Genomic DNA, 72,089 nt, shown 5'->3' with positions numbered 1-72,089 from the left:
TAAATAAATAAAGTTTAAATAAATAAATACATAAAATACTTCTTTTATATTAGATTTTACCAAGTGAGCTAAAGAAACCTCCTGAAGCCTTCAAAGGCAGCATATTGTTAGGTGTAAAGTATACAGAAATTTTAAAATATTTTCCGACGGACCTTCCCCAATTGTGAAACCAATATTCTTTCTGTGCATTTTGTCTGCTATTGTGACCCTGGCAAAGGGTCCAGATGAATGTTGCTTCCAGAAGGAAACACAGTATAGGGAAGCTCGTTTCTGACCAACATAAAGTGGTGAGGGAAAAGGGAGCAAAGTTGCAGGTACCGATGTCCCCGTTTCCTGCCCTCTCCACACACACACAGTCTTTCAGGGGGAAATCTGGGTGATGAGGGAAAGCAAGGACTCCGGGACCTAGGATCAGAGGAGGTAGGCTGCCCCTGGGTGATTCCTCCTGTGTAATAGGAGAGTATAAGACTTTGCAACCAGAGGCAATGGTGGGAGCAGTTCAGCTATAGGCATCTCCAAAAATCAGGTGAAACATGTCAGCAGACACAGATTGGTGCAGGGCCAGCCACTCCACAGCAGAGACCAACAAGGTAATCTAGGGGACATCTTACCCATCCTGGCCTACTTCCCCGTACCTGGGCACTATCTGTGTGGGCTGATGTGGAGGAAGAGATAAGAAATATTAAAAACCTGCTTAAACCAGAGTATATTGCAATGCCATTTAGTGACAGGTTTGAGTTTTCAACCACCCTGCCACCATAAGCATGGTCCTAAGGAAGATGGGATGGGCCATAGCAAATAGAACTATGTTGTCTTTGCCCACCAGGTATGGAGGCATGTAGGGAACAAGGCTTCTTCTCACCCTCCACCCACTCCACTTATTTCAGATCTAAGACAAAGTTTACTCACCTCAGAAGGCTTTTCCTAATTCCACCCAACACACTTGTACCAAACACCGGCTACATACACAGTGCCCTGTGGTCAAACACAGGCTGCCCTCCAGAAGCTTGCAATACTGTTAAGGAAACAGACACCATCACAGTTATGGCACCAAGTGAAGGAGGTCATTGATGTCAGAAACCACAAAAGCACAAACTCTCCTGGATGAGATGGAGTCAGTGATAAGAGCTGATGTTAGAGCCCGGCATCCAAGAACGGTTCAGATTTCACAATTAGGGATGGAAAGAAAGGACATTCTGGGCAAGGGGAATAATCACCAGGGCCCAGAGGCTGGGCCAGTAAACTTTTGGCTGTCCACAGTTTATTCTCATCTGGGTTTCCCATGTTAAGTACAGTATCTGTATTATTTTCCCATTGCTACTGTAACAAATTGCCACAAATTAAGGGGCTTCAAATAACACAGGTTTGTTGTTTTAACTTTCCAGAGGTCAGAAGTCCAAAATGAGTCTTACGAGACTAAAATTAAGGTGTCAGTGGGGCTGGTTCTATCTAGATGCTCAAGGGGAGATTCTGATTTTTGTCTTTTCCAGCTTCTAGAAGCTGTCAGCATCCCTCCACAGTACTCTAAACTCTGCTTCTGTGGTCCCATCTCCTTCTGCTTTTGACCTTCATGCCTCCCTCTTATAAGAACCCTTGTAATTACATTGGACCCACAGGATAATCTCTTCACCTCAAGATCTTTAATACGATCACATATGTAACGTTTATTTTACCATGTAAGGTAATGTATTCACAAGTTCTGGGGACAAGGAGGCAGGCATCTTTGGAAGGCCATCATTCTGCCTGCTATAATATCATGTATGTTTCCTCCCTTCTTCTAATGGAGTATGATAACTGACATAGGACTTTTTTAGTAAAATGCAAAAAAGGAATTTGAATATATTTTTTAAAATGTAAACATGCTAATACCAGTTAGATATCCATTAAGGTGATACAGACTTTATTTAAAACTAATGATCGTCCTCAAAGAATAAATATAATCAGAATTCTCAATATTTGATATGAAATTATACTTCTCAAACTGGGGCTACCAGGATCCCAGGAGGTACACCTGATGACCAGAGGTGATAAGTTGCAAAATAAACATTCTGAGAGTGCTGATTTACTAATTATAAGCCAGTTAAAATATTTTATAATTAAAGACGAAATGTGGGTATAATACAGAGGAGAATGTAGAATTTGAAAACATTTAATAACAAATGAGACTTTAAAGAAGCAATAGCATGTTTCAAAGTGTGCCTGAGTGCTGCAGATATACTTCTCTGCTTTAAGGACTATTTTGATGGAACATTTGAAAAGCATTTGTATAAATTAGGATAACTTGTGGCACATTACAAATATGACAAAAACTTTCTCAAAAAAATCGAGAGAACAGTATCTCCTGGTTAAATTTAATTTTAGCCAAGAGTGAAATAAATGTTTTCATTGCAGTATTTGGAGAGATCATCTGTTATGTACCAAGCACATAATAATTCACCTATATATAGAATTCAGTTGTTGATAAGTTTCTGATTCAGTATATAACTGAAAACCAATATGTAAAAATATGCACAAATTAAACTCTTCATTTTATATGTAGAAGAGGTCCACTCAGCAATTGACCTGGGGTAGGTTTACTTTTAATTTACAAACACAAGTCTAGTTAAGATTGGCTCTAAGGGTTCTATACCCAAATCAATAAACGGTGAGTTAGAGGAGAAGCCTCATTCCAGAAAACTAAGAAAAATTGATGCCACAGTTAACAGAGTAACACACACAAAATGTAAAAAGTATTTTTGAGCACCTCCTATACACCAGACATTACCTCATATAATAATCACAATCCTGAGTATTATCCTCTTTTGATAGCCAGGATCAGAGAGATGAGAAGTGCGGGGCCTTGAAATAAATCAGACTCCAAATCTTGTGATCTTTCTGCTACATAAAACTCAGCGTGTTTCTTTAGTAAAGCAGGTGAGGGGTGTAAATGAGTTTAGAGACTTTTCTAACTCAAGTAACCTAGGAGTTTTATTCCATGCAGTGTAGAACTTGAGGTTCATGTTAAATTTGGCTTTCCAGAATAACTCATCAGCCAAAAATCCATTGCATAGTCCAGGCACACAAGCTAAATCCAGAACTGCCATAGGAGTGGAAGATTTTGATTTCATATATTTACTTTTCTTCTTATCTGTAAGGGTATAATTTACCTTTCTAAGATTGAAATTACTCTTTTACTTGTGGGTACCACTTGAATTCCATTTTTTAAAAGATAAAATGGACTTTTGTTTTATTCCCAAGGAGTATATATTGATTCAGCATGTACACCTTTCTCCGCCTTGCTGCTTTTAGTGTAAACAGTTCTTTCCCTTGCAGGATTCATTCTCATATGAGAATGAGATTCATTCATTCTTCATCACTCATGAAGATTACATGAGTGTTCAGAAAGCACTTAAAACAGCACTTGGCAAATAGTAAAAGACCTTCCAGGTTTTTCCTTTTATGAAAACTCCTACAGTTATGAGTAGCCAATTATGATAGCTTATTATTAATGAATTAATATGTTATAAAAGTGTACATTTGCTCTGCACACCTGGGTGGCTCAGTTAAGTGTCCAGCTCTTGGTTTCAGCTTAGGTCATGATCTCACGGTCTGTGGGTTCGAGCCCTACATTGGGCTCTGGGTTGACAGCACAGATTCTTTCGCCCCTCCCCTTGCTCATGCGCTCTCTCTCTCTCTCTCTCTCAAAACAAATAAATAAACCTTTAAAAAAGTACACATTTGCTTTTCCATTATTACATATTGCCCAGTAGGAAATAAAATAGCCCCAAATTAAAGTCCAAATTTTATTAGAGAATATATCTAAAATACAATATTTATTAAGTTATGATATATTATTTGAATGGAAATATACTCTGTATCACAACTATAATTATACCAATTTTACAGACAATACTTCATTTATATCTCTGTAATTCAAAAGTCACTAAATTACAACATAATTCATATTTAACATTGCTACAAATATATAAGAATTTAAAATTTTCTCTTTAATATAACATCTTGGAATCATGAACATTTATTTTACCTGATTCACATTATACAGAATCATGACTATTTTACCTGATTTACATTACATAGCTCAATTTATCTCATGATAGGGATTTGCACTCATTCTATTTTCCTATGCTTTAAAACTAGCATTTTTGTGAACAATTGTCAATGCTCATCACCCTCTGTTCTATGAACAAAGTCAAGGTATTTTTTCCCCTATTCCTTGAACTATATTCTCCAGTACAGAAAGGCTACTACCATAAGCAAAGCACCCGTCACAGCAATTCTGTCAAGGATGACACCTGGTCAGGTTCTTCACATTTTACTAATAAGCACATAAGGTGAGAAATGAAAGGTCTAGAAAACCAGATGCAAAGCAGCCAAGGTCCAATTCAACAAGGTAGATTTGTGCTTAGCTAAAGGGAAACCCAGAGGTCCGTTCTTTGGTCCTGGGCTCCGGGATCATCTTATTTGAAGGAAGCAATTTTTCTGTTGTTCAGCGGCTGAGCTGGGCGCCAGTTGTCAACCATCAGTTCTTCTGGTTCGCCCTCCTTATTGAAATTAAGCTTACGGAATTTCAGCATCTAAAAGGCAAAATAAAATATTAAAAAACTAAAAGTCCAAGTTTCACAATAGTATTCATTTATGTGCTTGTGTTACACCCTGAAATGCATTTTCCAATATTAAACTTCACTTTGATTCTCAATAAATGTATAATCACATAAACATATGTGTATACTTTTATTTTACTTTAAATGTTTTATTTATTTTTGAGAGAGTGCAAGTGGGGGAGGGGCACAGAAAGGGGGACAGAGGATCTGAAGCGGGCTCTGTGCAGAGAGCAGCGAGCCTGATGTGGGCTTGAACTCACGAACCATGAGATCACCACCTGAGCCCAAGTTGGATGCTCAAGTGACTGACCCACTCAGGTGCCCCTATATGCGTATGCTTATAGATAACAAATCAATTTCTAGAAAATGCACAAAAGATTGTTGGTGTCATTTGTAAGGAAATTTTCAGTGAGCTTGTTTTTCCCTCTTTTAATTTTAAAATCAAGTATCAGGGGTGCCTGGGTGGCTCAGTCGGTTAAGCGGCCGACTTCAGCTCAGGTCATGATCTCACGGTCCGTGAGTTCGAGCCCCGCGTCAGGCTCTGTGCTGACAGCTCAGAGCCTGGAGCCCGTTTCAGATTCTGTGTCTCCCTCTCTCTCTGACCCTCCCCTGCTCATGCTCTGTCTCTCTCTGTCTCAAAAATAAATAAACGTTAAAAAAAAAAATTAAAAAAAAAAATCAAATATCAAAAGCCTATAAAACACTTCTGAGATGTAAAATACTAACAGAAATTTTAGATCCCAATTAGAGTTCTGTTTTCTGCTCCAGGGAAGGTGACCTAAAGTGACCCAGGATCTGCAAACCCCAGGGGATAAGTGAGGGCTTGTATCTCTGCTTAAATGTATAGAAACACATAAATGAATTTTCCCAATCTGGGAAATCCTTGACATTGACTGATCTTTATTCCCTTTTAACCTTGTTTTAGCTCCCTGGCCCAACGGTGTGAAACAGGCAGCCCTCAACCAGCCTCCTACTTCTTTGAGGCTATTTGTGCAAAGGGATACTTCCCTTTCCTTAAGCAAGTCTTGATCTAAATGAAGAAGGATTGTTTGGGCAGTAATAAAACAGCCCACAAATCAACAACCTTTAACCTGATCTCTTTGGTCCAGTAATTATCCCTCAGCTACTGTAACATCAGTTAAATTACCCAGGATCCAAGTCCTTGTGGATCCTACTGAGGAATGTCCATTTTCTACATTTCAGCTGTGTGGGAATAGAGACAGACAGACAGTGGGTACTATTGGCGACTTAGAAGCTGCATTAATAACTTGAATTGCATAAACTATATTGTATGGGAGAAGTAAGAGTCTGTGTTAAAGGTTGTTAAAGCAACCTGGAGTGAGTTTTTGATACTTTTTTTCTGCAAAGCATGGCTTTTACTTTTGTCAGATTTCAGAAAGGTATTCGGATACAAATAAAACTGCAGCAAGCTCTTACGTGAGTGAGCAGTCGGCGGGGAGTATGAAATCTCATTGTCCTGGGCCTCAGTTTCCTCACAGTTTCCATAAAAGCATTTAAGTGACAGATACCCTTCTCATTTAATCCCCAGGATTATCCAACTGCACAGAGTAAACACTGCCTAAAGTTATGGCTAATAACAGCAAAGATTTCTCAAAAGCTGTTTATCAGCTACACACTGCTATAGACACTAGTTCCACAGCTAGAAGCATCAAGAGCAGGATTAAGCCCATAAACCCTGGGTCTGTCCACATCCAAAAGCCAAGCTCCTCTGTCTGGATGAAATGCTCTCCCTCACTTTAGGAAACCGACCTGCTCACTGCTAACGCTGATGGGCTCCTTGAGCAGGATCCAGGTCACACATTCCAGGAGAGGAGGAGTGGTCAAGGAGCCCGGGTAGGTCCAGTAGTCCAAGCTTTCCGGAAGGAGGACACGAGGGTCAAAGTTAGCGAAGTCAGCACTCTTACCCTGGAATCCGGCAAACACACAGGTTATGTGTCGTGATCAGAGTGGGAGGAAAGCAGGAAACAAATACTCCCTCCTGGTTGCCAGAAAACTTTTTTTTAATGTGATTTTTGAGAGAGAGAGACAGAGACAGAGAGAGACAGAGAGAGAGAGAGAGAATGAGTAAGGGAGGGGCAGAGAGGGAGACACAGAATCTGAAGCAGGCTCCAGGCTCTGAGCTGTCAGCACACAGCCTGATGCGGGGCTCAAACTCATAAACCATGAGATCAAGACCTGAGTTCAAGTTGGACGCTTAACCAGCTGAGCCACCCAGGCGCCCCTCCCCCCCCCCTTTTAAGAGAGGTCCCATATTCACCAGAAAACAAAATAAAAAGAAATTAACAGATGACATTTGACTTGGAAATACAGACGAGCAGATATGAGCAAGGGAACCTGACGATACTATTTTCACATGTCCATTCTCATCTTGTCCTCCATAATTATCCCTTATAATTTCCTTCAAGTTATTAACTGATCACATCCAGTAGTTAAAGTGAAATTGCTGCCACTAAAATAATGCAAATTTGAGGCTGCAGTCACCAAAATAGAGTATCCTTAACGAGGAGGTAATTGCCTTGCTATCATACCTGATGGCTGGATCAGAACTGAATAACTGCTTTCTTTTCTGGACACTACACTTTTAAAGCAACAGATGCAAACACCAATGAGTTACAAACAGAGCGACAAAGTTGTTATAAAGAGAGAAAACTGTCCTAAGAGAATAAAGCGAACAAAAGATAACTAGCCTCGGGGTAGGCAAAACCCTATTAGAGAAAATAGGTTCAAAAGAAAGAAAGATCGGGGCTCCTGGGCAGCTGAGTTGAGCAACCAGCTCTTGATTTCAGCTCAGGTCATGATCCCAGGATTGTGGGATGGAGCTCAGTGTTGGGCTCTGAGCTGAGTGTGGAGCCTGCTTAAGATTCTCTCTCAAAAAAAAAAAAAAAAAAAAAAAAAAAAGAGGATCAGGTTTTTCATTTTGTGAGGTATAATTAATACATAATATTATATTAGCTTCAGGTGCACAACATAATGATTTGATATTTGCATATATTGCAAAATGATCAACACAATAAGTCTAGTTAACATCCATTACTATGCCTGGTTACTAATTTTTTTCTCTTATGATGAGAACTTTGAAGATCTACTCTTTTAGCAACTTTCAAATATGCAATGCAGTAGTAGTAACAATAGTTGCTATGCTGTACATTTTATCCCCAAAACTTATTTATTTTATAACTGGAAGTTTGTACCTTTTGACCCCCTTCAACCACTTCCCCCAACCTCTGATAACCCCCAATCTGTTTTGTGTCTATGCACCCATTGGTTTTTAGTTTGTTTATTTGTTTATTTTTCAGATTCCGCATATAAGTGAGATCATATGATATTTGTCTTTCACTATCTGACTCATTTCACTTAACTTAATGCCCTCAAGGTCCATCCATACTGTCGTAAATAGCAAGATTTCCTTCTTTTTTATGACTGGAAATATTCCACTGTGTACATATAATTTACACTTCTTTATCCATTCATCCATTGTTGGACACTGGGCTATTTCTGTATCTTGGCTATTATAAATAATGCTGTAGTTAATGTGAAGGTACATATCTTTTCCAATTAGTGTTTTTGAATCAGGTTTATTCTCCATCATTCAAAGGGGTCAGATAGGAGTAACAAGTGAGCATTTCAGAAGATAAACATGACTTCAGTGAGGATGAGCTTTCTGAAGCCAGGCCTGCCACTGGGGATTGTATTTAGCAGATGTTCAATGACCTAAACATGGCTATACTGTAGAATTTAAACTTGGGATGGATTAGTCTTCATGCTCAGCATTGTATCTCCTATGTCAACCAAGTGACTGAAATGGAGCAAGCACTTAACAAATACCTGCTGTGTGAATGAGTCAATAATTTGACCAGATGATCTTTCAGTTTCTTTTCAGTCATGAGATTCTCTGACTCTTATATATGAATGTTCAAATGATGGGGAAACAAGACTAAATAAAGGCAAGATTAAAATTATACTAGAATTAGGATCAACTTTTGGATAAAGAAAAGTTACATGAATATATAAGCAACATTTTACCTTCATTAACCGTTCATCCAAACACCACATGTCAAACTGAGACTATTCAATTTGATCAAAAGAATTTCCTAAAAGCAGTGGGATATAAAACATAGGTACTCTATCGAGGTGGCAGAAAATGCAACTGTACCTTTGTTTTAATGGAATCCAGTGCATCAAGGACTTTTTGTAGGCCCGGCTTGGCATCACCAATCTATAGGAAAACATAATGTACAAGGCACCGTAATCTGGTTGGTACTATATCAGTTTTGATTTGGGCAGCTCTACCATAAAAGGTTTCCAAACGATGAACCAAAGTCTACCACTGGTACATGCCACCCATCCATCTTACTTTGATCACATTGGCACCATGAACTTCCCTACTGTCACTGACAACTTCTTTCTGCTTCCCCACCCCCACCGCCCAGTCCCCTGAATGTACTCTCTCAAATGTCACTAGTGACCTCCAACTGACCTCTAACTGCCAAAGCAAGGAACGCTGTTCAACCTTAATCTTGCAGGATTTTATACTATTGACTTCTCTCCTGTTTGAAATTCTCTCCTCCTTTGGCTTTCCCTCTGCCCTCCAGCCTCAGCAATCTCCCTTGACTTCTGTATTCCTTTTTAGTCATTTAATACCATCTTTCCCACTGCCTTAAACGTCTTACATTCTGCAGTTTCTCAGGACTGCGTGATTAGCAGCTTTATCATCTTCCTCTTGGTGCTTTCCTTGGATGATTTCATATTCACTTGTAGCTTCTACCTTGACATATGATGTCAGGCCCCATGAATCTCCAGCCCAGACTTTTCTCAACTTGCTTTACAGCTGTCTAGAGGGCAGCTCAAACTGTATGCCCCACTGTTGCCTGAAATTCTCCAATATTGAGTCACTGCCCTTGAGCCCTCCAAAACTTGATCTAAATTTAGCTTTACCTGTCATGAAACACTACTATCTAGTTAAGGGTGAATTTTAAAATAAAAACCAGTAGTCATCTGAAGTATACCTCTTTCTCATTTTACATTTCTCATGTATACATCCTTCACATTTACATCTAAATAGCACCTAATTAATACCTCTTGGATTGTTTGTTTTGTTTTGTTTTGATTTTTGCCCTCCATCTCTAGAGCCACTAGCAGATATGAAGGGGGACAAAAGCCTGAAAATATTTTGGAGCCAAAGGCATTCCTTAGGCTCTTTGTAGAATGTCCTGTTTATTATGAATGTTCTGTCTGGTTAACCTTTCTCAAAAACAGGGAAAAAAAAAATTGGGTCATCAACTAACCTTTAAAAAAATACCCAAAACAGCCAGTCCATCAGGTTGCTGCACAGCTTTTCCAAAATCCCCATATTTGGTGTTCCAATGAACCAAGTGAAGCTAAAGCAGTCGGAGACAAAACCATAATGAATGATATACATAATGTATATCATAATGATATACATCATTAATCCTCCAAATTTTATCCAGAGACAAAACCACAATAAATGATATACATCATAAAACCTACCGATTGTACCCAGTGATCTTTTCTTTACAACTAAAGGTTACTAAAGAAAGGGAAAATGTGGGTAATTTAAAATATAAGCTTTTCTTTCATTTTCATCCTAATTATCCACTATTTGACATAACAGCAAGTGACTTCATCAACTCTCAGACAAAGAGTTACATATTTTTGAGGAAAGACACAAATGCTATTTTTAGATTTATGTTAAAACAGGATCCTCCAATTTGAATTCATTTAAGTTTTTGCAAACGATGTCCTTGAGTGTAGCAGAGAATGTTTTGCAGCATTAATTGTAATATCACAAATAAAAGTTATAAGAAGCAGATGTGAAGGTCCTTTGTAAAAAGAAAAAAAAGTGGTTCGCTTAGTTTGAGTCGAATTTACAAAACTATGTTTTTGAAATTAATGCTGAAAATCAATTTACATTTTTCCCTGGAAGGCAAAAAAGCATATCTTACCTCTGCAGCATATTTCTTTTTATCCACGGTATGCTCAGATCCTTGACCATCAGACGAACCCCAGTGAAAGTGAAACTGAATCAATCTGTATGTGCCAGTGAGGGGTCCTCCTTTCAGCACTAAAATGTAAAAAATATGTATATATATGATATATGTATATTATACATGTGCCTATGTGTATATGAGTATGAGTGTATGAATGTATATACATACACACAAGATACACAAAATCACATGTATATACACACCTATATGTACATATGCACATGAAACACACACTACTAAATATTATAATGTAATTCAATCCTGTTGCATAATTCTAAATTTATGCCTGTAGCAACATTTTCACTTTGTGAAAATTAAATCCAGACTCAAGTTTAGTCTACAGTCTAACAAAATCTTAGTCTGAAGAAAATCATTTCAACTGGCTTTTCTCCTCACTTGTGTTGGCTTGAAGGATCGGTACTTTTCCCATCTGTTTTCTGAGCACAGTGATAACTTCTCTTCTGGGTTTGTTTGGACTCACAGGTTCTGGTTCAGCGAGAGGAAGTTTTAAGTGGAATTATTAAGTCCTCTGTGAATGACTGGGGAGGTGCCCTTGTATCTGCTTGTCGATGCAGGTCTGTGGCACACTCCAGAAAACATGGGAAGCTCTCTTCTCCACAGCCCCATGACTGCCCTACCATCTGCTTTGCTAACCCCAGATGCCAGAATTTGTGAAACAATAAGCATTCCATTGATCTTAGTATAAAACTCAATTTTCCTTACCCTGGCTTCCCAAATTCTTTAGAATTTGGATTTTCACTGCTACTAACTAGCTTTATCCCATTAAAATGTTTCATCGAACCTTTCTGATCTTAATTTCCTCATCTGTAAAGTGGATCCATTCAATTGTTTATCACTTCACTAACAATTTATTGATCACCTAACAGAGCACATAGTACTCTGTTGCCTCCAAAAACTTAAAATTCTAACTTTAATAACTGTCTTATGATTCTATTATTCTGGTATTAATATAACTTTGTTAGAGTAAAGCACGAGACAGAAGAATATGACTGGAGGTCATCTCCAGTACAGTCTATCTGTAGATACGGAGTTGTGTATTAGAGAGAATTAAAATAGTAGGAAATCAGTTTCCCCCAGCCTCTCCATAAAACCTTGTTAATTTGTATATATTCATGAAACTTACCAATATATTTAAAAGCTTTTAAAATTAGATTAGTTCTCCAACTTCAAATTTTATTTCTCTAGAACTAGGATTAAAACATCTGTTGCTATAAGTGCATTTTATTAGTTTTGGATTATAATTCTATACAATAATGAGCCCAAACTTACTCTGCTTTGCAAAACAAAGCAACAAAGTTTGTAGAGTCAAGTTTGTTTAATTTCACCTAACTATGCATAGATGGTAGCAACAGCCATCCATCTATCCAAAGTAAAAAACAGAGCTGGCTGGAAGATATTTAGGCCCTTCTTAGCTCCTGATACAACCTCTGGTCCCCAGCACTGCCTTACAATAGGCCAAGGGGCGGGGGAGGGGGAAGAACCAATTATGTAAGCGATGTTACATCACAGACCTGCTAAGAAACATCAATTTGGGTACAGTCTGATAAAATCACATCTCTTGAAATTTAATGAATTATTGTTAAAGTTTTTTTTATCTGATAATTCTGTAAGGAAATAATTAGCCTTATCCGCACCCCCCCACAAGGCTTTTTCAAAATGAAAAAATTCCCATTTTTCATAATAATATATTCTTAAAACAAAATATTTGTTCATGAAATAAACTGGTGCTGAAATAATTCCTTTATAATAACTTTTTATTTTTTTTATTTTTTTTTTTTTTTTAACATTTTTTATTTATTTTTGGGACAGAGAGAGACAGAGCATGAACGGGGGAGGGGCAGAGAGAGAGGGAGACACAGAATCGGAAACAGGCTCCAGGCTCCGAGCCATCAGCCCAGAGCCTGACGCGGGGCTCGAACTCACGGACCGCGAGATCGTGACCTGGCTGAAGTCGGACGCTTAACCGACTGCGCCACCCAGGCGCCCCTATAATAACTTTTTAAAGCTACCAACTGGCTGATCATAAAAAGCAAATGCCCTCTGTAACATCACTAGTTCTACCAAGTAGCAAAATAAATTAAATAAAACCATATTAAGCATCAAGATAACTTATCTTTCTAAATGTATCTCTTTTCCCTTGTGAACAATATCAGAATCTTCAATTTTAAAAATAATAAAACTTATTGCTGTTTCATATTCCTATTCACTCCCTTGCAGATCTTAACATTCCATCTTAATTTACTTATTTCAGAGAAGATTTAGAATTAGTCAAGAATGTATATGAGCTTTTATTAAACAAGCTTTGCTAATACTACAGAAAGAAAGAAAGAAAGAAAGAAAAGAAAAAAAGAAAGAAAGAAAGAAAGAAAGAAAGAAAGAAAAAGAAAAAGAAAGAAAGAAAAAGATTCTTGGTTCAATGATTAAACATACTCGGTGCTAATCTATTATTACCAGACACCTGTTTTAGCTCCTGTTAAAATAAAACTATGTTGCCATGTAGATTAGAAGCCCTTGTACCTAGGAGAGGTTATTAAATTCTTAAAATTTAGTTGCTACAAAAAGAAACATTTCTGGTCTACTTTGGGAGTTGGTTATTTCAACAAATCCTTAGCGCGGAATTTAGTTAATGAAGTCGTCCCCAAAACATCGTTACAGCAAACTCTAATAAAGGTAGCATACATCTTATGTGCAACATAAAAAAGACATTTGGTTGAAAAATAGGGAGCTTGCACTTTTTCCAGATCTACTTATTTATTTACTTATTTTGATTGCTACATACCATTTTCTGAACTATCCAAGTTTAAAACGAAGTCTGTCTGTCTGATGCAAAAATAATTTTTAAAAGTAGCAGAAACTGCTGACTGTGTATATTTTTCCTCTTTAAAATCCAGTCATGTTAGTGAGGGTTCTGAAGAGTCCATGATTTATTGTATTCCACAAGGGACAGAAATGTATTCCACAAGGGACAGAGAGACATAAATTTTCTACCACAATATCTTTTCAAAATTCCCAAAACTTAATTTAAATCCAAATCTCAACACCAAGGGCTCTAGCCAATTTTAATTTTCATGATCAGCCATCAGTTATACATACTACATATATAAAACACAAAATAAATACTAAATACATTCTAATCTGTCTTCCTATACATATTACTTAGAGAAATTATGTAAACTATGTTATTTGTGAAAATTAAGACATCCAGTCCAATAATATACAAGACTATACAAATCAAAAACTGAAAATTTAACATTTTTAATTTTTTTCTTCCTACTCCCTTTGTTATTACTTAACATAAAATGTATCCAAACAACAAACTAAACACCTTAACGAATATCAATAATCTCTCTTAAATCCAAAATACAAATAAACCATTTCTAATAATCTTTAGTTTAAAATGCAAATTTAAGGGATCTCTTATTAATGAAGTACATGACTAAGTCTACTAAAAATGCAGCATTTCCAGGAGATAAACAATCTTCATTAAATTATGCATTACTATTTTGCTTTTGGAGCAGTAGTCAATAATCCTGGAGTTTACAACTAAAATCAAGAAAATGAATGAAGAAAAAGTCCCCACACTTTATTTCTTTTAAAATAGTGAGATGTTTAGCTGTCACTTACACTAAAGTAAACAACAACTAAAAATCAAGGGAACAGAAGTTTTTAGTTTCCGGTACATGGAAATTATATGAGAGTAAAAACAAGACCTAGGATCTGTGGTTTAACTAAAATGGATGGAGGGAGGTATTAAGGGTGGGGGGGGGGGGTGGATTTTTAGGAGCATCAAGATAAGAATGTATTGATTTCAAAGACAAAGAAAGTAGACAAGATGATAGCCCCAAAGAATAGAAAACATGAGCCAGTAAACACGGAAGAGCATTTTATTTCTCTTTAAGACCTCTTAAATGCTATCAAACAAATAGAAAATATTCAAGGCACCTTCCATATCTCTGGTCCTCAGATTTCTATGTGCATCAGGATCATCTGTTAAAATGCAGATGCCCAAGGCAGATGCTGACTCTAATGACCGATATTTTCAGAGGGAACAGTGAGATGATTCTGGTACAGATCAAAGTCTAAGAATAGATGCTCCACAGTTTTTGTCAGGCAACAGGGAAAAGGCTCTGGATTTTAAAAGGGTAAAGCACCACTTCAGTTTTCCCTTCTACTGTATGAACTATGGAAAATGGAAGTTTTATTAGAACATATAATACAGCAATGGGGGGGTTGTACCTGGGTGGCTCAGTCAGTTAAGCATCTGACTCTTGATTTCGGCTCAGGTTCAAGTCCTGAGTAGAGCTCTGCACTGACAGCGTGGAGCCTGCTTTGGTTTCTCTCTCTCTCTTTCTCTCTCTGCCCCTCCCCTGTTCATTCTCTCTCTCTCTCTCTCAAAATAAATAAACTTAAAAAATATATATAGCAATAGGGTATTTTTTGAAAATTTGATGTTAGGTATGTGTGTGTGTTCATTTAATAAATGCTTTTTGAAGACCTCACTAAATATAATCCACTAAGAAATACCTGTTGGCAATAAAAAGATGAACCAAACAATTGGAAAAAAATCAAAAGGACAGGATTTTTTAGTTTTGTGTATATGGAAATTATAGGAGAGTAAAAAAAAAACAAAGGAAACTCTTTTGACATGAATATAATTAAATACAGTATTTAGGGGTGCCTGGGTGGCTCAGTCGGTTAAGCGTCCGACTTCGGCTCAGGTCACGATCTCGCGGTCCGTGATTTCCAGCCCCGTGTCAGGCTCTGTGCTGACCACTCAGAGCCTGGAGCCCGTTTCAAATTCTGTATCTCCCTCTCTCTCTGACCCTCCCCTGTTCATGCTCTGACTCTCTTTGTCTCAAAAATAAATAAACGTTAAAAAAAATACAGTTTTTTAGAATGTTTTGGTCAGTTTTATAAATACTTAGGTTTCTCTTACACCATTAACAGTATGCACAACGAACCCTTTCACTTGTTACTGCTCTGATTCCTTTTAATTTAAAATTGTTCACGGAAGGACAATATTAAAGCTTCAAAAGCAAGTCCTTGAAAATCAAGCAAGACTCATGTATGGAGTTCTATTGTCATAGAGACAGTGGTCTGCCTGAAATGAGCACAGATAAATTGTCCATTTCCTTCTTTTTTTCTTGAAATAATATAGACAGATAAAAATATATCAATTTCTAAAGAAGAGAAATTATATGACAGTTGTATATGGATTGGCTCAATAATTTCAGGCATTGGTTTTTCAATATTTGCATCTAACATTGCAAGAAAGCAGGAGAGTTTTAAACTCATTAATAAAAGTTAATGAGTTAGCAGAAGTTAATAATTTGACTAGTATTCTTTTCTCCCAGATAAAGCTAGTAATAAAAGAATGCAAGCAGGGAGAGTTATTTTTTTAATAAGTTTTTTAAAAGACCAACAGGATTAGCAATTTTTCATTAATTTAAGGCGGTTTATTTTTAAAGGAATTTAGAAGATTGATGAGAACTTTTAGTTAAAGCTATTAACTCCACATTTTTATTTTATTAACTCCACACTTAAAAAGAATTCTCTCAGGGCACCTGGGTGGCTCAGTCGGTTGACCAACTGACTTGGGCTCAGGTCATGATCTCACAGCTCGTGAGTTCGAGCCCCATGTCGGGCTCTGTGCTGACGGCTCAGAGCCTGCTTCGGATTCGGTGTCTCCCTCTCTCTGCCCTTAACCCACTCACATTCTGTCTCTGTCTCTCTCAAAAATAAATAAACATTAAAAAGAATTCTTTCAAGCTTAAACATAATAAACATAATAAACATAAACATAATAAACTCAACCAGCTCAGTTAGTGATACCCTAGTATCAGATAAGATAATATTTAGGATATTTGAAAACTTAAATCTATGGGAAGTTCTAGAAGGCTGAAATCTCACTGAGGTAGAAATAAATAAATAAATAAATAAATAAATAAATAAATAAATCAGTAAAAGGAACTGAAGCATTTAGATGTAGAAAACAAGAGGTAAAAGGTATCTAAAAATGTTAATACCATGAAAATAACTCTCAACAAAAAGAGATGTTAAGTTGTTGATTCAAAATATTGAATGACCAAAAAATAAAATAAAATATTGAGTGACCAAAATGAATAAATTATTTTTAGGCTTCAGTGTATAGAAAAGCATATCAATTTTTTAAAACATGGTACATATACACTAAATATTAATTGTGGTTATCATTCAAAGATTCTTATTCAACTTTTATTTTTAAGTGATGGTCATTTAGTCTCACCCAAACAAATTAGAAGGGACTAGCAAGTTAAACTCCTTAGCATTCTGTTTTCTCATAATTATTTTAAGTGAATTTGACTAGAGTATCTCCATCATTTGTTCTAACTTGAGAGTCTAGGATTCTTTTTTTAAAAAATCTAAAGGGTGCTTCTCTGCATGGTATGATTGTTTGATTTATTCTGTTTTTCCTTAATGCCAACATTTTAATATATTCTACATCCTGGAAAAAAAATTGCTTCCTGGTTTAACCCAAACAACTGACAGTGTTGAAGAGGTATGGGCAAAGTTACAAAGGGATCATTCATACATAAAAGAGAGCAAGCCTTTCTAACATTAACTCTTCCTTGTTTTTATGGCACCTCCTTGCCCGTCAGAGCACATACTGTTCTCTCTCAAATCCCCTGGTCTTTCCTACTTCTCTTTGCCTGGAGTCTCCTCCAAGTTCAAGCCTCAGCATAAGTTTTATTTACCCTGGAAAGTATTTCCTGACTTACACAGAACGACTCCTAAGTCTCTTTCACGTTTCCATAGTTCCTTGGACTATGTTCTTGTTGCACTGACCAAAATCGCTGTCAGCTGTCACTGCTGTTTCTGTGCCTTTATACTTCAGGTATTCCCAGCGTGAAATCTAGGGATACAGGAAGGAGACTAGACCTCTAGCTGCCTTCATGCATTTAACTGGTGTTAGGAATGGGTTTTTGTTGTTTTGTTTTGTTTGTTTGTTTTGTTTTGTTTTCATAAGAACTAAGTGAATAATGCATGTGTCTCTAAAGGCATGGGTTTGAGACCCTATCAAAACCACTGTTCTCACAATCTAAACGTGGCTTTAATAATATATGTGTTACTCACCAGGAGAAGTAGTTTTAAACAGCTCTCTAATCAGTTACTGCTTATTTAGAAATCCCTCAGAACCTGTCATTTTCGTGCTAAAACATGTAACTATATAATAACATCACATATAAAATCAGTACATACTTTAATATGATAAATGGGATGTTGAGGAAAATATAAAAATAAAAATTTTAAATCCCATCAGGTGGTGGCAGGTAATCTTCCAGTTCATTAAAAACTTCCTTCAGTAATCTTACCACAGGTGATCGCTACAGCAATTGCCTAATAAAAGCAGTCGGACGGTGTGGCGACATGAAAACAGCAATGGTCACTTGTTGGAGAATCATGACGTGCCAAGTGCTGGGCTAAGGTGCTTTCTATCTACCGTCCCATCAATCTTTCCTTTGTGGTAGATACTACTGCTTCTCCAATTTTGCAGCTAAGAAAACTAAAAATTAGAGACGTTAAGTTGCTATTGTTCCCAGGGCCACCGAGCTAGTTAGTGGCAGAGCTGGGACTTGAATCCACGGTTACCTGACCCCTTTCTATGTTCACAGTTGCTAGACTCAATGTCGAAATCCACTTTCCAGTAATAATATATTACTGAAATAATTATTTCATGATCAAATTTGTAAGGAATTATCTCATCCGGTTCTATTTGTTAGACATTTGTTTCCCCGTCACTCCAAATAAGCACCCAATTTCCATGTGGCATCCAATGAGGTATATGACTGGTGGCCAGTAGGGTCACTGAAAACTGACTTCACTGGCAACATTGAAACATACAGTCACTGTGTCTCTTTTTTTAACAGTTGATAGCTAAAGACTAAAATAGCTCCGGGGCGCCTGTAGGTGGCTCTGTCGGTTGAGCTTCTGACTTCAGCTCAGGTCATGACCTCAGCTCAAGTCATGACCTCACAGTTCGTGAGTTTGAGCCCCGCGTCGGGCTCTGTGCTGACAGCTCAGAGCCTGGAGCCTGCTTCGGATTCTGCATCAACCTCTCTCTCTGCCCCTCCCCTGCTCACACTCTGTCTCTCTCTCAAAAATAAAGATTAAAATAAATTTTTTAAACTAAAATAGCTCAAGTTTTTTTTTTAAATAAATAAACACGGAGTTTTGTAGCATCCTTTGTATATGTACAATAACACCAAGACTATGGCCTAGTCATATTGTAATCAAAATATGCAGTATCCTTTACAGGAAGGAAAGAAATTTCCCTTATTTTTAGCTTAATCACTTGAGCATTATTTCTTTGAAGTGGAAGGCTTACTTGGGAAGGTAGAATCATTGAAGTGTCTTCAATGAACATCCTCTACTAAATCTAATAATCAAAGTCTAATTAGCCATTATATTATGCCAGAATATGTGTTTGCACGTGTGTGTGTGTGTGTGTGTGTGTGTGTGTACTGGGGGGAGGTGCACAAAAGGAACAGGTAAGTTGAAAACATTTCTCAGATGATCTCCACATTATCCTCCATCAAATTGTCTTCCAGAGTCACTATTTCAGAAATCCAAGCATCAAAAAATAATTTAAAGAAAGTAGGAGCGAATTTTTTTTTTCCAAACTGGACTGAATAATTGGCTAGCTACTGAAAAAAAATGGTCAACTGGACTATAATGGCTATAATTACACACACTATATTAGTACTCTCGGTCATTACTCCAAAAATTTGACAGCGTTACGGGATGTCTTCTTGGTTTTCCTGTTTTCTCTTTTTGCCCCTGCGCTCTCCCTGCTCCCACACCACCATCGCACATCATGTGTCTGCAGCACCATTCATTCAACGACCTTCAGAAGAAAGCACTCAGGAAAATAGGGCACTGGCAATTAAATCAACCAATGGGCAAAGAAAGCTGCTACCATGTCTGAATGGGATTGTTCTCCTGTTTCTAAATAAGAAAAAAGAAGCATTCAAAGTGCATCCTGTAAACAGCTCTACTACAGATAAATTATGGTCATTGGTTTTGTCAGCAATGGGCCAGGTCCGCCCACCAAGTCTAAAACCTCTTCATTTGTGGAATGAATTTCTGGGTGGATACCAAGATACACTGCCACCTTTATCACATTTGCATTCATAAATACAATGCTTCCAAATTTCAGTACTTTATTTATTTTTTTTAATTTTTATTCATTTCAGTATTTTAAATAGGGAGGCTTTCTCCACTCTTCTCACTGCTACCTTCAAGACAGCACTAAGATGTACTTTTTTATTGAATAGGCATCAATTCTGAAAAAAAATATTTTAGAAAAAATCTCCAAAGTTCAGTCTTTGCAAATCGCATTGTTGCTGATCTTTACTGCCAGGGGACCTTGCCTTTTGTGACTTTTCACAAGCAGATTACAGTTATACAATGCCCTACATAGAAACCAGGAATTTTATAGGGGAGCCACAGCCCCAGGCCACTTCAAAGTAATTAGCCTACTTCTCAGAGCCTGGGACCTAATGAAGATTAGCAGAGTGGCATCTTAGAGTACGGAGACAAACAGGAGTATTAAGCCACTGCTCCTGATTCCTCCCATTAAGCTGGGAAAATAGCTACTGGGTAAGAGACACAAGTTATTTTTTAAACACTGACCTGCTTTGTCCTGGGAGTCATCAAATTCCACGTTGAAAGAGTGACCGTTGTTGATGATCCTCCGAGAAACCGCTTGCTCGTAAGAAGGAAACAAAGACTTCAGGCCAGGATCGTGAATGGCTGCTTTGGTGTCGATGTCAATAGGGGACTGGCGCTCTCCTTTGGCAATGGGGAAGTCCTTATGCCAGTGCTCCGGTCCTAGCATTGAGGAGAGATGTGTGAATCCCCCAGTGTGGGGAAGGGCACAACCAGATCCCTAGAAAAGGGCAAAGATTCTGGAACCAATCTGCTCCGTTCCAATTTTGGTGGCACCACTCGGCTGAATAACTTATTTTGTGCCTCAGTCTCCTCATCTGTATTATGGGGTAATGACATCTACGTCCTAGAATTTGTGAGATTTGGAATCAATACATGGAAAGGTCATAGAACAAAGAGTGAGTGCCATATAAATATTAGCTATTTTTATGCTCATTTTATTGAATTCGGCAACTGAAATTGGGCAAACACTATCATCGGGGCTCGTGGTTAGCATTTAGGATATTCAAGCTCATTTAAGACATTCGGGCAGGTCGGGATTCCTCCCTAGTGTCCTCCTACTGAATGTAAAGGCAGGGTCATTGCTCAGGCCTGGCACCTCTCTTTTAATGGTCAGGATTCCCCCTACCTGGGAAGTCCTATCCCACCTCTAGATGCGAAAGGTGCGCCAGACACATCTTTCTCTTGCATCTGCTGGCTCTGGAGAGCCCAGGTCAGTGGCCATGATAAAACCGAGTTCCTGGTGACCCTCTAACCTTAGGAGAGGAGACATGATGAGAGAACCCAGAAATCACCGCAATGGATTCAAACCAACCCACGAAAATGCCCCGGGACAGTTCGTGTTGAGCGCCTTAGCCACAGGTGCTAAGAGTGAAGTGTGTGCAGGGAAGGGGGTCCCCTAATTTTTCTGCAATCAACAATTAACATTTCCCTCCCCCTTAAAAAACCTTCCTCGCTACCTCCTAGGGCCGGTTAGGATAGCCTCCGGTTCGGGACCCGGGGGCAACTGAACTCGAGTCCCGACGCTGAGGCTGTGCTCCCCCTCCCTCGGGCCCTGCGCGCCACCGCCGTACGCGGGGATTCCTCGACAGTGGCCTCGGGGCTGGGGCCACCGGGCATCCAGCGCCGGGAAGCAGAGGGCGGGGCGGGCACTGGGGGCACACCGTGCCTCGGGTGTTCCCACTGGCCGCGGTAAACAGCAGGTGCGGGCGCTGCGGGGCCGGGGCCAAGATCCGGGCCAAGATCGGGGCCCCAGGCGCCGCCGCCGCGCCGCCCTCCGCCGGCACTCACCGTTGTGCTTGCCGTATCCCCAGTGATGGGCCATGGTCGCGCCGCTGGTCTGGGCAGGGCAGGAGTTGGCGCGGGTCTAGCAGTGGCTGCTCGGGCGCCTGCACGGTGTGTCCGCGGGTCGCGCCGTCACCGGCTTTTATAGGCTCCCGCCAACTTCGTGTTCGGGGGCGGCCCGGGGGAGGGAGCCCCGGGTGGACCTGGACGAGGGGAGGAGGAGGTGACGGGTGGAGGTGATCTCCCCGTGCTCGGGGCGGACCAGGCGGGCGAGGCACCAGGGGCGGGGAGAACGCCCTCTCGGCGGGCTCTGCTGGCTCAGGACCTCCTTTCTTGCCTCCCGGCTCCCCTCGGCCCGCGGCCCGGGCCCCGGGTCCCTGGGCTGGCAACAAGGCTCCGAGCTCTCCGCGCGCGTGGCGGCGGCGGCGGCGGCGTCTCCCGGGCTCCCGGGTGGGACTACGCGCACCCCACCCCCCTCCTGGGCGCGAAGTCTGGCGACCCCGCCGACTGCTCTGGACGCGGGCCCCTGGTGCCTTTCATCCCCAATCCCCATTGTGATCGTAGCCCTGGCCTCAGAGCGCTCCCGCCCCGCCCCATCGGCTGCCCCGCGCCGGGGACTTCAGCCCCGAGGGCTTACTCCCCGGTGTTCCCGGCTCTAGACTAGCAGGCCAGGTTAGGAGCTATGACCTTGGGGCAAATAGGGATACGATCCTTGAGGCGCTGGGAGCCAGCAGCTTCGGGTGCTGAGAGCCACGCGCCCCCTACTGGACGACCGTGGAATAAAGTAAGAAAGATGAGCGAGTCTCTTGTGCCCTTAGTCCACACTGAGGAGAGCCCAGGAGATTGCATTCCCTTGCAACCGGTCAGGGTATCATATGAAGTGCTCATCTCCTACCTTCCTCCTCCTCTTTAAAAAATTAACTTTGGAGGAGAGACTTCCTAGCTGAGTACACATTAGTTTAAAACATTTTCCCCCAAAACTTCTAAAACAAATCACTTTTCTAAGAGAAATTAGGTAAAACAAAGTATTCCTTGCAAAGAGGCAATTTCCTTGGTTGAAAAAGGAAACTTGGCATCTGGGATACCTAAGAAATAATTAAAAAAAAAAAACTGAGAGGACTTTTTGAGGCAAGGCAGCATTATGACTTGGTGGGCCCCCTTCTTTATAAACATACATACACACATACATAGTTATGGCTGTATTGATATGAAGAGTAATATTTTAACATTATGTATTTCAACATTTTCTTCCACCTAAGTGTTGCTTTTTATTTCTCCTACTTGAAAAGAAAACATTTTTGTGGACATCTAAAAGTGTTGTGCGCTTGAAGCACTTGTCCTTACTGTACTTAAAGATAAGGAACTGTTTTTAGGCGGGGACAAAATTAATTTCCTTCAGGAGACTTGGCCACAGAGATGGGAGGAGGATTTTCTGTCTTGTGGGTCTCTGTGATCTTTGAGAGATCATATTAAAGTTAAAACTGAAGATGGGGCGCCTGGGTGGCTCAGTCGGTTAAGTGTCCGACTTCGGCTCAGGTCATGATCTCGCAGTGTGTGGGTTCGGGCCCCGCGTCCGGCTCTGTGCTGACAGCTCGGATCCCGGAGGCTGCTTCGAATTCTGTGTCTCCCTCTCTCTCTCTGCCCCTACCCTGCTCATACTCTGTCTCTCTCTGTCTCTCAAAAATAAATAAATGTTAAAAACTGAAGAAGCAGGAAGAGTTTTACACAATTTTATCAACCCTGGCATCATATTACTTTTACAGATAAAGGAATAAATTATAACATAGGTATAAATTTTTGTAGTGTTGATCTCAAAATCTTTGTTTACTATAGGGGTGCCTGGGTGGCTCAGTCCGTTAAGCATCAGAATCTTGATTTCAGCTCATGTCATGATCTCACAGTTGCTAAGATTGAGCCCTGCCTTGGGCTGTGCACTGATAGCAAGGAGCCTGCTTGGGATTCTCCGTCTCCCTCTCTCTCTGAGTCTCTTTCTCTCAAGATAAATAAATGAACTTTTAAAAAGTCTTATTTACTATATATTTCAGTTAATTCCACACAAACCAATATGATTCATGTTTATGTTTATTTGTTCTTGTCCTAAGAATCTAGAAAAGTGTGTACCTCTGGTTTTGGGGAGGGAGGGGTCTTTTGGTTGCTGTCACGGAGAATTCTTAGGCAAAAGAGAATGAGTCCCCTGAGGTTGAGAACTATATCACATTATTCACCTCTGTATCCTACGTAGCTACCACGTTTTTGTAACCTGAGCCCTAGGACACTACCAACTACCCAAGAATTCTCTTTGAAATTATGTGGTCACTAATTCAAATGGAGGTAACCTCAGTTTCTCTTTACAGAAATCAGTCACCTAACACATAACGTTGTGCTGAAGTGAGACTTGCTTTTGAGTCTGGGCTAGTTCACCAGCCCTCTGCCCTTGGACAAATTGCTTCCTCTTGCAAAAGTTCCATTTTTTCATTTGTAAAGCTAGGATATTAATAATGCCTACCTCACAGAGTTGTGGGGAGATCATTCATATAAAGGATTTAGCATAGCGCCAAAAATTAGAGCTTAATAAATGTTAGTTATCATTATTACTATCACATGTTTTTGAGCTCCTATTACATGCTTAATGTTTTTAGGTACTATTTAGGCTGTAAAAGCTTTGGTCATCTATCCATTCATTCATTCATCAAATCTACCCAGTACTATTATGTGCCAAGAATCAGTAGAGGGGTACAGCCCCAGAGCAACAGGATCCCTGACCCCCTGGAGCTTACATGGGGATGGATAGGGATAGTATACAATAAACAAATTTTAAAAAAAGTGAATTTCCAACAGTGGTAATGACTATGAAGAAAATAAAACAGGAATGAGGTAGAAAATTATGAGGGAAGGGTTGTTACTGTAGATGCAGTCAGTGCTCATGGAAAACCTGTTGAAGGAAGTGTCATTTCAGGAACCATTAAGGAAAGACCTAGGCAAATGTATTTCAGGAAGAGCCAACAGTAAGTGTAAAGACCCTGCTGAGGACATTTCTAGAACAGAAAACTTGTGCTTAGAGCACTGTGAATGAGGAACAGACAAGTAGGTGAAGTTAGAGGCTCGCAGGGGCTGCAGCCTGCAAAACCTTGCAGACCATGTTCCAGGGAAGGACTTTATACTCATTGCATGGGGAAGTCACTAGGAAGTTGTAAGAAAGGGAATGATAAAAACTGCAGCAATATCATATTTCAGAAGGAAAAGGAGTTCAGAGCTTATGTGGTCAATTCTTTATAGAAGAGGAAATCGGCATTAGTTCCCAGAATGCTGCTTGCTGTCCCCCCACCTTCCTTGCCTTCGACCCTCTGACAATGACCTTTCACAAAAAGATCCACACTTACTAAAGTAAGCCACTTCACTTTAATCCAGGCTCTGGCTTTCCTCTTGGCCTCTGAGTTTCTTGACATTCTTCTGCGGTGGGATGGGAGGAAGTGTCACACAGTAGCCCGGGGCCCAGTTTTGTGAGTTGGGATTTGGCTTCCAGGACTTACCCTCTTCGTAATCTTGGATGATTTATGTCACCTCCCCAAGCCTCAGTTTCCACATCTGAAATGTAAAAAGAGTACCCTGGGCTGTTGAAATGGTAAATGGACTAACTCCATTGCGATTTAGTCATGCAAATTAGCATGCAAATTAGTCATGCAAATTAGCATGATGCCTGGTTAGCCATTAGCTGCTGCATTAGGATTCTTGTTCTTGCAGCAGAGACATAGAATTGTGCTATGGGAATCGGCTTTGTAAGTAGACAGACCTGAGTTCAGATTCGGGCTGCAACACTCACTTCTTATATCACTGTTAGCAAGCTAAGTAATTCCTCTGAGTTTCACTTACTTTTTTGTAAATTTGTGGGGGAATCCTAGCTCTGGAGCTTTATGACGAGAACTGATGTCTGGAAGGTACCACTTATGGCTCTGGCACTTTTAAAAAATTGAATAAGTAATATAATTATCATGATAGTACTTGCCTTTGTAAAGTAATAGATTGGCTTTTCTGTTTCTCTAGCTTACATGAAGAAAAAAATCACATTCATTTAGTGAACATTTTTGGAGCCCCTACTCATAAAAATAACACCGAAAACTGATCACACTTCAAGCATGGTTCTAAATGTCTCACATAGTCCTACTTTACAGCAAGGGACACTGAGGCATAGATGTAAGTCATTTTGCCCCAGGTATCCACCAGGAAGTGATGGATCCAGGTGTGAAACCAAGAAGGCTTACTGCAGAGTCTGAGCTCTTAGCCATCTGCTACGAGGCCTCACTGAGGACCTGCTAAGCTCCTTTTCCGAGTGTATAAAAGGCTCCTTCCTCGAGGTGTTGTAGTAAAAACGCATTAAGATAATGTCTGCAATACTACTCTGTAAAGCAAAGTTACATCAACATACTGGTCATTTCTAGGGTTTTCTACCAAACCCCCTCTCACCAATAAAGTCACAGGAAATGGCACTAACTCTACATCTAATAAACAGATACGTTCACTTCCCTAAGTAAATTGCTTCTCAGATTTAAAACGTTAGCTCCTTAATGTGTCTTTGATAAATAGTAGCCTTTGTACTTTTCTCTAAGTAATTAAAATTTTTAAGAGTAGTTGGGGATTTCAAACATTGCTACCAAGCTTCCATTTCAACCAGAAATAGAAGGGAAATATTAAGTGGGACAATTACACTAAAAAACACAAATTAAACATTTTAATTATTTTATGTTCTGTGATCACTACCACATGCAGCACCAAGAAATATTCAATTTAATAAGAATAAAAGTCTATCTCATCGCAAAGCATTAGTTCTCAGCTGAGGGCAATTTTGCCCCACAGAGGATACGGACCATGTCTGGAAACATTTGATTGTCATAACAAGGGGGTATGTGCTCCTGACATCCAGGAATCCTGCTAAACATCTCACAGTGCACAATACAGCCCCTTATAACAAAGAATTATTCAATGGAAAATGTTAATAGTACCAAGATCATGAAACTCTGCCTTAAGAGTATCTATAAGGTTATGCTTTTGTGGAAGGTCTCAAAAAGGGTTATACGTGTGTTTAGCAACACGTGAGCCCTAGCAGTGCTTTGCCCATAATGTGCCCTCACTGATTCTGTGTTGATTAGACAATTGCACCTTAAGGGTATTGTTTATTCTCTTAGCTTCAGCATATTTCCAATGATGGCTTTCCTACCAAAATCATGATAGCTTGATTTTGTTCATAGTAGCTTTGTCACATGGTTGAACTTCTCTTTTGCTTATAAATCACCATCTTGTATGGGGAAATTTTTACTTCCTTTTAGAAACAAGAACAACTGAACATTTTCCATGCAAGGGGAATTGTAGGCATCACAAGCAAGTTTTTCCTCCTGATCAAGGGCAAGAGTCAGGATTCCCCAGTGTCATAATTGGAGGCAAAGCATACTTCCCCTCCCCAAATTATCCTACCTCCACCCTCAGCTAATCCCCACTTGGTGAAACAGTGGATGAAACACGGACCCAGGTCAGTGTGGAACCATAGAGCAGAACAAAGTTGACCAGCTGTGCAGAGACGGTATAGCCCGATCTTGTTAGCAGAAGGTTTCAAACCAGCTATCTATATAGTGCAATGCATACACCCTGGGGTGCACATGATAGGCTACTCCATGGCAGGAAGACAATGTGGGCACTAATATCTGTAGTTATTTTTTCACCTTCTAAAAATGTCTACTTTGTTATATTTTATAATATGTATAATAGCACAATATGTGTATATAATTCACTTTAAAAAATCCTATGTTGGTGGTTCATGCTCTAAAACTGTACCCTAGTGACCTCAATCACTCAAAAGGAGTGTGAAGTCCATTGTTGGCCTAAAGGCCCAAGTGACCCATAGCCTTGTTTTGTGGGTGGACTGTACTCTTGGCTCTGTTATCTGTTCCTTCTTTCGAATGGCACGGATATCATTATTGAACATGTATTTCGTGCCCAGGGTACTGGGTACCGTGGTCATGCCTGATAAGCCCTTGCCTTCTGTGGTCACAGCCATGTTTAGTACAATTTATTTTCAATAATGTTTAGACATTGCCTTTTTCTTTTTTTTTTTTAATTTTTTAATGTTTATTTATTTTATTTATTTATTTATTTTTTTTGAGAGAGAGAGAGAGAGAGAGTTGGGGAGGGTCAGAGAGAGAGGGTCGCAGAATCTGAAGCAGGCTCCAGGCTCTGAGCTGTCAGCACAGAGCCTGACGCGGGGCTCGAACTTATGAACTGTGAGATCATGACTGAGCTAAAATCTGGTGCTTAACTGACTGAGCCACCCAGGCACTCCTAGACATTGCCCTTTTCTATTCTATTTTTTTCTTCTCCTTGATGCTTCTAGGTAGTTCTTTGACTTACTTTTCTTTCTTCCTTACTGGACACACCTTTGAAAAGCATGAAATCCTTTCAACAGGAGGGTTTCTTTAGACACTTGTATATACTTTTAAAATTATATATCAGATACTGAGTGTTTTGGGCCAGCTAAAAGCACCATCCTCTTAACAAGTTGCAGACTTTGTTCTTCACTCCTTGTGGTAATTTCATAATTCCTCTGAAATTCCCTGCTCCTCTGAGGGCCTAATCAATCTTTCATACCAATGAAGCTGCTAAGAACAAGAGGCTTAGTACACCTCACAATCTTGACAACGGGCCCCTTTGAAGAAAAACCAAATTAAAAGGAAGAAATGAGACCTTCTCTGGTGAAATATTATTTTAAAAATCCTTTAAATAAAAAAAAAATTATAATAGGCAGTCTCAGGGATTTACATATCAAGTTATGAATTGAGCCACAAAATACCCCTCCCCGTCCCCCCCAACCACCACCAACAAACAAAATAGACCCTGAGTCTGATTTCTGGTAAATTCGCCATCTGCATAAAAGATTTCCTCAAAGAACTCTCATCTATGTTATAACGTAAGTTCTAGGAAATAATTACAAGTACATGAGTACGTATGTGGTGTGGATGTCTGTGTTGTTTGAATAGGGCAGGAAATTTACTTGCATTGACCATCTATTATTGGTTGGGGTGGGGCAGAATGTGTTGATTAAAAATGTTTATTGAATTTTCAAAAGTATCACACGTTGCTTATCTCTGGCCATGCCACAAGGATTTGAGTTAGGAGGAGTTATCTTTATGAATGTACCATTGCTATGAGCATCTTCACACAAAGCTGAATGAAATGGAGGGCTAAAGTCACTGATGAGAAAATTAAGGCAAACGCATAAAAGTTCAAGCATGAACTCATAAAAGTGTGAATCATGCCAATCAGTATCACCAGAGACCAATGCCACAGGCTCATTGCCAACCTTCAACTCTTCAATTTGCACATTAGAAGCACGAGTGCTAAACAAGATAAATATCCGGGTGGAGGTTCTCCTTTTATATCTCTTAAAACACGTCTCTTCTACAAGAAGTTAAGCTCATTTTTAAAATTTAAATTTTCAAATGGTAAGTTTTGAATATACGTGATATGCAACTGCTTCTCCTTTCCCATGAATATTCTCTTTATCGAGAAGTCTGGGTTACACTAAAGAAACTCCTGCATTCCCCCAAGAACTCTTTAAGATGCCAGTCTCTGACATTCCCAGGATGAGAATGTAGGTCCCATCAACTCAAGGTCTTAAACTGACATTCAGTATTTTAAGATTCTTATTGTCCCATCCATCCATCCTTCCATCCTTCTTTCCATCCATCTGTTTCTCCCTTCGTCCACAAATACTTTTTGAGTACTGACTGGGTTCCAGGTACAATGTTAATACTGTGACTTTAGTAGTATAACAAGACAAAGTCCTTATCCTCTTAAAAACTCCCTACCCCAATTGCTTATCTCTGTTCATCTCTCTCTCTCTCTCTCTCTCTCTCTCTCTCTCTCTCTTACTTTCTATCTCTCCCTATCCCCCACATGCACATGTGATGCTATACATCAACATACATTACAAACAGAATATAAAAGTATTCTTGTTATTCCTACGATTGGTTCCTGATGTAAGAACCTGACCCCTAAATCATCACTGAGTAGCAGCTTCCTTTTTGCTAATCTGCCTGCCCCTTTTCCCACTTAGTTCTCAATTCCTCCCGGGACTGTACCCTGCCTTGCGCCTGCTCTGCTTGGCTTGTATAATCTTCCTACCCTTGCCAGGCCCTCTCTTTGGGGTCTCCAGTGACTGCCTTAGGTCCTCCATTAAACCAATCATACACAGGAGCAAAAGTGTGAATTCTAAAAGCCAAAGTTGCATAGTATTTTCAAATACTTCCATTTGTAATATACTTTCATGGGAGTCAAGTGCCCTTGGGGGATGACTTCCCTTGAACAAATGTAGTTGGAACCATTCAAATTCCAAATGAGTTGAATGAGTATGATAGAAATGTATGGACATGTTGAAACAAAGAATATGTGCATTTAATGGCCAAAATGTTTTCCCTGAGTTTCCAGGCTTCTCTACCTGGAAAAGATTTAAATACAAGGGAGAATTTGATTTTCTATTTACTGCACAGAGTTGATTCTCACCTGGCTAAAATTAGCTTTTAAATCACTGGGTTTTACACCTCTGCAGTGCAGTTGGTCCCCTGTGACTGTACAGTTAGACTCGCGCTTACTCCTGCGGATTACCTGTGATATTATCTACCTGGTCAAGTTATCAGGTGGCTGCTATTAAACACCTTCAAATCTAAAGTAGTTCATTAGCTCTCTAGTCATTCATTCTCTTGATCTTAGATTTTATGCCTACGCGGTTGTATTTCCTTTTGTGTAATTGGAGTTGAGTCACCCCCAAATGGATAAACTCTTCTCCCAGGTTGACTTAATGCATCTTGTTCAGGACTTTGAGTTTATGACATGCCCCAACAAGACCCAAATTAATTTCATGGCAGGAGACTTTCTGTATTTGTAATTAGGATAGATTTTCCACTTCATGCAGCACTCCAAGGGACTCTATCCTTTTGAAAGTCAGTAAAACAAAACAAATGCTATAGTTTTCCCACCTCTCCTCTTTGGCTTATTTTCCTGATGTCTTGCCAATCATACCCTTCCTCAGGTAAGATACAGAGTTTCTGGAACAGAACCTTCCTCAGGGAAAATTCTCCGGTCCTCCTCCAAATCACCCCTTATAGCATCGTACTGGTTTTTAACGTGGCCACATCTTGTTCTTCTGCTACTTGGTATCGTGCAAGAGTCATTATCATTGTCAATGCCAAGCACAGAGGGGAATCCATTAGGGGATCCCTTTATAATAACTCCTTTACCATTATCTGAATTAAGATGTGGATTCATGATGTTATTAATAGATACATAAAGAAAAACATTATTTTAGGTATTGAATAAGCCATATTTCTTTTTCCTGGTTGAAGCAAAATTAATTTATAGAAGAGAATAATTAGCCCCTACTGAGGGTTTTATTACATGCTACAATTATTATTCTAACAAGTTATAGGTTACTAACTCACTTAATTCCTTAAAAAACTCTCTGAATAAGTACCATTATCATTCCTACTCACAGATGAGGAGACTGAGGCCAGAGAAATGAACTTGCCTGAGAACACATATCCAGCAAGTGTTATATGACATGCACCGAGGCCTCCAGAAGACTGAACAGGGCTGTAAAATGTTTGTGTTTAAGTTTTGATTCAACAACTACAGCCTTTAATCTCTTAGGCCTCACTTGTGACTATTAAAATTCTCAAAAATAAGAATCCCTCACCATCTTTTGTAGATAGATACGAATGGTTCATATTAAACATTTGAGAAAAGGAAAAGGAGTGTTCAGGATTTAAAACAAAACAAAACAAAGCAAAAACAAGCAAACAAACAAAACCCCTCATTGCTCGGCAACCAACAGCAAGGGTTCTCATTTCATAGTCGTGTTTGTTCATTGTTTTGCTGCCATCTAGTGACCCAAATGAGAATTAAATACAAACATGATTTTGCCTTCTCATTTGCATTTTAAATCTGTAAGTGCTACCTTAGGGGTAGTTTTTTTAAAAATCATTAAATTTTCAAGGACGCCTGGGTGGCTCAGTTGGTTAAGCCTCCGACTCTTGATTTTGGCTCAGGTCATGATCTCACAGTTTGTGAAATCGAACCCCGCGTTCGTCTCTGCCCTGACATCACCAAGCCTCCTGCTTTGGATTCTCTCCCCCTCTCTGTCAGCACCTTCTCTCTCTCTCTCTCTCTCTCTCTCAAAAATAAACTTAAAAAAAAATAAAAATCATTAAATTATTATATATTAAATGGCAAAAATATTACAGTTTTCATTTTCTTCCTTACCTCTTCTCACTTCTTCTTCCTCTACTGAAATAATATTTTGGCTCATGTCCAGGGTTCCTCTTTAATATCAAATAAGAGGAAGTGAGAAGAGAAACTAAAATCTAATTTTGTTTATGTGCTGTCTATGATTTGATTTGGGACTATATGTATTCTTCTAGAATAATTTTATTTGTGGGCTTCCTGGGTAGCTCAGTTGGTTAAACGTCTGACTCTTGATTTCAGCTCAGGTCACAATCTCATGGTTCCTGGGTTTGAGCCCCATATGGGGCTCTGCGCTGACAGTGTGGTGCCTCGTTGGTATTCTCTTTCTACCGTCTCCTCTCTTCTCTCTCTCAAAAATAAATAAGTAAACATTAAAGGAATAATTTTATTTATGCCAATTCTTATGAATGGCACTAATTTTTCACATGTGACCAAGTCGGTTTATAGTTGATCAATTTCACTCATATTTATTTAATTGCATAAACGAGGATAGTTAGACACTGAAACCTGAAGTTTTACATGTTCTATGACCATTTGGATCAATGGTCATAAGTAGTTATTTACCTCTTCATAAGTATATTGTCTCCCAATTAAAGGGGTAGGATTATAATTTATATAATATATGTTATATTATATATTATATAATATATTTTCACTCTCAACAGTCCCTATACTTACTAACTTCTTGTTGATTATGCACCATTCACAGACTTCTAAGGATATAGCTATCTGAATATTATGACACACTTAATTCAAATTAGTTTCTGTTGAAGTTTAAAAATATCTACGATTACACACTGAAGAACAAAAGTTGGCAGATGCTGAAGTATATTCACCACAGCTCCTGCCACATCCCCTCTGTAGGTTGTGTGTGCCTAAAATGCAATTGTTTGGAAGCCTATGCGTGACCATGAAAATGATCCATACGCTGTATAAGGACGTAAGTGTGGTTTCAATATTCTAATGAACATGTATAATAACTTAGCATTTTGAGTGCAGAGAGAAAGCTGAAGTTTTAAGTTGGATGATAATTGTGAGCATTGGCAACGACTCAGATTGGGGACAGGGGAGCGGAATATGTTCCAACTGGGAAGTTGTCACCTGAAGCTAAAGAGATCATTTTCCAAGGAGCTCTCAACAAAGATGAGCAAAAGCCTGCATTAGTCTTAATCATGTACAGTAATGGGTTGTTCAAGAAGATGAGTGTTTGTCCTGGGGTCATCTAGGTTCATGACATCATTTATTCACCAAATATTTATTGAATGCTTGTGAAGTGCCAGGCACACTGCCAGGCAATAAGGAGGACATCAGTTTGTAAGACTCACATCTGCGCCCCCATGGAACTCACCATCTAGGGAGATAGCCTCTCTTGATTGGACATTTTCCCTTAGAACAGTTCCAGCCTTATTTAGCCTGTGTTCTTGAATAAGGACCCCTGTAGCTGGTATGAAGTTATATATTCCTCCCCTACATAGAGTGTATTCTGGGTACATTTTTACAGTGCTTTAAACATTACTAAGTATCCTGAGAGAATCAGCTTGCATATTACCACTAATTGATAAAAACTCCACACCTCCTAATTTCAAGGGATTTAATTAACACATCCAGTTTGCACTGACCAACCTGGTTTTGCTTCACCCAAGTGGTAATCTATTAAATAACTTTAGTCTCCTGGGACTTTGATTTCCAACATAACAGGACTCTCCTGATCCAATACTATTTTCATTCCTTACGGTTATTAAATTATTGCTATAATTTTCTAATGTAAGTCAACATATTAGCCAGTGATGTGATGAAAGATATATCAAAGCCACTAACTGCAAGACTAGACTTTATGCCTAAATATATTAAATGCTTTGAAGATCTCAATGTATGGACTTTTGTAGCGTTAGATTAGTGTCATCCCAGTGTCCATTAAAAAAAATAAGGACATAGGGGCACTTGAGTGGCTCAGTCGGTTAAGCATCCAACTTTGGCTCAAGTCATGATCTCACAGTTCGTGGGTTCAAGCCCCGCGTTGGGCTCTGCGCTGACAGCTTGGAGCCTGGAGCCTGCTTCAGATTCTGTGTCTCCTCCCTCTCTACCCCTCCCCTCCTTGCACTCTATCTCACTCTCTCTCAAAAATAAATAAGCATTAAAAAAAAAAAAAGGACATAAAAGCTACTGTCTGATTTGATTCCATTCCTCTTAGCAGCAACCATGGTACTGGCCTGGACCCCAGAATCCTAAACCAACTTTGAGGCTTCTGGAAACTATTCCACATTCTCAAATATATGGTCACACATTCCTCTTCTGGTCTGCAGTTTTCTCCAAAGGCCCTCACTGATTCTTAGCCACTCTGTGAGGGATGTAACATCCAACTCAAATCAGAACCTAACTCTGCTGTCATCACCCTTCCATTATAAAAAACAGAATTACAAAGTTTGCCATTCTTAGTTTTAGTCCATTTCTGTCATTTATGACCCCTTTCTTCATTAAAAAACACAGCACAATTTTTTTCATTCACATCTTTATTAGTTTTGATGATCAGTACAACTGCTTTTACCTCAAGTGCAGTCATTCACTCCTTTGTGTTCTAGGAATTCTTGTTCCACCCTCAAATTAGAAAGATACCAGAGGCAATTTTTATTTTAATAAGCATGCAAAGAGAAAGTAGTAAAATTAAAAATAAATGGCCCTCCTTCAGGTAAAGAAAAATATTAGGATAAAGTCAGCCACCTTTGTGAAGAAGAAATTCAAATACTAGATCAAACTTTTTAAAACGCCCAGTTGAATGTGTTTTCCTTTCATTGATATTCAAAACCAGATAATCTTTACAGCAGCTAAAACTGTAATAAATGATGGACCTCTTGTTGGTTTTATTTAAGGTTTAAAAGGCATCATTTCAATTGTTTGCGTCCATAGTAGTTTTAATTTCTGGCTTATGTTTAATTGCTATATGATCCTCATACACATCTACTCCTACATATAGAATTACTCCTTACTTCTTTAAGATGGACAACTCACAATATGACAATAGTAAAACTGAAGTTCTGTGAAATTGAAGATGACAGAAAAATAGTGTCAAATACCCATTTTTCCAGATCTTTACTCCTCCACCTGTTTCTTCTTTGAAACCTTACTAGAAATGCTACTTTCATAGGAAAGATGACTATTACAAAGGCCAAACGCGTTCATGTTACATCTTGTCAAAGGAGCTGGTTTCTTGGTATTACACTCTTGTATTCATTGCTCTATGAGTGTGGAAAACTGAAATATACTTGGAGTAAGGAGCACCAAAAGGAGACAAGGAACCAAGCTCTCCAATGGCAGGTTTCCTTTCCTGAAGAGGGCAAGCTCCAGCAGCCTCATTTGAAGGAGGCTCTCACCACCCTGCCCTTGATAGGCTGTGGAGGGCGCCAATTCCCCACCAGGGGCACTGGGGGCTCATTCTCAGCGCTGGAGAAGAGGCTCCTCAGCTTTGCCATCTGCAAGGGGCAAGGGGAGACTGTCAGCACGACATTCTGGCCAAGTGCACACATTCCACATGTGACAGTCGGCAAAGTCTGGCTTTTCAAACAAGACAAGGAAACCACGAAACCTGTTGGTCCAGAGTTATTTGGTTACCAGTTCCCGAGTAATATAAGGTCTTTCTCTATTTGTAATAATACTTTTCTTCATTTTGTATAGATCACCATGCCCTCTGGTCAAAGTGTTTTCCTTCGAATTCAGAAACAATTATTTAAATATAAGGGGTCAGTATGAAGCATATGCTTTATGTAGGAGGGGATGACAATATCAGTGCAAATAAGAAGTTAATGGGCCTTCATTGTAGAAGTTTATGGAGTACATTTTTTAAAAACAGAAAAAAAATTAGTCACACTATAATTAAAACTAATTTTTTTCTTATAAGAGGAAGAAAAAATTAGGAAATTATCTTCTGTATGCTACATTTCTACCCAAAAATGTTTTTAGCTTTCTCCTTAAGAAAATTGCATTCCTCTTTCAAAATATGTACATGAGTGAACCTGACCATTAAATCTAATCTTTTCATTAAAAAATTATCATATATACTTGAGTCTGTAACTGGCAGAATTATGAAAACTGTCTTAAGTAAGGGAGACATACTGGTAAATACTTCACTATTAGACATTCATGATCTAGGGTGTGAGTTTCTGTGTTGCCCATTTGCTTTAATCTGTTCTGCATAACCCTGGTTACATATTTCTCCCTAAACAATCTTTCCTTGAAAGTCTCTCTGATAAATGTGGCAAGGACATTGATTAGATGGACACTAAGAAGAAAGGCCGTGGAAAGGGGTCAAGGGGTATTGGAAGCAGACAGACCAGAGCTGACTCTCAGCTCTTGCACTTGGCTGTGTGATCCTGGGCTAACAATTTAACCTTTCTGAGCCACAACTTACTTGTCTGTAGAACTGGAAAAACCATATACACGTCACACAGATGTTAAATCCCTTCCATTAGCATCCTTTTCCCCAAGCCTGTATTTACAATCTCCTAACCAGTGCTTAGTATTTGAGGGGCCTCCAAATTAACAAAGGCTAACTCATATTGATAATCTAAACCCTAAGGAGTTTCTAGAGCATGAATCCAGTCATCGTTCATTGTCACAGCCACCTTTACATCATCGGCATTTATCCTGGTACTTTTGGAAGCCAAGTTTTAGAAAGCTGAAGAAGCTGACTGTAATTAACCAGGGCAAACTATGAAGTCTCTAGTCGTATAGCTGTTTTGTAAGCATCCATTTAGCAGCTGTACATTTTCCATTTAGTATCTATATCTTATACAGCCAACGTAAGTGGCTCTGTAAGTCCGTGTGTCCTCAAGGCTCCACTCGTGGCGGCAGCTTACCTGGTCAGAGCTCACGGTCATAGGCTCCTTCAGCAGGAGCCACACAATGCACTCCTCACAGGGCGGCGTGGTGAAGGAGCCGTGGTAGGTCCAGTAGTCCCGGCAGGCAGGGAACAGGCAGGACGGGTCGAAATTTGTGAAGGGAGCCTCCTTGCCCTGGGAGAGAGGAGGGCGCAGGCTCAGTGAGCAGGTGCACCCACACCGCCCACCCCAAGGGTTTAACCATTTTGTGAGAATGGATTTCAAATGCAATGGGAAAAATGGTGCTGTTAAGCAAAGTTCATGACTTTTAGAAATAAAGGTCAGAGGGGGAAGCTGGTTTATGTTATGACTTTGACATAGTCATTGTAACACTTTATTCCCTATTAACTGTCAGTAGAACTATAATTCTATCATTTCTCAAGAAAAGGAAGAAAACTCACATGTAACCGCAGTAAAAAATTTCATATAAGTTAATGTTTAGGTTCACAATGCTAAATAAAAACCAGGCTCCTTTGAATATTATACTCAGAATACTTTCTGTGGTGATAAAACTTAAAAGCATCTGATTAGAACAATTCCAAAGGCAATTAAAATGAATCTGTTAATCAGAAGAGTCCACTGTTAAGATTTAAAATGTATAGGTGTCGCCCAAGAGAGAAAGGGCAAAACCAAAACCCAAATATTTAGTACTTCTCTAAGTGTGTGCATTTATGCATGCGTGTGTGTGTGTGTGTGTGTGTGTGTGTGTGTGTGTTGAGGGCAGGGGTTGACCATTCAACTTTTCTTACATTTACTTCATTAAAAAATGTCATCTGACAGACTATGAAAATTAAATAGTCTGATATATGTGAAATTGCTCTAAAAATTATAAGCCATACGAATACAATAGCATTTGTTTGTATACATATACTTAGCATACTCATCAAACTTAGTAACAGATTTTAAGTGAAACAAATACACTTGAAAATGTAAAAATAGGGGCGCCTGGGTGGCTCAGTCAGTTAAGCAGTTAAGCGTCTGACTTCAGCTCAGGTCTGATCTCACTGTTTGTGAGTTCGAGCCCTACATCGGGCTCTGTGCTGACAACTCAGAGCCTGGAGCTTGCTTTAGATTCTGTGTCTCCCTCTCTCTCTGACCCTCCCCTGCTCACACTCTGTGTATCTCTCTCTCAAAAATAAATAAACATTAAAAAAATTTTTTAGGGGCGCCTGGGTGGCTCAGTCGGTTAAGCGGCCGACTTCGGCTCAGGTCATGATCTCGCGGTCCGTGAGTTCGAGCCCCACATCGGGGTCTGTGCTGACAGCTCAGAGCCTGGAGCCTGTTTCAGATTCTGTGTCTCCCTCTCTCTGACCCACCCCCATTCATGCTCTGTCTCTCTCTGTCTCAAAAATAAATAAATGTTAAAAATTTTTTTTTTAATTTTTTTAAAAATAAAGAAAATGTAAAAATAAAAATTGACATTCCTTGCTTTATGTTCTAGGAGGGAATATGATTTATTTTCACCTTTGTCTTAACTTTGTCCAGTGCGTCAAGGAACAGCTGGAATTCGCCTTTCTCACGTCCTATCTGTAAGAAAATAGGAAACCAATAATTATATTTTTCCCTTCTCCATAATCTATGATTGTCTTGAACACTGACTGTGATCCATCCATCTGCAACTAGTGTTTATAAATCTGCCAGAATATCTTGTACTAAGCAAAAACATAAGTTTATTTCTCCCCCAAGATGTTAGGGTATATATTTTTTGAACTAAACTTAGACACCAGGCCTCTGAAGTACAAAACCACAAAATCACATGATGTCCTTGACCTTCTCTGAAGTCATTCTTCTCTTTTTTTTATATATAGAATTAGAGCTGGAATGGACTTGACCTATGTAAAACTAAACTTATTGTCTTTCGATTCAGACCTACTCCACTTCCTGTTGTGTTGCATTCAATCACTGAAAATGACCCAATGAGTTCAGGACATAAAACAAATTAGGTCATTCAAAAAGAAAGAAGCTAGATTTTCACCTCTGGCTTAAAATCTAGATTATGTTACTACTAAATTCATAGTGTTAATGACACTAAGTCCACTTTAAACCAAAGTTGGCCCAACAACACACACATTCCGTGTGCTATCTTAGCCTGGGATCATGTGAGTGGTGGCTTCCCTAGGCCGAGGGGATGTCCAGCCAGGGACTTGGCATCACAGTGGTTCCCAACATTGGCTTTTCTGGTTTCCAGTGTGATTGAAATAGAGTAACGGGAAAGGATAATGAACAATACTGTTTTTCTCTCCCCATCACCATAATAAGCTCCTTCCAAGGCTCTGTCTCCATTACCCTTACACACACACACACACACACACACACATTCATTCTTGAAAGAATTTAGAAGTGTTAGGGTTACTAAAGAATGGCAAAAGAAACATGTTTAAAGGAGAGCTAAATAATTTGAGCTGATCTTAGCAAAATATCTTGATTAGTTGAATGAATAATGACATTCATTCCTCTCTCTCTAAATAAAAGGAAGGCGTGGATCTCATGCTACCTTAACCACTGGTAAGGAACTAAATTTTGGAAGAAAAAGGTGGCCAATTTTTACCTTACCTTCAGAAAAATGCCAACCACAGCTATCCCATCAGGCTGCTTGAGAGCTTCTCCAAAAGTGTTATACTTTGGATTCCAGTGAACCAAATGAAGCTGCAATGATACAATATAGGTTAGGAGGAAATTTTCTAGAGGAAAGAAATACGTAAAATTATTCACAATAAACCCAATTGTAGTCTAACGTTGTTGAACACTCTTATAGAAGTTGATAGAATTCTAAATATTGATATGCAACATTTTGGTGAAATTTTTAATGGTTCAAAGAAGAACTGTATAAAATTATTATAAGTAGATCGAGAACTTTGTAATAAGCTATCAGTGAAAGTTGAACTTTTGTTAAACTAATTCAAAATATTTATTTTAGTTTTGTACAACATTAAATTGCTCCTTTTTCTAACCAAATGAAACAGCGAAATGTACAACTATAAGCAAGAAGCTGCTAACATTCTAGAGTTAGAATTAATAGGGAAGTAGCAGGGGACAAACAGTAGGAAAATTCTTGGGCATTTTTATATCTACCTCCTTTTAGCATCCAGTGCTCAACAACCTGGTGGTAACCTTATCTTAATTTAGAACATAGGCACCAATTAAATTAGTCAAATTTCCCATATTGAGTTACACAGAATGGAAAGAGAATACAGCAGTTCACAGCAGTTAAAGATACTATATTCAAGATCAAAAGCGTTGAGATAAACCCATGTATAAAGGCCAAACTGCAAGCCTTGCCCAAGGTTGTAAGAAATTTACTAAACTTTCCCATTTTCAGGGGGAAGGTGTCTAGAAGGCAGCCTTAATTATTTATCTTGTCATGGCTTTCTGGAAGGACTGTAGAGCAGTGTAACGATCATAGTGAAGTGTACTTTGGGTCTCCTAGAGTTTAGTTTAGCCAGCAATTAAGCACTAATGATGCCGCCTAAGACCGTGTCCACAAGTGCCTCCAAGGTTCCTGCCCCAGCTCCTGTGTTGACCAGAACCTACCACTAAAAAAGAGTGCGGCAGTAAAAACCGAATGCTCCTCACCTCCAGTGCATGTGTCACTACCCCTTCCAGGCTTAGCTTTATAAAAACAAAATGCAGGAGGTTTGTCTTATTCCTTGTAATTTGATGCCTTGATCTGAACTACAAATCAGGCTTTTCCTTAATGGATTAACCAAGAGGTAGTATTTGCTCATATTAAATTGTATGTGTATGTGTTTGTATCTATTCATCTATGTGTGTACATATAAATATATACATATATATGTATATATATATGTACACACATATATGCACACCCTTCATTAAGAGACTAGAACATTAGCATTAGCCAGAATTACTAAATGCTATTTTTAGAGCACTACATTCTTACAGAAGAGGCAGCTTAGGGCCCTGGACAAGATGATAAACTCTGTTGCCAATCTACATAAAGTAGAGTGCCAGGTTTAACACTCACCAGCCATGTAACTTTGTTATGTAGCTTTTCTGTGCCTCAGTTTCCTCATCTGTAACCTATCCCATAGAGTTGCTGAGGGGATCATATAAGTAAATACTTGTAAGCACTTAATAAATGCTAGCTATCCTTATCTTTTCTGTTCCATTCAGTACCTTGGCTTTTTTTTGTTAAACTGGTATCCAATTTCTTAATATAACCTTGAAAATTTTCATGCATGACATAACCCATCTTCTCTTAACCATCTAGCCTAGAATATGTAGCAACTTCAGCTTATGCTAAAACTACTACAGCTCTTTTTCACAACTACGGGCTTGAAGGAAGAGTAGCGGATACTATTTTGTTGGTAATTTTCACTTGGCAGGTTTCACTTTGTGACCAGAGTGGACCATAGCAGTTCCTCCTACCTCCGCAGCATACTTGACTCCATCCACAGAGTGCTCGGAGCCGTGGTCATCCGAGGCGCCCCAGTGAAGATGAAATTGACGAAGCCGGTAGGGTCCAGTGAGAGGACCACCCCTCAGCACTGTGATTCAGAGAAGCTATGTCAACAGCGAACTCATGCTTCTTTTACAGAGTTGTACTTTAAATTTTTTTTAATGTTTATTTATTTTTTGAGAGAGACAGAGACAGAGCAGGAGCAGGGGAGGGGCACAGAGAGGGGGAGACAGAATCCGAAACAGGCTCCAGGCTCTGAGCTGTCAGCACAGATCCTGACGCGGGGCTTGAACTCACAAACCGTGAGATCATGACCTGAGCCGAAGTAAGACGCCCAACCGACTGAGCCACCCAGGCGCCCCTACAGAGTTTTACTTTAAACAAGTGTTCTTATAGACAAAGTTTGCTGGGCAAAAGTCAGTCTGCTATTGTTCTCAAGCACCCTGGTCTGTTCTCGCAAAATAAAGTCTTGGGATATATCAAAATAAATGATTTCTCTTTTCTGTCTTATTTTTTTTGCTTGTTTTATTATGTTTAAAACATCAATTTAACATTTATGACAGTAAAATTAAAATAAACAATGGGCGATAAGGATGCAGACTATCGACAAATGAGTTGGTCCTGCACTGCAGTGGGAAGAACATGACAGTTGAGAGGCAGGCAGATGTAGGTTCAAATCCTAGCTAATTGTGTGATGTCAGGCAAGTGGCTAAACTTCTCTGAACCTGTTTTCGCATCTCTATGAAGGTGATAATAATATCAACCTTTCAGAGCTGCCGTGAGGATTAAACGAGATTAAGGACTTTAAAGTGCTCATCACAGTGCCCATAAGTATACCAATAACTGAGCAAATGTGAATTCCTTCTCCATGTCTTGCCTCCAACTCCACTCTTCTTTAAGACTACAAGCAAGAGCTTTCATCCATACTTACACTGTGTCTACTCAAATGAGGTAAAATGGAAAATTCAGAAATTTCTTGGGAATTAGTCAATGGTGGACGGCTAAACTAGACAGTTCTGGGTAACATTAGTTTTTGAGTTTGTTGTCCAAATACCTCAACCCTTCACTTAACTTTGATCTCACTTCATTCACCTGGGGGGTGATTTACAGGTTCAAATATTTTCTGCAGGTCATTGGAAACTATGCAAAAATCCTAAAATCAATATTTAGCAACATAAGCTACGTCAAAATAGAATTCAGAGAGTAGCTATTCTAGAAAGGATTGACCAACTATTGGTGCTGAAATGGCACACTGAAAGCCACATAATATAAGTCTGAAACAATAGAGCTAGACTTGTGTGAGCTTGGTCATGTAGAAATAAGTGGTTTGATTCATAGCATTTTTCCTGTCCAAGCACTACAACAGTTATTTTTTGGGCACATGAATCCAATTATTAGGATAACTCATATGGAACTGTATTTCACCATTTTTGCTTACAAAACCGGTATTTTCATGTGGTTCAACATAATGGATACTGTTTAATTTTGTCGTTTCTCCTTCAGAATGGAACTTGATTTAAATGGAGAAGGGAGAAAGAAATAACAGCAACATGAAATTATTGTTTAAGAAAATACAAATTTCCATGATATTTCTTATTTGGAGCCTTCTGGTAGGTAGGAATTATGACACTATGCTCTTTTTATAACATCTTTGAGAATACTCATTTATGTAAATCAGTGAGGATAATTTTAACTTTTTTTACAAATGTGGTTGTAGGAAAATGTATTTTGTGCATCAATCATCAAAATATTAGATTCCTTCTTACCTCATTTACAGTGAAATAAAGCATTTCTAATTAGCCTTCTTTTATTTCTCCAACTTGCTTAATAGTGTAGTGAAATAAAGAGTTTTTTAAACATGTGATTTTTCATTTTCACACAGCACAAATCACTACTCACGAAATTGTCAGATACTTCAAAAACACTCACCAAAAGGATTAATTATACGAACCCCACTGAAGCATTGAAGGCAATGTTCCAGACTCATCTAATGACCTTATTCTCTCCCCTGGATTGCCCCCCCTACACACACACACCCCAGAGGAAGAAAGTGCTATGTTCCTTGCTTTGTAGGATGGTATCTCGGCCACACTTGGGAATGAGTGCCTTGCTCTCTAGGCTGTGGTCAAAAACCACAAGAACCCTTAGGTGTAGGCCATCAGAGCCTGAAGGACACTCATTTGGACTCATTGCCATCACCTCCCTATCAAGCTGCATTTCAAGAATGCATTGCCAACTTTTAGCTTGGGCATAGGGCCATTTTGCAGCAGCAAAGTTGACCAAGGTTAGAGAGTGTGACATTCCTAGTCAATGCATAAATATAATTCTTCATGACTAGAGAAAAACAGAGTATCATCTCCATTTTCAGAGATGAAGTGGCTCCTTTTCCCACTAACTCTGTTACTGTGTCATAAATCTCATTGTGCCAATATGGACATTGAAAATGCCCATGTGCCTCTACCTAAGTGCCATACTTACTTGACCTATCGTAAGTATCATCAAACACAACCCTGCAGGTCTTGCCGTTGTTCAAGATGGTCTTGCAAGAGCCAGGATCATAAGATGCTGACCATGGCAGCAGAGAAGGGTCGTGCCTGATGTCTTTAGTATGCAGTTCGATGGGCGACTGGTTGTCTCCCTTGGCAATTGGATAAAGTTCATGCCAGTGGTCAGGACCTAGGAAGTCAAGTTGAGGGCACGGATTTATTTGGTGGCACATTCTGAGCCCTTTCTAATAGACTAAACCAGCAAAATACACGGACACTAGTCAATGATTATGAAAAGGCCTTGGATTTCAGTTTGGGCAAGACAAGGCTTAGCATTTAAGACCTTTTCATAGTTTTGTTAATAGTGAACCTAGAAACTATTTAACTCAGAGGAGTCCCTCTGCTTGCTCAAGAATACAGCCTCAAAGGCTTATTTTTGAGATGCACTTCATCACATGTCTTACCAATGCCATCTTCTATCATGTAGCTGGAATAAAATAACACTGACCACATGTGGTTTTCAAAGCACACCCATATTTCTTTTACCATGGGTTAGGCAGAAGCCAGCAGGCAGAGCAAGGATCTTAAACCAACACCAGGCTAAGAGAGGTTAAAGTGCTTGCCCAGTATCATGGAGTAAGGGACAATCAGAACTGGACCTCTCGTGGGCTGACTTCTCAGTCAGAGGCAGTGTGATCTTGAGCAAGTTACGGAGCCTCTCTCTGCACTTCAGTTTCCTCCAACGGAAGTAATAACGGCTCCATACCAGGGAGAACTAAATGAGATAAAGGTAAAAGGGTCAGCAGCTTTTGGCACTTGGTAAATGCTCAGTAAATGTTAGTTTCCATCAACCCCTCCTCCCATAGTTTCCCACGCACTCCCTAGATTTGCAATGCCAGGGGCTCCTTTCTATGCAATGCCAGGGGCTCCTTTGGCACTATCCCCGGACAGGGGGGAGGGGGTGGGTGGCTGCTCGGACTCACCGTTGTGGCTGGCGTAGCCCCACTCCTTCGCCATGGTCGTCGTTGTGGGCACTGGACCGCAGCTGACTTCTCTCCCCGGCGTCGTGCAGAGTCCCCGCGAGCCCGCGCCTTTTATATAGGTCCCCCACACACTGCATGGCCTTATTAGGTCAGTGAGGGTGGGGCGGGGGGCTAAACTGGATTGGGGTGGTATTTGGGAGGCGCGGTGGGGGGAAGCCAATGAATTCCAAGAGCTAGACAGCTGTTGGGCTCCGAGGGGAGATGGGCGAAGGCCCCCACCCCCTCCCTACCCTCTCCCTGAAACCGCGGCTCCTGGCTCTGCTAACTCTCCCTCCGTCTCCCAAAGCTGCAGGGCTTTCTAACTAGTGTTGCCGCGGTGCAAAAATGCGGGCAACTTTTGTTTCCTCCTCCCTGCCTCCCTCCTGCAGGCTTTTTGTTGTTGTTGTTTCGGGAGGTGGGGTATCCTAACTGTGCTTAGCCACCAAATAAAATGTGCACCCCAGCAGCGCTTGCAGCCTCACTTCGAAGTTGCTTTTAGCCCAGGCTGGTTGTCTGGCTACGGTCTGTGGACGCTTCTGGGAGTTTGTTTCGTTCCAGCGATCCGGTTACGGTGGCTGGAAAGAACACGTTTGTTTGCCTGACCCGTGTTTGACTCCCTTGCAGACAACTTGTAAAATGTTAGGAGCAGAGGATGGGAAGAAAGAGGCCGGAGGGAAGGTTCTATAACTCCGCTACCCTTAAAGATATTTACAATGCCCTGTCTTTGGAACCGCCCCAGGCAGCATTTCCCAACCTAGCGAGTCCCTTTGATCTGCAGGACTGTGAGGGCTGGATCTCGGAGAGCTCCGGGAATCCGGGAGAGGTCTGCATCCTAGGTTCACGCAGAGCAGGAGCCTGGGACTGATTTACCCCTACTCCGTGAGCCGTACCTCTGCTCACGAAAAGTCGAGAATATTCTGGAGTGTTGGAAGGCCACAAACATAAAGTGAGTCATATTGTTTAAAATGTAGAGCCTCCTTCTCCAAGAAAGAATGAAAGATTAGAAGAAAAGGAAGAGGAGAGGCTTCCAGAATTGCTTTGTGTTTTTCTCTGTCCCTCCCAAGTTGTTTTAGAATATGATGACCCATGCGAAAGGAGAATGGAATTGGTAGGTCCAATGTGCACAGAGATATATTTTTAAATGTCTGGTTATGGTTTACATTGAAGAAGTCAATGTACTACATATTTGTAAGTCTGAGAGTATATTGTCAAATTTCTTCTTTGTTCTAGGTCAGTAATGATACTACTTACAAAAAAGACAGCAAAGAGATGTAAGACTAATTTCAGTGCTATCTTGAACAAGGTTGCAATATACATTTCCTTAATTGCTTTGACTTTTATTGATGCTAGCATTTTGTATTTGGGGATTACTAACCTTGAAAAGGAAATCTCTCATCATGGTAAAGATAGCTCATCCCCAAGGCATGTGGAATGACTGACCACACTCATAACCTGGACGCCAGGGGAGTCACTCCCCGGCGTATTTTTGTGACCAGGGATCATTTGATCCACACAATAGCAGTGTGGAATCAAGAACTGAGATAGTTCGGAAAATCTAAGCGAACAGCAAAGCAAATGCCCTTAGACTCTGAACTCAAATATGTCAGTGTTAGATTAGAAAACCTGCAGATTTGGGTTGTCTGGGGTCAACTTTCTGCTTTACTGTGATAGTGTGGTGCTATAGTTTGTAGTTAATGGAGGTGTTTTATATTTCTTATTGAGTACATAACTATTTGTATCAGTAAACTATGATCTTGCTTCAATTCATTAAATCATAATCTCTCTTTTTCTGGTATGTGTAGTTAAAGCTTGGTAACTACATTTCACGTTATTTGATACAGTGGTAATACAGATAAAGTGGATTTTTTTATGGAAATATAGTTGACATACGATATAATATTAGTTTCAGGTGTACGACATAGTGATTGGATATTTACATACACTATGAAATGATCACCCTGGTGAGTCTAGTTACCAACTGTCCCCATATAAAGTTATTACAATATTAGTGACTATATTCCCTATGCTATACTTTACATTCTGTGATTTATTTATTTTATAACTGGAAGCGCATACCTCTTAATCCCCTTAGCCTATTTCAGCCATCCATTCCCCTCTTCCTCCACACCAGCAATTACTGGTGTGTTCTCTCTATTTATGAGTCTGTTTCTGTTTGGTTTTGTCTGTTCATTTGTTTTGTTTTTTAAATTCCACCATAAGTAAAATCGTATGTATTTGTCTTTCTTTGTCTGACTTATTTCACTTAGTATAATACCCTCTAGGTCTATCATGCTGTCACAAATGGCAAGATTTCATTCTCTTTCATGGCTGTGTAATATTCCATTGTGTATATACCCCACATTTTCTTTATCCATTCATCTGTCAATGGACTCTTAGATTGTTTCCATGTCCTGGCTATTGTAAATAATGCTTCAGTAAACATAGAGGTATATATCTTTTCAAACTAGTGTTTTCTTCTGGTAAATACCTAGGAGTGGAATTGCTGGATCATAAATTTTTGGAGGAAGCTTCATACTGTTTTCCATATTGTCTGCACCTATTCACATTTCCACCAACAGTGCACAAGAGCTCCCTTTCCTCCACATCCTTGCCAACACTTGTTATTTCTTGTCTTTTTGATACTAGCCATTCTGACTGGTGTGAAGCAATAGCTTATTTTTGATTTACATTTCCCTGAGGAGTAGTGATGTTGAGCATCTTTTCATGCATGTGTTGGCCATTTGAACATCTCCGTTGGATAAATATCTACTCAGGTCCAGATAAAATGTTTAATAAAATCTTTATACCAAGCAAGGCCAACAATCCAGGAATTCATCATATTGTTATTGTTTATGTATAGACAGAATTTTAAAAATGGGTTGTCAATCAAATATCATATGACTTCACTCGTATGAGGACTTTAAGACACAGAACAGATGAACGTAAGGGAAGGGAAGCAAAAATAATATAAAAACAGGGAGGGGGACAAAACAGAAGAGACTCATAAATATGGAGAACAAACTGAGGGTTACTGGAGGGGTTGTGGGAGGGGGTATGGGCTAAATGGGTAAGGGGCACTAAGGAATCTACTCCTGAAATCATTGTTGCATTAATGCTAACTAATTAGGATGTAAATTAAAAAATTAAAATAAAAAAACAAAGAAAAATAAATAAAATTAAGATTTTTAAAAATAAAAAATGGGTTGTCATTAATCAAAAAAAATAAAAGACTCTCCACAATGAATAAATAACAAATTAAAGACTGTACACAATGCCATATAAATTCAAATAAACAGTAGGCAGAATTTGCAAAATGAAGTATTTAATAGTTTAGGTGTCATCGTCTCAAAAAATGATGGTTGGTGTTTTCATTGTATTTTCCTATAAGAAAGTTAATAAAAATTGGAATTTTAAAGCAATTAACATCAAATCATGTCAAAATAATGTATTTTTCAGAAACCACAAACTAATCATTCTCATCTTAAATGATTTGCTCCAGCACGTTTGCCTGTAAATTTCAAAATTCCCTGTCAACAGTGCAAAGAGATCATTTTTTTAAAAATTTCTGTTAATTAAATTTTAAAAAAATTAAAAAATTTCTGTTAAAAAATTTTTTTAAAATTCTGTTAATTAAAAACTTTTTTTAATGTTTATTTTTTGCAGAAAAGAGACAAGCACAAGTGGGGGGAGGGCAGAGAGGGAGGGAGACACAATCCCAAGCAGGCTCCAGGCTCCAAGCTGTCAGCACGGAGCCTGAGGCAGGACACGGGACTGAAGCTCACCAACCGAACTCACCAACCGCAAGATCATGACCTGAGCCGAAGTTGGACACCTAACCAACTGAGCCACCCAGATACCCCAAGTGCAACCATTTTAAATTGTGTCAAAGACTTTGAGATTTCTGGAGATGGCTTTAAAAAGAAAACTGTTAGGAATACACAGAGATAAATAATGCCAGAAAAAGAGCCAGCAATGATTAACTACAAATTCTTTCCTAGCATAGTGACAGCATTTCTCCCAGCATTATTATTGATGTATTGGGCAACTTGTAGGATTCCCCCCCCCCCCCAAAATGTGCTTATACGAAGAAAGGAAGAGCAAGGTCAGAGACAGAAAGTGAAAGAGAAACAGAGTGACAGGCAGATAGACAATAGAGCCGCCAAGAAAGATCATTTGGGTAAACAAAAGTTTTTGGTGGGTGGAGTGTCTGAATTGTGGAAGTTTCAACTAAGCCAAAATTACTAATAAAAATCAAAATTTTAAATTAATGTATTTAATTTTCATATATAACATAACTTTTACCTTCCTCCCTGACAATGTTTTGTTTTTGTTTTTGTTTTGTTTTTTCCCCCAAAAACAGAATTGGAAAACTTGGCTCATCACATTATATAGGACCATGATAGACTTAGTTCCTGAGTTTGTCACCAGTAATAACTCTCTTGGATTGGATCTTAAATTTTGGTTGCTGTTAATGGCAACTTTGTAGGAAGCCCGGATCTTAAATTTTGGTTGCTGTTAATGGCAACTTTGTAGGAAGCCTTGTCGCATCTGATGTCCCTTACTAACAATGTATCTATCTGAGATAGTTACTTTATTTGCAAGGGAGGAGCATGAATCCAAAGGTGAGGACCCCCAAAACCTATGTAATGAGGTTTGATCAGGGTTTATAAACTTATTTTCTTTTAAATACAATTTTTTCTTTTAAAATGCAGTAATAGCGGGGCTCCTGGGCGGCTCAGTTGGTTAAGCATCCGACTTTGGCTCAGGTCATGATCTCGCAGCTAGTGAGTTCAAGCCCGGCATGGGGCTATGCTGATAGTTCAGAACCTGGAGCCTGCTTCGGATTCTGTGTGTGTGTGTCTCTCTCTGCCCTGCTCATGTTCTGTCTCTCTGTCTCTCAAAAATAAATAAACAATAAAAAAATTTTTTTAAATAAAAAAAAATAATAAAATGCAGTAATAGTATCTTAAATAGAAGAAAATTCATTACACTTTATGATATCTTTCTTAGGATCAAGTTTAGATGGTCAAATTTAGTTTTCAATAACTTAATCTAGCATTTGCTTGCAAACTTAAGTGGAATTGTGTTTTGCTTTGCCATTTCATAGCACTTAGGTGGCTGTTTGCCCAAACTTTTTTGGTCTCAGATACTTTATCTGTGAAACAGAGAATAATGCCTGCCTTACAGGAGTCTGATGAGGCTTAAATGAGATAATACAGTAAAGTACTTATTACAGTGTAGGCCAATGTATTTAGGACTCAGAAAAATTAGTACCCTTCTCTGGCCTTGTTCTTTTTATCCAATTTCTCTTTGAGCAGACACCTGCTCTAAATAACCCTTGTTCCCTGTTGGTCATGAACAGTGCTTTCAGTGCATATTGCAGAGCACAGGTGCTAACCTGCAGACATCACTAGGATGAACTGGTGGAAGATAAAGTTGATACCCACAGCATTCACCTTCTCCTTGAACTACTCTGAGCCTCTCAGTCTAATGGCCACCCTTCCCAGGGTGGGAGTTGAAGTAAACCTTTTTAACCACCTGTGACCAATTATTTGCAAAAAGTATTAATCTAGTATAACAAATTTAACTGAAATTCTAAATACTGTAATAAGAACTAAATATAATTCCTACAAGGCTTAACAATTCTCTGGTATACTATTTGATAAACAAGTTTTTAAAAATAAAATTCAAACTCCTTTAAATGATATTCAGGGGACTTCAAAAGTCTACCCTCTCTACTTTTTAGCTCTAGCCTAGCCTTTCCTTCCAAATTCATCCACCCTGCAATTCAAGGCCACGCTGCTGTTAGATTTGTATTGATTTTTTTGGTATTATTTTTATTTATTTTAGGGGGGTGGATTTCGGGGTACTGTTTAATACTGTTTAGTTAGCCACTTCTCTGGCTTTAAAGCATTGCTTCCCTAGGCTGGTCAGATAACTTTTCAAAATAATAACTGCCTTGGACACTTTACTTGGTTATTAGCAACAAACAAAGTAATAGACATACAAGCACTTGAAACTAACATTTTGCATTTATCATTATTCTCACTTTACAAATTTAATGGAATGAATGCTTAAGAGCTGTGGGGTTTTCATGCAGGAAGAAATGCAAAGTATTATCTTAAAAAATGTAAGGCACAAACTTGATAAAACTAAAATCATGGCATCTTAAAGACATTAGAGACTGCTTTTCATGAAATTTCTGAGCAACAGAGCCAAAAAATGTCTGCATCAATTGTTTGAATATTTAATATCATTAAGTATTTATTTTTCCAAAAATAAGTAATCAAGACTAATAGGAATTTTTGCATTAATAGCATATACCACACAGCTATTTTATTATATTTCTTCCAAATAAATAATGAAATTTAAATAACCTACTCTTAAAATATTTTGTGTTGACATAATGCACAATTTTCAGTATTTTTCAGCTCTAATTGCTGGATAACTGACAAATAAAATTGTACGCTGTTTAAGGTGTCCATCATAATAACTTGATGTACATATACATTGTGACACAGGATTCCTCCCATCTAGTTGATTAACACATCTATCACCTCACCTATTTATCTTTTGTGTGTGTGAGAGAACATTTAAGTCTACTTTCCTAGCGAATTTCAATTATACAATATAGTTTTATCTCCTGTTGTACCATGTTACACATCAGATCCTCGGACTTTAGTCATCTTACAGCTTAAAGTTTGTATCCTTCTACCGATCTCTCTATATTTCCACTTATTATATATATATATATATATTTTTTTTTGTATTTTAAAAGTAAACTTCCTTCTATAGGAAAGGGCTACTTAATATCTTCATTTCCTCCAATGTAGATACTATTGACCCTAGGATGAACTGTTATTTTATGTTCCACTAAGAAAAAAAGTGCTGTCAAGTAACCCATCACACACAGCTTTTCAAAAAGTCCTGTCAATAGTGTTTCAACACGCCTCATACCCTAAGACTAAGATGCGATTAATTGTTATCTGTTGTCTAGAAGAAGTTCTTTGGATGCTTCTGATTTTGCCTCTAAATGATAAGGACTATCTTGTCATTGTAAAAGAGATGTAATTTCTGTTTAGGTACAGCTTTATAATGTTGTTTTTTACTTTGTTTTACATTCTAATGCATCCCCTTGATTTGTGATGTTTGGGGGGGAAATGATTGTTTACTATGATATAATATTAATGTATTTCATAAATTGCAATCACCTGAAATCCCTGCATATAGTTTGGCCTTTGGTATTTAAATAACTTAAAACTAGTATGAAATTTTGACATAAATTTTCTCAAAACAGAAACATTCTTAGTTAACTATTATTGCTGTAGAGAAGAACACACCTGTGGAACATAATATGGTCAGCCACACACTCCTCAAGGTGATCATAATACATACTCATTTGTGTAAAACAGAAATTAGGAAGGAGGAAATTCCAAATGGAGAGCAAACTGCTGCACTGAGCTATTGTTTTTGCGTGCTCTGGTACATAAGCTATCTACCTTGTTTTAGTAGAGGTATGTTTATGACAAAATCTTTAACATATCCTCTCTGAAATTCTAGCTCAACATCTCACCAAGTGGTCTCTCTGTGACCTTGAAAACCAGAATGCAAGATGAATAGCTAATCATGTGAAATTCTATAAACCAAAAAGTGATGAAAAGGATCCATATAAATATTGATGTCTAAAACAAATGCGGTTTTTTCCATGCTAGAACAAATATTTTTATTTACTCTAGACCAATTCAGTGTGTAACTAGAATTGAACTTCTGGAATTATAGTTTCCTATCAGAATTAGCTGTAGTAAAATGCACTTTTCTTCATGCATCAGAAGAATCATGTGAATTCAAAAGGCTTTAAGGAATGTATATTCTTTATTTACATCGCTAAAATAAACTCTCTTGTAAGATCCAATATATTTTAACCTTGAAACAAAATATTACTAATAGAAACCAGAACTAGTTTTTATAATTTTAATTGTTCACAATATCCTATTGAAAATGGAATATAACTGAATGAAAAGTACTTGTATGTCATGTAAAAATGAATTGCAATGTATAGAAGAGCCAAAGCTGCTTTCTCAGGACAATGAAGGCTTTTCATGTCTCACTCTTTAGAAAAGAGAAGCTAATTATTGCTGGTTAATATTTATGAATGCCAACAACATGGAAAAATTGGAACATATATCCACACTTAGGGCCAAGAAAGTTTCAATCGAGGCTTGATACATAAGTGCAGACAAAAACCAGTGGGAAAACAATGGGTTGGTTGGGGAATAACATGACCGGGGACCAGGAGTGTCCTGCTCCTGCTTGGAGAAGATCTATCTTGCCACCTCTGCAGTTAATCCCTCATTAAACTCCGATGTTCTACTGACATTAACTCTTAGGACAGTTTATCCCTCTGTACCATCAGAGCTTGAATCCTCAAGGGTGGCCATTCTGACCAGATTTTTGGTTTTCAGTTTCACAGTTAGTAATCACTTATTATTGACCATAAAGACATTCTTCTTTTCAGAAAATACCAAGGAAGGGGTAGAGAAGACACATAATTCACGCCGAGAAAGCTCCATTCAAATGAGATGGATGAACCTCGCTGTCCCTCTTGGACAGAAGCACACATATGAATACCTTGCTCACAGCCAGATTGATGCACATGGCTCTTCCAAAACAAACAGAACTAGATTCTTTGTTTGGCAACCATTGTATTCAGACTCACAATTACTTTTCTAAGGTATTCTTTTTTCACACAGGGATCAGAACTGAGCCTGAGAGGAACAGCTGGTCAGATTTTTTCATCTTTGGCCTAAGTCACAAACTTCCCACATTGATATTTGATTGAGAGGGTGAGTAATGGGCATTGTTGCCTGGGGCTCGGTACTCAGATTGCAACCAGCAGCACTGCCTAGTCGGGGACAGGGTGATGAGAGAAACACATGGCAGCTTAGCATGTCTGATATTGTACAAACTCTCCCCTTGCCATAATTAAAAAATGGCATGAGCTCCAAAGTGAACTTAAAAAAAAACAGAGTTCGTCAATTCTGATTCAGGAACAACAATTTCTTCACACTTTCACATTGTTGAACTGTTGTGTTACTAAAATCTACGCTGATTTTGTTAAGGTACATTATTTAGTGAAATAAAAAAGGATCTCTCTTTGGTAGTGGTAACCTAGAAAGAGTTGTTCATTATTACTTGTCCTGTAAAGAATTTTATTATTCTTTTAACAAGGATAGAGTAATAAGAATTGCATAAATATAAATATGGAAGTGCGTGGAAAATATAAATTATAATAATATATTTCACAAATTTAATATACCTTGATTTGAACATATATCTTTAATTTAGGCTTTACTACACATGTAGATAAATGACATGCCACAAATCTTGGCATGAAACCTATCTCTCAGAAATGGTTTCTATGCCAACCACCAGACAGAAACTTCTGAAGTCACTACATTCCACTCCATAATTTTAAGTCATTACATCGCATAAGTGTATTTATTTTGTTCAGTGACTGGTCCAACACTGTTCTTTAGCCTATGACATTGGTGACTAATCATAGTAACTACTACTTCTGAAGTTCTTATTAGTATATTTGACCTACCAAATCAAATAAATTCCAAATGGAATAATATTTATCAAAATCCAATAGGTTTTTAAATATATCTAAAGAATGCATTCAACACAGATCTTTAATGCTTTCTACATGTCATGCTCTGTTCTAGGCACTGGAGATATACTAAGGATGAAGAGAGAGAGACTGACTGCTCCCACTGAGTGGGTGGTACTGATGAAAAGCAAGTAGACAATAACCATGTGGCTTATCAGGAATGATCCACTGGAGAGACTGGAAAAGAGGCATCTTCTGTAGGTGTGATAATTGTAGAAGAGTTTCCTGAGGAGGGGAAATAAAAGAACTAAAGCACGGAAAGCCATTGGAAGAATTCAAGAAAAAGCACTTCAAGTGGAGGAAACTGCAAGAACCCTGTAGCTGGAGGGTAGTAACCTGAGGAGAGGGTGTTGCAAAGTGGAGTGAGAAAGGATGGTACAGGCCAGGTCACGTAGGTCACAGTGAAGAGTAGATCTTTGACGTCGGTGCAATGGCAAGTTATTGGAGAGTGTCGTGCTGATGAGGGATATGACCTGATTTGCCTTTGCAGATCACTGACCATGATGTGAAGTAGAGCTGGACGTGGTAAGCAAGGAGAAATATAAATTTGCATTATTATGATTCTAGTAAAACATTTTCTTCATGAGATGAATCTACAAATCTCAGATGGAGTTCATAATACCATTAGTGAAATTTGCATGGCTGCACATGAGAAAGAAACAGGAAACAAAACTCAATTCTGCATTTCAACATGATCACCATTAAACTAAGACAATGAAAATGCAGGAAAGCAACTATTTTCCTCCATGCTCGGGAATAAGGAGTGGTTATCAGAGATTTGGGTTACCTAGTAGGTCATTGGTATTGACTACTGTCCCCACCCCCCGTGACCTCCATTTTATGACTTCTCTTAAAACAATATCTGAAATGTGAGTAGCCCAGAGGAGCCTGAGAGAGGGAGCTATAAACTTCTCCAGGCTCCTCCAACTAGAGGAAGACCAGGAGCCAGCATACCTGTAACAAGAGGGGGGTCTCTGTAGTTAAGCCAGAGCAAGTTTTTGTTTGTTCACTCATGTGCTTTTATTTATGTATTTGGTACATTGGTTGTAAAATAGAATTAGACCACAAAGCGTTGAAATTAACAATTGGAACTCAGACTTCCAGAGACCTGGGTGCCGCCTCCAGCTCTGCCACGTACTTGGGGCCAGTAACGTCCCAGTGCATGGGCTCCCTCGGTAGTAGAACTAGGAGAATGGAAATGTGTTTGTCTTATAGATTCATTAAGATTACACATGCAGAGTACTTAGGAATACTACCTGGTATTAATAAGCATTCACTAACTAGCTTAAAAAGCATAGAAATGTAAAATAGATAAAAATTTTGTCCTGAGTGAATTAGTTCCCAATTAAATGAAACTTCATGAAGGCAGAAACCAGGACTGTTTTACATATATATTGGGCTTATAACCATAGGCCCAATACCTAGCTCAGTAGCCATAAAACAAATACAGTTGAAGAAAGGCAGGCAGGCAAGCAAGAAGGAAGGAATTCAGGGAGGGTAGAAGGGAGAGAGGAAAGAGAGAGAGGGAATTTCTAACTAATAGGAAGTGAATTGTTTGAAGGAGAATTTCTTTCACTCCCATTAAGCAAAAGAAATTGTTTATAGTCAAAAATATCTGATAAAAGACTGAAACGTGTTAAAGATTTCTTGAGATTATACAGAACTAGAAATGGAAATCTAAAACTCTCTGTGTGTGTGTGTGTGTGTGTGTGTGTGTGTGTGTGTGTGTGTGATGCACTGAAGATATTGCATTTATGTATAGAGTGCATTCTAGGGTTTGATTTCAATTTCCAAAATATGCCTCTAGATTACTCACTTGTCTCGATTTCCACTGCTATCATCCCAGTCTAAGCCCTAGACATCTCTCATCTGAACTATTGCTCTCTCCTGTGTGTTCCCAGAATATGTGCTCGCTTCAGCAGCACATGTACAGTGTGTACCCAGAATATACTAACCTTCTTCTAGACGCAGAGGCTTTCAGCTTCTGTCTTCTAACTAAAGTGCTCTTCCCTCAGGCTTTTTCCCATCATTCAGGCTTCAGCTGAAAAGTCACCCGTTCAGAGTGACCTTTCTTGGCCACCCCATCTAAGTAGATTCTTAATTTTTATGAGAGTACCAGGTGTATATTATTTCTTCTACTTATCAAAACCTATAGTAATTTCATTTATCTGTTTCCTAAAGTGAATGATGAATGAATGAATTTATTTCTGATTTAACCGTACCTCACTTATCTGAACTAGACAATAATTTGTTGAAGCCAAACACTGTTGACCTTTCTCTCTTTCAAAGACGTAAACTTTGTGATGGTACCTACAAGTTGAAGTTAAGCACACGTTTTTCCAAACAACATGTTAGAGAGCATCTTTTAGTCACTGTTTCACTATTTATAGGAAATTAAAATCACCATGCAAGTTGCAGGAAAGTCACCTGCCTAACACAAGAGTAAATACGGTAATTTCCATCCCTTACTCCTTCCACTCTTTCATAGGCATCTGCCAGCATGGCATGCATATTGAAATCCCAATTCAGGAATGAAAATCTGAAACCAAGCTATCTGCTTTTGTGTACTCTGGCACTGCATCATTTAAAATAATCCAAGAATGAAAATATGAGCTAAGCTGTTTGCTTTTTTAAACATTGAGCGTGTCAATCCTGAAATTCCACTGGACAAGCATTTACTCTCCACAAAGGTAAGAGTTCCTGTTGACCTTGAATTATTCAGATGTCTAACAATACAGTACCCTCCAATATGTGTTCATTCTGAACAAATAGAATTTGGACCAAATTATCTCACGATCACAATCAATTATAGCTCGCTAAATAACATAGAGATTAAATGTTTTTAGGAGAGCATTTAAGATGTGAGGCTCTGAAATCATTGCACCCTGAGTTTGAATGCAAGCTCTGGCACTTACAAGGCGTTTATCCTTGGGAAAGTTACTCTGCCTGTCTAAGGCCCCAGTTTCCTTGGTGATAAAATGAGGATAATAAAATATTTCATTAAGATCTTCTTAGGGCTAAATATAATAGTGCATATAGAATATTTACTATAGTAGCTTTCTTAATACATATTAGGTGATGTAATAATAATAATAATGATTATTTTTATTAATTATTATTATTAATGATTATTCTTATTATTATTACTGGCTTTTTTAGTTCAAATGGATCTTACAGGTTCTTGAGTCCAAACTTCAGTGAAGTTCCAAGAATCTCCAATTTATGAGTGGTCATCCAGACTCTTCTTGAATGAATGTAGATTATTCTATGTTCCTCAATTTCAATTGTTTGCAAATAATTTATGCAATTTTATTGTCTCATTTGGTCCTAGTTCTGTCTGTTGGAGTAAACAGAATTAGATTTAACCATCAGCCCTAAGATATACCTTCAAATCTTTGAAAATAGCTATTTCACTTTTCTTCTCTCACCTCCACTGCACTGTCCAAGTCTTCATGTTAAGCTGAACATCTCCAGTTCTTCACGTGACACAGTTTCACTCTCCTCTGAACACAACCCACTTTGTCAATACTCTTCTTAATAATAGCTGGAAAAAATGTTGAGTATATTTGTCAGAATATGTCTGGCAAGAGCAATGACCAGAAGTACAATTGTATTCCTTTTCCTGGACACTACATTTCTTTTAATGCAGGATAAGAATGCCTTAGCTTTTTTGGCTCACACCTTTGGATCATATTGAGCTTGCTCTCAATTAAATATCCAAGTCTTTTTCATGTGAATTTCTGTTAAGCCAGTTCTCCCTGCATCCCGTATTAATATCAGCCTGTAGTTCCAGTCTGATGAAATCTTTTTGAATCCCAATTCTTTCTTTGAGCATATCAACTATCACTTCCAGCTTTGTGTCAACAGCAAATGTGGTCAGCTTGCCTTTTGTATCTTCATTTATGTTGTTGATAAGGCTATCAAATAGAATTTTGCCATGGAAAGAACCCTTTGACCACTCTGGGGGTATTATCCCAGGTTGAAATCAGCCCATGAATTAATATTGTTTGCATACAGTTACCCAACCCTTTGTGACTCTCCCTAATTACAGGGTTAACTATTCTTACCTATAAACATGCTGTTGTTAGTAGTGTGATGTCATGGAACACTATAACTCAGTTCAAATCCTTGCTTTGTTACTTACTATCTGTGTGATGTTGGGCCAGTTATTTAACCCCTCTGAGCTTCCTTTTCCTAATTTACAAAATAGTTTTTAATTAATAGGCTAGTTCATGATGAATTGTGTCATATTGATCAATGGGTCTCAAAAAGCCAACATACTTCAGGCACATGGAAATTGCAGCATAAAATGAATTACTGAATAAATAAAAGAGCAATGATTAAGTCCAATTACTTATTTAAATCAAGATGCGTTGTCTATGTCTATGTTATTTCTCTGATCTTTTTGTGTAGTCCACTTATGAAAAGTTGATAATAAGATGTGTAAAGTATTATGTATTTATAAATGATCCATTGCTAACTCCTAAGATCACTATAGTCTTTATTGTTTATTGAGATATGATTTACATATTATAAAATTAACTCTTTTATAGTGTGCAATCTAATGGCTTTTAGTATATTTACAGAATTGTGTAAACCCCAGAATCTAATTTCAGAACATTTTTTAAATTATTTTTTAACGTTTATTTATTTTTGAGACAGAGAGAGACAGAGCATGAACAGGGGAGGGGCAGAGAGAGGGAGACACAGAATCCGAAACGGGCTCCAGGTTTTGAGCTGTCAGCACAGAGCCCGACGCGGGGCTTGAACTCACAGACCGTGAGATCATGACCTGAGCCGAAGTCGGACGCCCAACCGACTGAGCCACCCAGGTGCCCCTAATTTCAGAACATTTTAATCACCCAGATAAAAAATTCTGTACCCACTAACAGTCCCTCCCCATTTCCTCTTCAACCTTCAACCCTAGACAACCATTAATCTATTTTCTATTTCTACAGATTTGCCTATAATGCGCACTTTGTATAAATAGATTCACTTAATAATTTGCTTTCTATGAATATATTTTTTTACTTAGCATAATCTTTTCAATGCTTATCCAGGTTGTAGCATGTATCATTACTTCATTTGTTTTTACTGCCAAATAATATTATATAGATGTACCATACATTATCCATTCATCAGTTGACAGACATTTGAGTTGTTTCCACTTTGGGGCTACTATAAATAATGCTGCTATGAACATTTGCATACAAGTTTTTGTATGGACATATGTTTTTATTTCTCTTGGATGTACACATATATGAGTGGAATTGATCGATCACAGGGTTACTCTGTTTAATCTTTTGAGGAGTTGTTTTTGAAGGCAGTTGTACCATTTTTCATTCTCACCAGCATGGAAGAAGGCTCCAGTTTCTCCGCATTTTAGCCAATACTTGTTATTTTTCAACTTTTTGATTATAGCCACTTATTATTATAGTGTGATGGTGCGTAGTAGTATCTCATTGTGGTTTTGATTTGTATTTCCATAATGACTATTGCTGTTGAGCATCTCTTAATGTGCTTATTTGACCATTTGTATACCATCTTTGAAGAATGACTATTCAAAGTATTTGCCCATTTTTCAATTGCAATATTTACGTTTTTATTGTTGAGTTGCAAGAGGTCTTTTATATTCTGGATGCTAGTTCTTTATCACATGTATGATTTGCAAATATTTTCTCCCATTCTATGGATTGCCTTTTAACTTTTATGATAGATTTTTGAAGCACAAAAATGTTTACACCTGATGAATTTCTATTTATTTATTTCCTTATGTTGTTCTTGTGCTTTTGGTGTGTCATATGTAAGAAACCATTGCCTAACCCAAGGTTACAAAGGCTTATGTCTATATTTTCTCCCAAGAGTTTTATATTTTGCCCTTAAATTTAGATCTTTTATCCATTTGGAGTTAATTTTTGTGTATTGTGTGAGGTAGGGGTCCAACTTTTTTCTTTCGCCCATGGATAGCTAATGGTACCAGCACCATTTGTTAAAAAGGCTATTCTTTCTGCATTGAATATTCTTGGAAAATTGTTGAAAATCAGTTGATTATAGGGGGGTTAAACGTCGGACTCTTGATTTCAACTCAGGTCATGATCTCTCAGTTTTTAAGTTCAAGCCCTGCATCAGGTTCTGCGCTTACTGTGCGGAGCCTGCTTGGGATTATGTCTCTCTCCTTCTCTCTCTGTTCCTCCCCTGCTTGTGCCCTTTTTCTCTTTCTCAAAATAAATAAATGAACTTAAAAAAAATAAAATCAATGGACTATAAATGTGAAATTTATTCCTGCACTTTCAATTCTCTTCTAGTGCCCTACTATACTGTTTTGAATATTATAGCTTTGTAGTAAGTTTTGAAATTGGTAAGATGAGTCCATCTTTGTTCTTTTTTAAGGTTGTTTAGGCTATCTGGGTCTCTTCCATTTTTCCCTGAATTCTTGGATCAGCTTGTCCATTTCTGGAAGGAAAGAAAGAAAGAAAGAAAGAAAGGAAAGAAAGAAAGAAAGAAAGAAAGAAAGAAAGAAAGAAAGAAAGAAAGAAAGAAAGAAAGAAAGAAAAGAAAAGAAAGCTGGAACTGCATTGACTATGTAGTTTTGCCCCAGATTTGGGGAATGTTGCCATGTTAACAATATCAAGTCTTTCAGTCCTTGAACATAGGATGCCTTTCCATTTATTAAGTCTTTAATTTCTTTCAATGACATTTTGTAGTTATCAGAGTACAAATCTTGAACTCTTTTTGTTTATTTGTAACAATTTTATTCTTTTTGATGCTATCCTAAATAGAATTTTTAAAAATTTTATTTCAGATTGTTTATTGCTAGTATATAGAAATATAACTATTTGCATAATTGCATAATTGTATTGTATGCTGAAACCTTGTTGAACTTGTTTATTAGCTCTAATAATTTTTTTCTTTCATATTTTCCTAGGATTTTCCATATGTAAGATCATGTCTTCTACAAATACAGATAGTTTTACTTCTTCTTTCCAATTTGGATACCCTTTATTTCCCTTTCTTACTTAATTATGATGGCTAAATCTCTAGTACAATGTTGAATTGCATGTTGAATGCTGAAATGGTAAGAGAGACATACTTACTCTGTTCCTGATTTGGGGGGAAGTTTTCAGTTTTTACCATTAAGGATAATGTTACCTGTGGGTTTTTGTAGATGTCCTCTATCAAGTTGGGAAAATTTCTTTCTATTTCTTATTTGTTGAATGTTATTTTAGTATAAGAGGGTGTTGGATTTTGACAAATGCTTTTCTTTGTCTACTATGATCATGCATTTTTTGTCCTTTATTCTATTAATATGGTGTATTATGTTGATTTATTTTTATTTGTTGAAGGAAACTTCCACCTAGGAAAATTCTACTTATGAAATACAATCCTTTTTAAAAAAAATATAGTTGGATTCATTTTGCTAGTAACTTAGTGAACCAATGCTTTCCAAGTGGCCAAAAGATGATATTACAATATCATGCATGGGTAAACAATCTATTCAAAGTACAAGATAGGCCATGAATTTTAATGTAACAGAATGTGAAAACCTTATTAATATGGCTTAAGATTCTACACCAAAGCTAATCTTTAAGAATTTGTTGAGTTTTAGGGTAATATAAAAAACTCATAACTATATGAAAAGGCTGTTATAATGTAGTCAATTCTACTTTAATGCATGTTTTGAAAATCTAAATTTGTTCCAACTGGAACCATTAGATGAATGCAGAAAACTGCACCCAAATGAATGGAGCTGTGTAGGAATATATAAAATGCATCCAAGCACACATGGTAAGTATATTGGCCTACCACATCCTCCCATCCACATCTGGTGTTATAAGCTTCCTTTTGATTTCAAATGATTCTTCTGTCACCACTACCCCAAAACTCTCCAGCTCTGAGCCTTCTGATGGACTTATGGCTCCTGCCTTAAACTCTCTCTAATATTCCCATTTCCTCTCAGCTTGTTTTGTATTTTTTCTTTCTTGTCTCTTATTCTTTTGTTTTCTTCCTCTGGCACATGTATGGTAGCGGGTGTAGAGCCAAAGCAGGCAAGCCTAGTGGGAATGTAAGCACCCACTCCTACATGCAAACCTCAGGTATTTTTCAAGGTAAATTACCATGTGTACCATAGTATTTATTCATTCCTTAATCGTTTAACATGTGTAAAGCTGTGATACCAATTTTATTAGATTATTGTCTGTGTTTTAAATTACGTTCCTACCTGTTTTTATGTGTCACTGAGAAGTTTATGAGTGTTGTATCTCAACTCTATTTCCCTATCAGCCTTGTGGGGTTTTTTATTGAGGTAAAGTTCACTTAACATAAAATTTAACATTGTAACCATTTTAAAGTGTACAATCTAGTGTCTTTTGGTACACTGACCACATGTGAAACCATCGCTATTTCATTCCAGAACATTCTCATCATCCCAAAAAGAAACCTCATACCTATTTAGAAGTCACTTCCTGTCCCCACTCCCTACCAACACTGGTTATCACTAATCTGTTTTCTCTGGATTTGCTTATTCTGAACATTTCATATAAATGGAATTGTACAATTCTACAATTGTATGTGGGCTTTTGTGTCCAACTTCTTTCACTTAGCATGATGTTTTCAGGTTCACTCATGTTGTAGTATGTGTCAGTACCCCATTCCTTTTTATAACAGAATATTTCATTGTATGAATATATGACATTTTGTTTAGTCATTAGTGTCCATAAATTGGTGGACATTTGGGTTGTTTCCATTTTTTACTATTATGAATAATGCTTTAAAAAATTGATATAAAAATTTAAATAAATAAGTAAATAAATAACAGTGGTATACAACTATCTGTTTGAGTCTCTTTTCAGTTCTCTTGGGTATACAACTAGGAGTAGGATTGCTGGGTCATATAGTAATCCTTTGTTTAACTTTTTGAGGAACAACCACACTGCCTCTCTTAAAATTATTATAGCCATCCTAGTGAGTGTGAAACAGTATCTCATTTTGGTTTTGATTTGCATCTTTATTCATGAGGGATATTGGCCTGAAGTTTTCTTGTGATCTGTTTTTCTGGCTTTGGTATCATGGTAATACCAGTCTCATAGAATGAGTTTGGAAGTTTGGGGAAGAGTCTGAAAAGGATTTCACTTTTTGAAAACTTTGAAAAAGATTAGTGTTAATTATTCTTCAAATGGTACAATTCACCAGTGAAACTGACTGGTCCCAAACTTTTCTATGTTGGAAGTTTACCAATTACTGATGTGCTCTCTTCACTTGTTATTATTCAGATTTTCTATTTTCTTTTCAGTTAGTTTTAGTTGTTTATATCTTTCTAAGAATTTGTCCATTTCATCTAGATTATTTAATTGGTTGGCATACTATTGTTCATTGGATTCTTTCACAATCCTTTTATTTCTTCTAACCTTTACATTGTGAAGATCACCCCCTTGCTCAAAAATAGGAGCTGCTCACTTCCCTTTTATCCCCTTAAAATTTTAGCACATACTCTAAAAAATTGTTGAAGTCTTTGCAAGGTAAAAATCATAAACATGGCTTATTACAATTGCATTTGATGGGTCAGGCATAATAACTAATATGTTATTCTTTACACAGACAGATATACCTGTCCTCCTTCATTTTAGCAAGGGAAGATAGATAATACACAAAATTAGTTGAATTGTATAGCATTTTAAAAAGTGATTAGTACTTTGGAGAAAAAAGAAAAAGGTGATAGGCCAACAGTACAGAAGTTTTAGAGCATGATTTCACAATGGATACTCATTTTCTTCCCTGCAAGGGTGACATTTGCACAAACAACTAGAAGATATTTTCATGATATAGTCTCCCTGTTCAAATTGGTATCATCACATGTTTCCCCCTTCAAAACCTCCTTTTGACGTGCAGCCCTACCTTTCTGTCCCATGTAAAACACTGCCACTGTTTTTTTTTTTTTCTGTGCTGCTTTTCCACCTCCAACACCTCCATGCATACTTGTCCCTTTCCCAGCCGTCATCAAATATCTTTCCAATGTGCTTACTATGGAGGGTGTGTCCTCCCAGCAGGGGACATATTTGTTCCTCTAATGGCATTTTAAAAAAGCATTTGACTTTTATCATAAGCGTCTTATAATAGATATATGTCCTCTAAAGAATTTCCCCTTTCCGACATGCTCCCCAAGTTCATTCTTCTGAATCTTGCTGCCATGTATTTCTTCCAGAACAGGGTGCCAGGTTCTATTATTTAAAAATTTTTTTTTTTTAACGTTTATTTATTTTTGAGACAGAGAGAGAGCATGAACGGGGGAGGGTCAGAGAGAGGGAGACACAGAATCTGAAACAGGCTCCAGGCTCTGAGCTGTCAGCACAGAGCCCGACGCGGGGCTGGAACTCACGGACCACGAGATCATGACCTGAGCCGAAGTTGGCCGCTTAACCGACTGAGCCACCCAGGCGCCCCACTATTATTATTATTTTTTTTAATTTTTTTTTTAACGTTTATTTATTTTTGAGACAGAGAGAGACAGAGCATGAACGGGGGAGGGTCAGAGAGAGGGAGACAGAGAATCTGCAACAGGCTCCAGGCTCTGAGCTGTCAGCACAGAGCCTGACGCTGGGCTTGAAACCAGGGACCGCGAGATCATGACCTGAGCCGAAGTCGGCCGCTTAACCGACTGAGCCACCCAGGCGCCCCACTATTATTTTAATGTAGACCACGATCCTTTATTACTAGAGCAACTTACCTTTTTATGTGCTTTAGAAATTTTTATAAAAAATAATTTCAGCTAATTTTAGAAAGTTATGTTTAAGTTAATTTCAAAATGTTAAATTCAGGGGCACCTGGGTGGCTCAGTCAGTTAACTGTCAACTGCAGCTCAGATCATGATCTTATGGTTCGTGGGTTCGAGCCCCATGTCAGGCTCTCTGCTGTCAGTACAGAGCCTGCTTCAGCTCATCTGTCTCCCTCTCTCTCTGCCCCTCCCCAGTTCACTCTTTCCTTCTGTCTCTCTCTCTCTCTCTCTCACTCTCTTTAAAAAATAAATACAAACATTCTTTAAAAAGTTAAAAAATGTTAAACTTAATATAGTTTATGTATACAAAAAGAAAGTAGCCTACCAGTTTTTTATTTCCTTAAGATAGATATCTTCATTTGCTTTAGAAAAGAGCCCCCAAAATCCGAAGTCTGAGAAGCATTGGTGTCATTCCTCCAAGGATAATTATATTAGCTAAGGATATTTATAGTCAAAAAAATTTTTTATTATAGGTAGTTTCATGGGAGTAAAATAAAACGCATAAAATTGTAGAGTGCAAGGTTAGGAGAGATATTTTCTTTTGTGGGGTGCAAAGAGAAAGAAATTAGCATTCGCTGAGCATCTACTAGACATAAAACCCTATTACGGTCCTCTCAACAACAAAGCAGCTAGACCTTAATATCTCCATTTGACAAATGATACAACCGAGCTCTGAAAAGATAAGCAACCTACTCCAGGTGACACAATTATAGACTGGCTAAGCTTGGACTGAAACTGGTCTAAAGGCCAGAGTCTTTCTTTCTAGTAGTTCATGTGATAATAGAACTCAAACTAGGCCCATACCAAATTGTAATTATCATAGAAATCCAAGCTATAAACGCTTACTGAACAAAAAATGGTTGAGCCACATCCAATTTGTAAAGTACCCAAGGATAGTTCATTGTAGAGCCATTAATTTACATGAAAAATTGATGCATTATTTGTGACAGAAAAAGAAAACAGAGGCCACAGTCTCTGCCCACACACCCTCACAACACACACACACACACACACACACACACACACACACACAACAAAAAAGGTTTTGTGCTAGTACCTTTTAAAATTCTCTTTGAAACCTTTATTTTCAGCATTTTGGGGATGCATGACAAGTAGTTAGCAAATATGCAAGTATTAAAATAACATAGTGGTGAAATTTTAAGATCGGTGTGTGACTTTTCATTCAGGTGCAAAGTGTATTGAGGGAATGTCTCTCCTCCCCTTTGTCAACGTTGCAATTATCAAGCAGTTACTGGAGCCAGCTTTCCTCTTGCAGGGGACTGATGGGTCCCCCATGACCATGATCTCCATGCAGAGTAGCCACCTCTGCCCTGAGAAAAACCTGGTTGCACAACCACAAATGACACTCTTAAACTAGGCCAGACATCATGAAAGTTCACACCCCTGACCCAAAAAAGGCATTGTGCAAGAGAGTATGGATAACTTGGAACCCACAAAAAAAGAATCACTGCTGGAAAAACCCAGCTCGGTTACTCAGGTTTAACTGAGGATCTGTCATTAGAATTAATATGGTGACCATAAAATTTATCATCCAAACTAGTACTCGTTTGAGGGAGGTGTTATTATAAACCCTTTGTGATAGCAGGCGTGAACTGGGTTGCACCAGGCAGTGGGGGGCTTCTGGTATGGTAGCTGTTAGCCTCATCTCTGTAAATAAGAAGACAAACATCTAAATCGTATATCTGCACCATGCAGTGTTGCAAGCTCTCTGGGAACATTTTGGATGAAAGAAGTCTACCTGTTAGTAGCTGCTGGAGGCAAAGCCTATCGTCCAGGTAACAGAACTCCATGCATGATTAAATGAACCTCGGGACAGGTTAGTATACAGCAAGCAAGAACACAGTTCTCTTTTGTCTCTTGTCCCAGAAATATGAACCATGAGAAAAAGGGCAATAATACAGAGAAACCAAGGGTTTTGGCCCTCTTTAATATGGCCTCACAGCATTTTTAGGTACTAGCACTTTACAAGATCTGTGGCCCTTCATCTTGTTCCCGTGTTGTCTACCCACGAGTAGCTGAAGAACAAGGATCATATCTAACTCATCTCTGCATCCCCAGCATTTAGCACACAGCTGCACGGCATGTCTTCAGTTAAAGTATATAACGTGAATGAAAACAGTAGGATCAAGGTTCTTAATCCTGAAACTAAAGGACTTACTACATTGACAGACGCTGAACCTAAGAAATGAATTTTCCCTCTTGGTTATTAAAAAATAAAACCCATTGAGTTTCAGGAATAAACTCCTATGAAAATCCTATGCCCCTCACCCTCATTTCTACTTGATTTTGCTTTCATATGCAAATGTAAGGGTGAAAGCAAAATAGACTGTTTCAAGTTCCAACGCTAGCGACAGGCTGAAAAGCAACTTTAACTTTGTCAGTTACTTGTTAAATCTCCGCAGTCTTTTCGGTTATTTTGGCTTTGTTCTACAAGCAGGCTATCAGTTTTACCATCCTATTTTTGTGTTTGCTAACCAGAAGTTACTGCAGTGTTTCCTAAGATGACTGGAATGGTAACTATTCTTTTTGAACTCACCCTGCCTGCCATACCTTTCTTTTCAGCCACCATGGAATCAGAGTTCTAAATAAAGAGCTTACATGTGTTTTCAAGCAGCCAAATTCACCTCTGTTTATTTCACCTCCAGGAATATTCTTTGGCTAGAAGCTCTGGGAGCTTCATTTACTGGTAGCTCAGTTAATACAGACAGCGACATACTTCTAAGATGGCCTTTGGGCAGAATTCAACTAGAGCTGCTTCAAATTCTTTTTAGAAGTGGACAGGGCATAAATACATATATTTTTGATAGCAACTATGGAAGGGTTGCAGCATCATATCTTTTTTGGAATGAGGTGGGATATAAATAAATAGAGAACTATGCAGAGTTCCATCTCAGATATTTGTTTACAAGGAAAAGGTCTGATCTCTCCAATCCATCCTCTTTATTGTTGCCAGAGTTATTTTCCTAAAGTGAGAAAGTATCCTATTACTGCTCTCCCTCCAATCTTTCCAAGTCTCGTTTGACCCTCCGTTCACATTTCTTATCTCCATTTACAAAGCCTAGGGTATGTGAGCTTTCCAGACTCATCTCCCACCACCTTTCCGTTCCTATGCAATGACATAGATTGATAGCAAAAATGACCCAGCTTCCTACCTTTCCACACTCTTCTCTGTGACTGTGTAGCACCTACTGACATTCCCACTCCTTGAATCTGCACTGGCCTGGTGAATACATTGCCTTATAGAACGTGGATGATGTGCTGGTTCCTTGGGTAGTCCTCAGAGGGCCTTATGTGGCTTTTGTTCTAATACTGCCTCTGTCACAAAAACAAGCCCAGGCCAGTCTGGCAGAGGGTGAGATTTCACATAATGCAGATATGTCATCCTGGCCGAGGCCATCTTAGACCAGTTAACTCCTAGCTACAAGACAGTTATCACAGATATAAGGGTGAGCCCTGCTTAGATGGGCAGAATTCAGAGGCGCCTGGGAGGCTCAGTCGGTTAAGCGTCCGACTTCAGCTCAGCTCATGAGCTCACGGTTCAGTTCGGAAGTTTGAGCCCCGCGTCAGACTCTGTGCCGACAGCTCAGAGCCTGGAGCCTGCCTGCTTCAGATTCTGTGTCTCCCTCTCTTTCTGCTCCACCCCACTCACATACATGCACTCTCTCTGTCTCTCTCTCTCTCTCTCAAAAGCAAAAAATAAACATTAAAAAAAAATTAGGTTAGCAGAATGCAGCCAGACCTACCCAGCCTATCCATAGATTCCTGATAAATAATAAATGTCTGCTGTTTAAGCCACTGGATTAGATTCATGATAAATAATAAATGGTTGTTGTTTAAGCCACTGGATTGGGAATGATTTGTTACACAGCTTTACTGTGACTAAAGATAACTGATACATATACCAAACTACTTCTAGTTCCTGAATGCAAATGATTTTTCACCTTTTCACTGTTTTAAAAATGCTATTCCCTCTGCTTGGAGTAAGTTTAAATTTAGCCCATACTCATTATATTCCCCCACATTCATTCCCCATCTTTGTCAGCCAGGGACAATCCTACTTACATTTTAATATCCTGCAACTCAAAGCACCCCTGCCAAACTCAGCAATAGTGTGGTCAATTAAAATCTCCTTTATTTCTCTTTTTCTCTCTTACCTCAAAGTCACTCTTTCCTCCATGATTCTTAGTGCTTTGCACCAGTCTACATCCTAGCAGTTGTCACATTATATTGAATTTATTTTGCATTTTTGTTTCCTCCACTAGACTGTAAGCTCCTTGAGAAGGGAGAGCATGCCATTCAATCTAGAGTAGCCAGGGCCTAAGATAGGTCCACACATTTTAGTTGCCTGTGTTTATTTTCTACTAAGCATTTGTTTCTTATCAAAATACAGATATGGAAATGTTACACAATACAAGTGAGAACAATATTTAAGTTAATTTTCAATCATGTGTTAACACTATGCTAGGATTAAGGAGACAAAAGTCGGTCATAACTGAGCTTATAAAAGAGATAGGTTAAGGTCATCATAAAGATTTGTGGGAGAGGTAACCCCCAAATTATCTGATTTATCAACTTCTTATTTTATTCAAAATCCAGAAGGTATATTCTTATTGGAGCAAATGCATTTAAGAAGGAGGATGTGAGGCAAAAAAGTATTTTTATGTGTAGCAATTCTGTCTTGGCAAATGAATTTACTACATATAATCCTGCTCAAAGAACATATCTTCTGGCTAGGAGAGAGGACTTGATAAATTTATGCAGTAGATTACTTTTGTTTTTATATCAAAATGTGTTCTCCCTTTTTTAAGACATCCATGTTAAGCAGGTTCTTTTGGACTTTTACAATAAAGACCATCCTTATAGCTCAGGTGATGGAGGGTAATTATAAGGATACTAAGAGTAAAACCTTATTTGAAAAACTCTGAGGACAGGAACACAGGACAGCTACAGAGAAGGGAACTGGAAGGGTGATAACCATATGATCTGTCCCATCAGCAAGAGGGGTCCGTGTGTCCTACCATTAACTCAGCCCCAGGCTACCCACCCTCGTGCTGTCTACTACTATTTACTCTTCTCTGCACTGAGGTCTCTGCTTACATCAAAATTAAACTTCTCATGACTCTGACCTGCCTCCCTCATGGCCTCTCTCAGAGTAGCCAGTCAACTTCTGTTGTCCTCTGTCAAGAGTACAGATATGCATCATTTTTCTGAACTCAAATTCACATTTATCTAGAGTTTTCCACAGCAGGTCTCCTCCCAAACGATGGGGCAGCCCTCACATTGGCCACCTCCCTCTTTTGGAAAGGAATGCTGTGTCAGCATAAGATTGAAGAATGAAATTTACATTTCCTCTGGGGCTGTAATATTCATTAACTTAACCTTTGTTTCGAAGAGAAGAACAAAAACAAAATTTTAAGATCCTGATCAGTTGGCATTTTTTTTCTAGATAGACTTTTTTTTTTAATGACTCAACTGTGCTCTAATCACTATATAAAAATCCTTTTCTATTGCTTTTCTTTTCCTCTTTACAATCTTGTAATTGCCATACCTTGCCTACTACCAATCTCCATCCAAGATTGCAATTTCAGAGATAAGGCTATCAGGCTTGAGTGTCTTCAACTACTTGCCACTCCTTAGCTACAAAATTACCTGCCCTTTTTTCCATCCTTATCTTCTTTCCCTTGTCACACACATGCACACACACACACACACACACACACACACACACACATAATACATTTATCTGAGCTCTGAACCTCAATTCCACCTACATATTTTTCTCAGTTTTCCTTTTATGTCTTCAACAGTTTCCTCTTCACCTATTTTTTGTCAGCAGGTAAATAAGCTTAATTCACTCACCTCTGACAACGTGCAAAACTAAAAGCCTCCAATTACCCTGCTCTAACTCTCTTGCCCTCACAGTTTCTCCCTACAAGCAGTTGGCCTACCCCGTTAACCCAACTTGCTCTCTTACCATTCTATCTTCTACCCACTGAGTTTTGCATGATTACTACTCCAAAACTGTGTTCTCTAAGGTCAGCAGTTACCCATTAATTGCAAAATCCAGTGAGTACTTTTCAGCCTTGGTCTGGTTCTATTCCAGTTGCTTCTAGTGCTCAGTTTTGACTTCTCTCCCAATTTTTATCCCCCACCCCTACCCTTTGCTCTTATCCAGTGACTTGGCTCTGCTGGCTCATAAAAGTCTTTGTTACAGACTCTTCTCTTGCTCTTTCTTCTCCTCAAGGCCCTGGGAAGGCTGCTTAGACATAGTTCACGTCCTATAGCATTGACCTTCGTACTCCAGTACACTTCAGACACTCCAGTCTAGCACACCTTGGCCCCATTGATGAGTAGCAGGGTATTTCCACTCTCTATCATCTCACTAAATTACTTCAACTCCCACTTATAAGCTAAACACCCACAAATTTATATCTCCAATTCTCAGATGCATCCACCAGGTCTCCCACAAGCACCTGAAACTCGACATGTCCAATTTAACCCCCCTCCCATTTTAACCCTCAAGTCTGTTCCTCCTCCAATATTTCCTTTCTTGATGAATAAATTTCTGGTCATTCAAGCCAGTTTATTTTTGTTTCAATAGTTTTAGTACTTCTGCAATACTCTCATACTATTCTCTTTAAACTCAACCCTCCCCAATGCATTTCACCATGCACTACCCAAGTTGTTATGCTAGAAAACAAATCTAACTGCCACTTGTCTATTGGAAATGTCTGCTACTGATAGAATGAAGGACAAACTTCTTAGAGGTCACACAAGTTCTCCATCACCTGACCATTCTGAGTCTCCAGCTTCACTGTGCTTCACACAGCTTCACTGTGTTCACTCTCATCCTTTATGCTCCAGAAATACCAAATTACTTATACATATGGGCTCTAAAGGACAT

At 38.6% G+C, this 72,089-nt stretch overlaps 2 protein-coding genes and 1 long non-coding RNA gene across 7 annotated transcripts; 1 reads left to right on the top strand and 2 right to left on the bottom strand.

Annotated features, from left to right (window-relative positions):
• Positions 1 to 3,768: 3,768 nt before the first annotated feature.
• On the bottom strand, positions 3,769 to 21,858 carry LOC122210635 (carbonic anhydrase 2). 2 transcript variants are annotated; one of them, XM_042923399.1, is made up of 8 exons: positions 21,650 to 21,729; positions 21,007 to 21,109; positions 20,324 to 20,521; positions 10,586 to 10,704; positions 9,908 to 10,000; positions 8,776 to 8,838; positions 6,372 to 6,527; positions 3,769 to 4,574 (listed from the first exon to the last, which is right to left on the bottom strand). In XM_042923399.1, exons 2-8 carry the CDS (start codon positions 21,047 to 21,049, stop codon positions 4,458 to 4,460), a joined length of 789 nt encoding a protein of 262 aa, XP_042779333.1. In that variant the 5' UTR covers positions 21,050 to 21,109; positions 21,650 to 21,729; the 3' UTR covers positions 3,769 to 4,457. The 2 variants fall into 2 exon arrangements, with proteins under 2 accessions (XP_042779333.1, XP_042779334.1); XM_042923400.1 differs by lacking the exon at positions 21,007 to 21,109 and having other exon boundaries at positions 21,650 to 21,858.
• Positions 21,859 to 34,423: 12,565 nt separating this feature from the next.
• CA3 (carbonic anhydrase 3) lies at positions 34,424 to 45,518 on the bottom strand. Its single transcript, XM_042923846.1, has 7 exons — positions 44,688 to 45,518; positions 43,697 to 43,894; positions 41,188 to 41,306; positions 39,352 to 39,444; positions 38,263 to 38,325; positions 36,778 to 36,933; positions 34,424 to 35,394 (listed from the first exon to the last, which is right to left on the bottom strand). Exons 1-7 carry the CDS (start codon positions 44,719 to 44,721, stop codon positions 35,275 to 35,277), a joined length of 783 nt encoding a protein of 260 aa, XP_042779780.1. The 5' UTR covers positions 44,722 to 45,518; the 3' UTR covers positions 34,424 to 35,274.
• LOC122210902 lies at positions 44,729 to 63,124 on the top strand. 4 transcript variants are annotated; one of them, XR_006198360.1, is made up of 5 exons: positions 44,729 to 44,835; positions 53,477 to 53,569; positions 54,452 to 54,593; positions 56,885 to 57,086; positions 60,787 to 60,891. It is a non-coding gene; the product is annotated as an uncharacterized LOC122210902 (long non-coding RNA). The 4 variants fall into 4 exon arrangements; XR_006198361.1 differs by lacking the exons at positions 44,729 to 44,835; positions 60,787 to 60,891 and adding exons at positions 45,510 to 45,672; positions 61,322 to 63,124; XR_006198358.1 differs by lacking the exon at positions 44,729 to 44,835 and adding an exon at positions 45,510 to 45,672.
• The last annotated feature ends 8,965 nt before the right edge of the window (positions 63,125 to 72,089 follow it).

This window comes from Panthera leo, chromosome F2, assembly GCF_018350215.1.
Source record: "Panthera leo isolate Ple1 chromosome F2, P.leo_Ple1_pat1.1, whole genome shotgun sequence".
Lineage (NCBI taxonomy): Eukaryota > Metazoa > Chordata > Mammalia > Carnivora > Felidae > Panthera > Panthera leo.
The sequence above is the reverse complement of the archived record's forward strand: the minus strand, read 5'-3'. Positions and strand labels throughout refer to the sequence as shown.

Excerpts from the sequence above, each read along its gene's own strand:
- LOC122210635 (XM_042923399.1), bottom strand. The coding sequence starts at position 21,049 with ATGCAAGAGAAAGATGTGTCTGGCGCACCTTTCGCATCTAGAG. Across the intron at positions 10,001-10,585 it reads AAAAGAAATATGCTGCAGAG|CTTCACTTGGTTCATTGGAA; the intron begins GTAAGATATGCT and ends CGACTGCTTTAG. Across the intron at positions 4,575-6,371 it reads TCAGCGTTAGCAGTGAGCAG|ATGCTGAAATTCCGTAAGCT; the intron begins GTCGGTTTCCTA and ends TTTGCCTTTTAG.
- CA3 (XM_042923846.1), bottom strand. The coding sequence starts at position 44,721 with ATGGCGAAGGAGTGGGGCTACGCCAGCCACAACG. Across the intron at positions 43,895-44,687 it reads GGGCTACGCCAGCCACAACG|GTCCTGACCACTGGCATGAA; the intron begins GTGAGTCCGAGC and ends TTGACTTCCTAG. Across the intron at positions 38,326-39,351 it reads TGGTTGGCATTTTTCTGAAG|ATAGGACGTGAGAAAGGCGA; the intron begins GTAAGGTAAAAA and ends ATTTTCTTACAG.